Source organism: Coptis chinensis, chromosome 6 (assembly GCF_015680905.1).
Source record: "Coptis chinensis isolate HL-2020 chromosome 6, ASM1568090v1, whole genome shotgun sequence".
NCBI lineage: Eukaryota > Viridiplantae > Streptophyta > Magnoliopsida > Ranunculales > Ranunculaceae > Coptis > Coptis chinensis.
In genome coordinates, this window is record NC_141461.1 from 44,334,708 (window position 1) to 44,406,796 (window position 72,089).

A 72,089-nucleotide genomic window follows, 5' to 3' on the forward strand; every position below is an offset into this window, starting at 1 on the left:
CCTTTAAAAAACCTTGTACGAAATTGGGATGGGATCTTGATGTTTGTCGTGTAGAATGAATTAGAAACCAACTTCACACTAAGGCCCATTATAAGAGCAACATCACTTTTTTTAAATACCAAATCCTTCTTACCGATTCGGTAGCAAAGTTTACCTACTTGGTGCCCCAAAACATCATACACTAGCGTAGTAGTGGTGTGCAGTCTCTCGTTAATGCTTAAAAACTTCCCGAAGCAAGACTTCTCAAAATCTTCCTTCTCTGCAGTAGTGAATGTCTTGAACAATTTATGCATTCTTTCGAGTGACATACGAACAGTCAAATTAAGCTTTCTTATTTTTGAAAGATTGGAAATGGTCAGAAAATTAGGGATTCAAGGGTTTTCAATTTGGGCGGTTTTTTTGGTCCGAAAATGAACACTGAACAGTCCTTATAGCTCACACATATTACTACCGACACGCGCCAGTTAAAGGTTAAAAAGCCATCATTTCTTCAACTATTCGGCGAATAATTAATGCTATCGTATCGTTCCTAACACGTGGCAAAGTTTTTTCCCGCCCAAACTAGATTCTTCATCTGACCAGTTTATCTAAGTACAGACATATTTTTATGTACCAATCATCAGCAACTTCTGATTCTGGTAATTTTACAAAGGGTGGGACTTCAGAATATTTTGCCTATTTGTATAAGAAAACTTTTTAAATATTGAACAATGGACAAACTTGTAACTAAGTTAGGTGGGAACAATGGTGAAATATGGCACTGAGATGCTAGTTACTACTTCTCAACTTCAGTATGTGTTATTAAATGCTACACTTTTGCTTTACTTGATATTGGATAAACTTATCAAAGTTAACTTTTGTTTAACTTGTTATTGGATAATACTATTTTGTACATAAGTTATAGGTGTATATTAAAGTCAACCTGATAGTCTTAATTGTGTTCTTGTATATGGCTTCAGTTGCTGATGTATCATACATAATACGTTGCCGGTTACCTCCGTTTAGAATGGCCCGTCCAGCCCAGTTTTGTGAATGCTAAATACATCTTTTCTTATTGAGTTTCCATACAGATTTCTTTCTCATTATCTCCTTATAAACAACAACGCTGATATAAGGGCACTCCTGATATAATCACAAACAAAACATATGAACATTAACAGTTACTGTGCTGACACTTAAGCACAATGAACCGGCCGTTTCACAAACCTCAAAATACCATTACATCGATTCATGCCCAAACATATACAATGAAACATACTTCCAAATCTCCATAAGGTGATCTGTGAAGTGGAAGTGGGATTTCCAAAGAAACCCAAGTTGCTGACGGTGCATGTAAGTGTAGCTGATGGTGGCATCCGCACAGTCTTCATTGCTAAAACCTGGTGGAACCGCGACTGAAAAGGCAATCCAAGCTCACCACAATGACTGCATAGTTGTCTTCTTCTGCTTTTGAATCATATTTAAGTAGTTAATTTTTTCATCGATCTAGAAAGGGACTTGTTCATCAAGTACATCACACAAAAACTCAATTTCTTGCGCTTGGACAAACCTTCCACAAGACACATGAATCCTTCTAAGGAAATATACACATCAAACACTCTCAATTTGTGTTCTTGAAGGAGAGGATAATCAAGAAGATGAACCTTAGAAAAATCCATTATCAAGATTTGTGTTCTTGTCCTCCATGAAAAACCTTACCAAAATCACGAAGGAGAGGATAATCAAGAAGATGAATTAAAAAAACTGGAAGCTTTGCAGGTTTGTAAAAACTTTTATAGTTTGGCACAAAAATCGAGGTCAACGTTATTTCATGTCTGTACAACAAAAACAACAAAAAATTGCTGATAGTAGATCCATAAGTTGCTGGTTCCTGATTCCGACAATAGCTAAAGTCCATTTTCATTTTTGCTGGGTTGAAATCCAACGGTCATTAATCGCTAGTACGTATCGCTAAGAGAATCTAACGGATAAATATTACTATGCATGTTACATCAGAAGTACAAGAGGAGAGAGTGTGTTGCAGAGGAGAGAGAGTATGGCAGGAGGAAAGAGAGTGTTGTGAGGAAGGGAAAAAAGGTAAAAAAACTGTTGAATTGGTCAAAATTAAAAGGCATGGCCAGTTGGAGAACAATGTGTATTTATCATGGCCGAATCAAGCAATTACCCTAGGAAATATGTCTAGTAAAAAGAAATATGTCATCTGTTCATGTACATTTTTTTTACTTTTTTTGTTGAAGTATGTCATTTGTTCAGGGAATTTTGAAATGCCAGTAATCATGGTAAATCTACAATAACAAATACTAAAAATATTCAACATAATGATCTTAGAGTTTTCGTAAGTCTAAGAGTACATACCAGGGATTGCACAATTCCAAGTCCTAAGCCAGTGCCTTTGTGCTCATGGGCTGTTCCTTTAACTTGAACAAAGTCCTCAAAGACAGATTTTTGTTTCTGGATTCCCTTTCTAGTGACATCCACCTCAATTACGAATTCAACAGAATTTTGATGTTGTTGAGTCGATCGCAAGTCACTGCCAAGTTTCTGGATTTATTTACCCATGCACGGACAATGATATGGCCATCTGAATTTGAAGTGACCTCTGCAATGCAAAAGAGATTAAACCATCCAGAGCTGCAAGGGAAGAATGTAAATCATGACTAGCACTCGCAAAGTCTAAAGTCTTGTTCATGCTCTTCCTTTCTACCTGTTGTGCAGTGTTGCCTCCATGTGTTTTATGAGTGAAGCACAAAGGAACATTTATCTAGTAATCAAGTATATGAAGGAGAAAGTTGTTATAAGAGCATTCCAATGCAAGTCACTATGAGGGGAAATAGGGACTAGTCACCCTTATGGAGCCAAAAACCCTTGCCCAATGCAAGGGTGACAATGAGGGTAGCTTGTAACTCAGTGACAATGAGGGTAGCACTTGCTATCGAGATTGCTACTTAGTTGTGAGCTTTGGACGGAACGTTTTATTCCATCTCGTATGTTTTTTTTGAAATTTTTTCATTTTTTTTTAACTTCGGACGGAATGTTTCATTCCATCCAGTTCCGTCCGGCGCATTTTTTTTTATTTTTACATTCAAACGTAATAAAATATTCCATCCGAAGTTTATAGTCACCTCTGCATTGGGCAAGCACTAGCAGCTTTTCACCATAAGAGGGGAAATAGTCCTAGGTGGAGGTGAAAAATTGTTGTTTGCATTGAGAATGCTCTAACTAGATATATAAGCTACAAAATCAGAAGCACCATCCACTGCGGTCGTGCTAACTCTGTACCACTCCTACTAATCCCTTGTGGGGGTACACCACTACAGAGACCTACAAAACAAATGATTCCCAAATTCAAAACAGTTTGTATACACTTCATCCAACAATGGATTGCGCTACTTTATAGTAAACGATTTAATGTTTTGATCACTTTAAATAAGCTTTCTGCTCATTCAGTATGTAAATTGTTTACTTTGTGACACACCAATGGAAATTGTTGTATCATGCTAATCCTTACTCTTCTCTTTTCTCTCTCTAGGTCATTTTTCTTCTCTCCTCACCTCTTTTTCCCCTCTCCTCATTCTCTTCTTATCTTTTCTCTTTATACCTCGTCTCTTTTCATCTTAGTCGTCCACCTGTCCCTCATCTCATGGTCCCCGAATTTCTAGGTGGGCGTTTTTCTACCAAGCAATTTAGTTGTCCGCAGCCATGATCCCCTGCCTCCCGACTCCTTTTTGTTGTATGGCTTTGAGGCCATCCCCCTACTAATCCTCTGCCCCCTGGATTAAGCCTTACAAATGCCCCCTTTTGAGTCTGCGGACATGATCGTGATCGGGAGGGGGGTGTCGAAAAGTCTACTCCTGTCTTTTCTCCCGTGTCATTTTCCCTTCCTTGCATGTGCCACCAGCGTGCGTATGGCGGTCACGCATGTCCAACACATGCGACCTCGTCAGTGCCCCTTCAATTCTTGTATTTCCACGTGTCAAGCCTCCCCTAGTCCTTATGGTGTCTCCTCGAATTCAACCCTTCTCTTTTTACCTTTTTGCCCCTCCTTCCATTCAAATCTTGTTTGATCTATTCTTTCTCTCCTTTACTTTCCTTATTCACCTTCTCGTCTCCAGCCCATCCCTCCCATTTCTTCTTTTGATTTTATTGCACTCCCTTCTGCTTGCTTGCGACCCATTTCCTTCTCAACCGGTGGTGCTTATTTATTAATGGCATTCTTCCTTGTTGTACGTGTTCCGGCTTGCTTAATCTCGATCGGGCTCTATTCAGGTTAGTTTCTTTATTTTCTTCGTTTCCTTTGTCCCTGTTTTCTTTCTTTTTTGCCCTTGCACTTCCCTACTCTCTAACTCCCTTACTCAACCTGTCACCATGTCTGAATCCCCTCGGTGATTCGTCCTCTTCACGATCCAACACGGTGGTGTCCCCCTCCCGGTGACCCTCCCCTCTCCCCCCCTCCACGAATGGGTAGACCACTAGCCTGCCGCCACCCCGTCATGGTCTCAGAACCTAACTTAGAAGCGATTAGGGATGCCTATGGGATTTCTGATGACGTCCTCATGGAACACGTGCCTTAGGTAACTCAATTCCCACACACTTGGTCCCCGACCGGCTGGGGTGTCTAGTGGCCACTGTTGGTCAGATCATATCCGGTCTGCGATTCCCTTTGTCGGTTCTGGATGTCAAAGTGTGCAATCATTTCAACACCCCTTGACAAGGCATTGGTAACTTCTGGAGAATTATGTATGCCGCGAACCATTATAATAAAACTGGGGAGCCAAAGATACCACACCGTGACATAATCGCTCATATATTATTACATAAAGAAGAGCACCAAGGATGTCAACATGGGATATCACTCCTTTTGTGTCCGTCCCAAAAAACAATCTTTCGTACTGCATATTACTTCCTTGGACAAGACCGACACTATTATCCCTTTTATGTTTCCGAACTTTTTTGTTCAAGTAGACCTCCCTAGCGTGATGTGACTCTTAATCATCTCGCTTCCGGCCCAATGGTGAGTATCTTTCCTAGTTTTCCTTTTTATACACAATCTTTGTCATTAAACAAGCTTTTTCCATCTCATTATATATACAAGTTGGAGGACTGAATCTAAGTCGCACATCTACACTAGAATCACTTCCATTGTCTTCCAAAACTCCGCAGCTTGGACTCGCTCAAAACCGACGCGTTCTTGGTATAGACACCCATCTTGGCACTCCAATCGTTGTCTAACCCTAATCTTCATACTATCGGAACATACTGCGCCCCGTTCTACCACCCTCCCTCCCAAAGAACAAAACCTTGTGCCTCTCCTCCGCCAAAGAAATGATCTCAATCAAAAAAGCCACTCTAGGAAACCTACCAACCATGGATTCACTACCAAGGCCACCCGGTCAAAGGCTCAAGGCCAAGCTTTGGCCGCCATAGTTAAGAAAAGCTCAAAGCCGAATCGCCTCATTACTCCAACCAAGACGCCATCCCTTCCTTCGGATCTATTTCTGCCTAGGGAAGATCAATACATTCCAAACTCAATGGCGGACTCGCAAGCCCAAGCCATGGATACCACTAAGATAAAGTTGTTCAATAATGACTTGACGATGAGGTGACGGAAGTCCCTACTACCGAGAGAGGTCCCTTCTTGTGGAAGCCCTCTATCCAAACGAGTCTTCTCGGGCGGGCCTACCCATAAGCGGAATCGGATATCGGTTTCCACGTAACCTACCCCCGCTATATCACCATCCTCTCGGTCCCGCCCAAAGAAATAACTTGCTACCTTTTAGGTAAAAGATCCACCTGCATCAAAACATTCTACCCTACCTTCAAAGTTCGCCACCACGAGGTTAACATGTTAGATTCTGCTCTAGAGAGTCTATCCATGGCCTCGGCTATATTCTACGGCTCTCACCTTCCTGCAGATATCGCTTTATGCGGAAGGGGCTCGCTTGAGCAACACCGAACCTACTAACCGGGAGAAGGTAACATGTCTTTCATATCGCCTTTCCCTACTTTATACTTTTTTTTCCTTTAACTAATTCTCTTTTTCCGTGTGAGTGCGGATGTCTCTTACATGATCCATGGTCTCTTTGGATCACTAACTAAGGTGGAGGCATTGGAGAAGGAGGTTGTTGGACTGATGGGCTCGCGGGCTTCTTCACGTTGTCTCCGGAAGGAGTTGGAGGCCGCAGTGTTGTCTAAAATCAAGGCTAAAGATGAGCTCAAAAGTGCTAAAAGTCGTCTTTGAAGCCATCCACCAACAGTACATGGGCCGGGTAGATGATCGGGTAAGCAAAGACGAAGCCCTCCTTCTCCAAAGATAAGGAAAAATCGATGCTCGTTCGGTGGCATGAAGAAGACGTTGAGGCACTTCTTCAGCGAAACAAAGAGGACATGGAAAAGCTTCAACTAAGCTTCAAGGCATAGGCCGATAAAATGGTGGCTAAGAAAATCAAGGAAGAACATGCCCTGCCAAGGAAGGCCGACTCTTCCTAAGAAGCCCTTTGCTCCTTTCCCCCACTCCTGATGTTGTGATCTCTGCAGCTACTACCACTACTATTGAAGAAACTTTAGTTAATGCTACCACGGCCGACCCTATTGTAGAAGAAACTTCCACAATCCTGGGATCTTTAGAAGTTTGTGGTTCCGAAATTGTTCAAGATTAAATTCGACATGTGTCTTTCTTATTTATAACTTGGAAATTGTGTTTGGTTTTGCTCATTTTGCTCTGCTTATGTGTTATTTGTAATTTGTCTCGCGTGCTCCTTTTATGAGTTTTAATGTAATAGCATTACTCCTCTTCCATCTTTAATGCCCTTAATTAGTTTTGTGTGCTTTCATTCTCATTTCTCTCTTATCGTGTCTCCCCTTATCTCTCCTAGCTGCATTTGGGACATCTCATCATGCCCCATAGCTTTAACCAAATGTATTGGTTTGCGGAGGGATCCTCCCCTCCCTCTCTCAAGATTGCACTCTACAATTTGAGGGCAACTCAGTTTGCCCACAAGTTAGAATTGAACTCTCAAGGTCTCATCACCTATTGTGTCGTGGTATTTTTCTTGCAATCTAGTGTCGGGTTGTACCCCAAAGGTGTCATTGTATTATTTATGTTGCATACAACTCTTGTCTCACATGCTAGATCCGTGTTGCATTCAAAAGAAAAGCCTTTTCAACAATCTTACATTCCATGGCCTCCCTATCACCTTCCTTTATGTCGTTCGCGATGCATATATGCCCCTCCCTTCTATACCCGCGGTTGTAAGGCCCCTCCCAGTTTGGGGCCAATTTTCCATCACACTCTCTCCTTGTGCTAGGGGTCACTCTGCGCAATACATAACCTCCTATCTGGAACTACCGCGGCTTTACTCTCTTGTTATATTGTCTTTACAAACGCTAGTGGTACTCCTCTAACCTGATTCGTGATGTGTCTCTTCTTTCTTCTGCCAAGTTTAAGTCCTTTGACAGTATGCCCGAGTTAGTCCCATTTTCCATGGCTCTGGTTCTTGTTATAGATGCCACCATCTATGAAAGGATCACTGCTTCCACTCCATATGCTAACGAGAATATGGTTTAATTCATCTGCCCATGCCCCTTTCCTATCCTCTAACTTCCTTTTGAGGTTGTTCATTATGGTCTTGTTAGAGGGCTCAACCTGTATATTACCTTCGGGATTATATGGGGCTGAGAATCCTTGCTTCACCTTGTAAGCCTGCAAGAATTCCTTCACTTTTGACCCTGCGAATTGAGTTCCATTGTCTGTGATGATGGAATCTGACCAAATTTGCATATGATATTCTCCCACAAGAATTTGATCGCTTGCTCCTCTTTCACTTGTTGAAAGGGGACAGCTTCCACCCACTTGGTGAAATAATCTGTCGCTGCTAGCATGAATCTTCTTTTGCCACTAGTCATGGGAAGCGGCCCTACTATATCCATTGCCCACATGGCAAAAGGCCACAATCTTGACACATTGTGTAATGGCTCAGCCATTGTGAAGATTGCCATTGCGAAGATCAACTAAGAGAATCTCTGGCAGTTCTCGCATTTCCTTACATACTCTACTGCATCTCTCTTCATGTGTGGCCAAAAATACCCTAGTGTTAATAGGCACGTGGGCGTGGATTCTCCCAACGGAATGGCTGCCGCAATCCCCTCATGCAATTCCACCAATACCTTTTGTGCCTAGCATGGCCCGAGGCATTTCAATAGGGGTCGACTGAAGTTTTTTTGATATAGCTCCCCACCCAAGATAGTGTATCTCTGGGAAGTCTGTTCTAGCCTTCGCTTCTCCTTTTTATCCTCCGACTCTATCCCGGATAGAAAATGTTTGATGGGGTCTATCCACCCGCCTTCAATCAGCTTTATTTGCAACACATCCTCATCCTCCGTTATACTAGGTCTTTCTAGCCTTTCCATTTTTATGACCCTTTCTTCTGATCCTGGGATTACAGCTGCCACATAAGCCAACGCATCTGCATGTCGATTCTCTCCGCGGTCCAAATGTATGAATTTAACAGTCTCAAATTTCTTGGCTCTTTTTCGTAAAACCTCCAATAACCATGCCATTTGTGAGCATCAAGTTGCGAATCCACCATTCACCTTACATATGACCAAGTTTGAATCTGAATATCCCGTCAACTCCTCTACTCCTAGATCCGTTTGCCATTCTCAATCCCATTATTACGACCTCATACTCGATTCATTATTTGATGCCGAATCCTAGTTTCATAGTCGACTCCATTCTTGTATTATGCGGGTGTGACCAATACTACTATATTATGTTGCCGGGATCTATTATGGATCCATCTCAGGAATATACCCTCCAACCATTTCTCTTATCCTATGGGTCTAGAAGGTCTTGGTTTGGGTCGTTCTCGTGCTCCATGACCATCTCTTCCCCGGTGGGATCTTTGGCTGGAAACTTCGGCTAGAAACTCTGCCATGGCTTGTGCCTTCTCCGTTAAGTTGTTCTAACTGGTATTGGATTTTCGTAAGAACCGAGTAAGACGACTCACTTTAAGATTCTCCCTGATTTTCTGGGCTCTAAATGCTTGCTTAAGGGGGCAAATTCGTCAACACCACAACTGAATGTGATTCAAAGTATAGCTTCAACTTCAAGCAATGAAGATTAAAGCCAACGCGTGCTTCTCGATCTTGTTATACCGAAGTTTCTACGCCCCAACAAAATTTTGCTCGAAGTAGTAGACCGCTTTTCGATCTTGCCGACAATCCGGACAAGAACTTAGTCGACCGGCACATCCGCGGACCTAGGTACAGATACAATTTCTCCCCTTACTCTGGTCGCGGACAATAACGGAGACCTTTTCCCAAATAACATTTCAGTTCACGGAACACATTCTCACACTACGTAGTCCACTGGAAATCCGAGGTCTTCCTTAGTAATCGATACAATGGTTTGCACTTGTCTGATGATTTTGAAATGAATATGTTCAATGTCGCGACTGTAACGCCCGTATTTAAAATATGTATTTTTTCTATTTATTAATTAATTAAATTATTTATTTAAAAATCGGCTGGATTGGATTTGGGATCGCTGGGCACGATTTCGGGCCCGAGCTCAGGCTTGGGTTTCAAACCCAAGTATATAATCACATTGTTCTAAAGAATAGGGTTTTAGAGAATAAAAAAATAATAAAAATGTAGGCAGAGCTAGAAACTCGTTTGCTGGAGGGTGGAGCGCGACGATTTGGACTAGGAGGATTCGTGGAGCTGTTAAGACAAGTGAGTAGAGTTAACTCTCACCACTACTAGAACTATGATTTTCGTCTGTGTAGAATTTATAAATTTACTGTCCATATAAACTGTTATAGTGAGAAGTTTAGTTTTCATTTTTAGTTGATACCCGGGAATAACTTTAACTTTACTGTATTACAATGTTGTCGTCCGTTTTCTGCTCATTCCACTGTTGTTATTTTGCGTTTTGTTTGTCGTAAGGTAAAGAAAACTTAGAGTATTGTTAAAACCTGTCTGTTATAGATTGTTTGTTCTTAATTACTAAAATTTATTATTCTGTTGGAGCTCTAAAGAGGTCGTTAATGGCGGCCCAAATAAAATCGTCGATCCCATGATTTGGAAATGTATTAGTTGGATCTTGATGTTGTATGTTGGGTTTTGCTTTTTGATTGTGGGATTGGTTAGTGGTGTTTTCGATGGGTGGTAAGGTGCTGCCAAAGCTTGGAGGCGTTAATGGCGCCGGTGGTTGGGCTGTTTTGGGTTTAATTGGAGATTGGGGATGATGTTTGGTGGTTGAGGTTTGATGGAGGGGATGAGGGATGTTGGATGAGAGCTGTGGGGAGCTCGAACAGCCGGCAATGGCGGTCGAGATCTATTGGAGAGTGATATCGACCATTGCCAAAATCGGTGTTGGTAGGAGTTAAAGTCGTGGGGGGTTTTCCAAGGATCAAAATCGATGGGGAATGAGTGGAGGAGGAGGAGAACCCGGTGGTGGCTGCTGGTGGAGGCTGCTGGTGTTGGAGCAGCTGAGGGAGATGACGACTTGGGCTTGGGCTTGGGTCGGGACCAAGTGGGTCGGTTTTGTTTAGGCCCGATTCTATTTTAGTTGTTGGGCCCGATTTTATTTGGTTTAGTTTAGGCCAGTTTAGTTTAAGTTGGTTGGGCCGGTTTCAGTTCAATTTTTTGGGCCGAATCCAATTGTGTTTTGGGCCAGTTCAGTTTAAGTGTTTGGGGCCAAATTTCTAATATTGTTTGGGGCCAGTCCTTAGGACTTAAATTAGAGATCCAAATGGGTCTTTCAACATTTAGACTTTTGGGTTCTAAGGTTTGGGGTTTGGGCTCGGTTAGTTGGGTCTGAACCACTTCCTTAGTCAGGAGCCCATGAGCCATGCACATTGACCTTAGCCATGAACCATGGCTATGACCCTGAACCTGTTGAACATGGAAATGACAGTTTGACTTTGACAATGATGTGTTGACTTTGACTGTTGACCATTGACTTTGACTTTGATCGTTGACCATTGACTGTTGACTTTGACCATTGACCGTTGACTGTTGACCGTTGACTGTGGAATGTTGTTTTTCTTGATTTTTCACATATTTAAGAATATGGACAAATATAGTAATAAAATATTGTCGAAAATTATATAACTTTGTTTGTCATTATCTAATTAAGATTTGACGTGAGTAGTGTGTAAAGCATATAAATATTGGGCTTTGATTGTGGACTATGGACTGTGTAATTGTGCTACGTTTTATGTTGTAAATTGTATGGACAAATCAAGTGCTAAAATGCTGTGGAAGCTTGTATGAATTTGGTTGTCATTATCTAATTAAGATTTGACGTTGATATTATGACATTATATAATATGTTGGGATATATATATTAAAGGCAATAGTTTTGGAAAAATAAATGTATAGACACTCTATTATTTTATCTATGAGGTAGTATAGTATGTGTGTATATTTTCCCACGGATTATGGCTTAGTGCAATAATATATTGGCACGCGGAAAGAATGAAAGTGGTTACTTAGATATAATTAAGATATTTCTAAATATTGTGGCATAGTGCAAGGTAATTTGATTTGACCCGCATCGATATAGTGGAATTATTATGAGTCATAAATGTATGACATTTGAATAAATTACGAACGAAAATCCTAGAACCTAGCTACCACAACTCATGTGATTTGCCCCTGTGTGGGCGTGTGCAATATGATTGGCCCTTTCCGGCGTTTCAAATGAATCTGAATGGCCTTCGGGCGTAAGTAATGTGATTGGCCCTTCCGGGCGCTTCATTAAAGTTGAATGGCCCTTCCGCATAGCCGAATAGTGGCTTGATTATTCCATTCGCAAAATAGAAGCGAGGCAGCGATATTTTATGCCGAATAGTGGCGATTTTTACATAATGGCTTTCGTGTTAGGGTTACGGTGTCGCGGCATCCCGCCCGGTGGTAGTTACGCACGGAGTGGTACATTATGTAAGGGGAGGCATGTGGATGTACATGTTCAGCGTTGGGTAGCGATTGTGGTAGCCAGGGAAACTAGGTAAGACATAGATACGACGTGAATTTTAGGGACACACAAAGAAAGCCGTAAATAATATAATTATGATAATATGTTGGTTAACTATATATCTTTAAATATATGATTGTATATGGCTTGGCAGAAGTGTGGGTCAAACTAATTACTTGGGCAGAGACAACCCACTCTGTAATTGAGCATGAAATACGGTACGTATATAATATGCTTGGTTGGTTATTTGTTTAGTTCGAACCTAAGGCGCCTCGATGGAGGAACTACATGCCTTATTTATGATGCGTATAGTTTGTTGTGTGGTTAGTGGGAAGTTAAAAGGCCCTCGATTGGAGGAACTACCGCCTTTAATTATTATACTTTACGGATGTTATATTAGTCGTTGAAAGTTAAGGCCTCGGTGGAGGAACTAAGCGCCTTATGGATTGTGTATATATTTGTATAAGAATATGTTGTATTTTAGAGTTACTCACACCAAAGCATTTTATAATGTGACCCGATTTGCATGTTTGCTTTATCGGGTGTGTTCATTAAATGAACATATATAGTTGATAAGTCTTGGACAGGTTTCATGTTGAAGAAGGTTGGTTCTTTGCTTGTGGTTTTGCGTTTAGCGTCGCATTTCAAGATAGGCTTTGTTTTTTTCTTTGAGGTGATATAGATTTTCAGTTGAGATAAAGTTATTTGCATTTTCATTTGTTAATTTTTGTAATGAAGAGGGCTTTTGTTTAAGTTGAAATTTTTATTGGTTTTTAAATTATCCGTATGTTTAAACTGTTTATGGGTTTCTGGGAGTTGAGAGTGTGTCACACCTCGAAGATCGAAGAGTCGGGAACAAATAATGTTTTCAATTTCGCCGAAATTCGGGTGTGTGATGACCCTCCCCCTCTAACCGTTGTACCTCCTTAGCATTTTGTGGTGACGACATCTCCACTAGCGACCTAATTTGTTCAGATTCGGCTCTATTCCGCGATGTGTGACAATATATGATAAGCACCCAAAACTGTAATATTAAACCCTGTAAAGACATAGCAATTTGGTTAATTATGTGTTTAATAAGCATGAAATAATTAGACTTTCGTACTTTTGCAGGTTTTCGCAGTTAACGTGAAAATAATAGTTAAACCTGCATTAAAACACGAGAATAGTGTATATAGCTGAAGTCTTCCTAATCAGACCATGTTAATCTCAACAAAGCCGGATTAAAGCCCATGGACTCAAACAGGACAAAATCAAGTCAGAACGGGATTACGTGCAGAAAAGCATCAAACTTTTGAAGCTCATATTTCTTGAACCTGGACTCCGATTTTAGCTAGTAAGCTACCCAGGCAATCAATACGACAAGCTCTTTCTCAGGCCAGATTTTGGGAAAATCGACTTGCGGACCACTACTGGACATAGCACGTGAACCCACTCTGTAGGCCCATAAGAAGGGATGAGTCATCAATCATGGAGCAAGTCAAGACAAAAGTGCCAAATTATTGGCACAAATTGACACCTTGCATGTATTAATTATCTTGACTAGACTTTTTGTGCCAAATAGTGTTTAATTTTGGTTTTGTATGATTTGGAGATAAGATGGAATTAAATGAGAGTAAATGGTGGGAGGTGATTCAAGTGGGAGAAGGAGAGAAGGCTATTGAAATGGGTTGATTTAGCGTTCACTCCCATTCATGCATGTTTTATTTTTAGGAAAAAGCTTAAGTTATCTTGAATAGTGTTAATGGAGTCACTTGTTTTCTTCTAAATAAAAATCAGCATTTTCTTTAGGTAAAATCAGTTCTTTCCATTCTTCAATTATCATAGCATAATTTAGCATATCTTTTCAATCCCATGATCTTGAGCTAAACCCTCCAAGGTGGAGAATTAATGATGCTCATGTGAGGATCAGGCTATGTATTCTTAGATTACAAAACCACTACTTAGTAACTTATGACTCATTTGACATCCTACCCCAAAATGGTAGTGTCAGAGGCCAAATTCAAAGCACGGAGCTCGAGATGAAATCGCGTCTTGTGACCCAAATGACTTGGGGCTAGTCGTAGCGTGAGCCCTTGGTGATTTCAGACTCCTCTATTTGACAGGTTGATGTAGGATGAATCCAGGAGTTGAGATGGTATTTCAGAGATGAAATATCAGTTCAACTCCTAATGCTAGTATGATGGACTCAAAGATGAGTATATCTTGCTAGGGATCAATACTCGAGTCCGTTTTCAGGTTTGTCTATGAACCCAAATGGATTAGATATGGTAGTGATCAATTTTCTAAAAAAAAATACATAGTTAGACTTTGCATGAGTATGATTAATCCTCTATCTTTTTCTCTCTCTAGTTTTCTTGTTTAAACAACGAAAGTTTCATGTTTTTTTTACCTTGTCTTGCATGTTAAATTATCGTAGGAAGTAAAAATAAAAAGTTCAAAACAAAAAATCCTTATCACTAGTTCCCTTGAACATATTCTAGTTGTAACATCAGCCTAGTTTTAAGGTTGGATGAACACCTTACTTGAAACATACACACAAAAACATGTGAGTAAGGAAATCTTGAGGATTGGTATGTAAATGGTTATGTAGCTTGCATAGATATAAAACCATCAAAGTGATAACAATATACCCTATAAATTTCCCTGTGGTTACCCCGAAGGTACACTTAATTATCCGGTAGTCTATGCTTTCGCAGTATGTTAAAAGTTTCATTCAGGCCCTCCAAGTGTTCCTCTTCCGACATACTTTTTTCTACCATGTCACCTATGTAGACTTCTATATCCCCTTCCGTATTTTTCCCTCAAACTTCTTTTCTCCCAACCTCTATAAGGTGGCCCCGACATTCTTTAACTCGGAAAGCATCCTCATGTAGCAGTATGTCCCTCCTTCCACCATGAAGGTTGTTTTCGATCTCTTGATCCGTCTCATACATCGTGACCTAATTGTACCCCATAGATGCGTCCATGAAAGAGAACACTTTGAAGCCTGCCGTCCTATCTACTAGTTCATCCACTCGAGGCATCGGATAACTATCTTTGGGACACTCCTTATTTATGTCCGTGAAGTCAACACACATTCTGGCCTTGTCGTTCTTCTTTGGCACTGCGACCACATTTGACAACCACTCTATGTATTCTACTTCCTTTATTATCCCTGCCCTTTTCAGCCCTATAACCTCCTCTCAGTATTCCTTCCACATACTTCCGGTCTTTACGCTTCTCATCTTTTTGTCTCATCGGCTTTCGTCCACATTCATGTGCAAGCGGTGACATGCAAACTCGGGTCTAATCCCATGATATCCTTAATTACCCATGCTAATATGTCTTGATTTTTTGACAGAAAATGTACCGGCTTTGGCCTTCCAATCTTAGGTAAATTGACCCTATCGATATAAACCAAGAAATGAGGCTCAGCCCTTGGTTCTAACTTGGTTGAGTATAAACTCCCTCCCATCGATCCATATGACATAACCTCCCTATTATTTAGGTCTTGTTAAATAACCTCCCCTGTTCAAAAAAAAAGATAAAATTTGGTTGATAAATGTAAAAGATATAGTTTACTCTAATGAAATGAACGATGAAACTCAAAACGTAAGTAAACTAAAACTTATATTACGTGTCTAAATTTATCAAAGATTGTTCTACTCTCGATCTATTGAACAGATATAGTGGAGTAGGAAGTTCGTTCCACTCTTAGTCCTTCCGCAAGATCTTTGTGTTTTCTAGTCTAATTACTCTACTCTAAGTCTAATGAGAGATTTACGAAATGATAACTAGACTACGATGCAACTACCCACAAGATGCAACTAATTGGACTATTTAAACAACTATGGAATACTCGTGGGATTCTATGATAAGGAGTTAGAGGGGATTGATTCCACCTTAGCTCAACTTAATCCACTAACTAGATTTAATCGTCGTCGAATCTGAATTGAATGCGGAGAGCAGAACAACTGGTTATTCCTAATCCCTAATTACACATGGCATTTCTACCAATTCATAACTAGCATGTGAGCGATTACACTCATTCTCATGGTGAACTAATCATTTCTACAAAGTGGAAAGAAAATTACGGCGACTTCTACGATGATCGGAATCAAGCTTTCATCAAGGCTTCTCAACCCCCCGGTGGAGGTTTAGCCGAGAATCATCACGCTATCATTCCCAATCAAATTCGAACAAGACATGATATAAAGATTGAAACTTTGCTTATTTAAACTCAAATGGAAACTACTCATGCAAAAATCTATTCAATCTAATAAAGACAAATAATTGAATCTAAGAATTGAACTAAATAAGTAAATGGAAAATGAAACTAGATTACTAAGAACACTATTTTATTAATCTAATGAATAATAAAACAATGATTCAAATACTAAATTAATAATCTACTTTGTTCTAAAGTAATTAATTAAACATGAAACTAGATCTAAAACAAGATATGAAAAACTAATTAATTAACTAATTGAAATTCTAAAACTAAGTTCTAAAACTAATTAATAGAGGCTAACTAATCCAATTTTTAATCTAGGTCTAACTATCTACCATTAACAAAGATCTAAGCTTTTGTTTTTATATGTTTCAGATCCAAAAATCGTGCATGGGTTTGGAGGCATGTTTTGGGCCTGATTCTCTGGAATCAGGCCCAAAACCCAATTCTTTCAGTCCAAAAAGGCTTTTTTAGCTGCAGTTGGCTTCAATAGACTTTTCATCCACTTCTGCTCCTCTGATTGGGTCAAGGCTTAGACCATTGGAAATCTCTTTCCGAGCCGGTCGCTTTGACGTAAGGTAGGCCCAATTCCGAGGTCTAAGTCCAAAGATACGGCCTTTGGAAGTTCTGCTGACTTTGTGTGCTATTTCTGCCCGCGTCGACTTTTCAGCTTTTGAACGGGCTTTACAAAGGCTTTGTCTTCTTGAATCTTGGCCTTTAATCATGGAACTCCTTAGCAACCGACCTTTGCTCCTTTATCTCGCTAAAGTGGCACATTTCTGCACATCATGGACTTTGAAGCCTGAAATGCAGAAAAAACACGTAATCAGTATTAACTCTTAATTATTACTCACATAATTAGTCTAAAAGTATGGTGGTTAAGGGGTTAAAACTACAGTTTTGGGCTTTTATCAAACTACCCCCAAACAACATTTTGCTTGTCCTCAAGCAAAGATGAGAAATTAGAATAAGTGGCCAAAAATGGAGTTCTATCTACTCTCGTTTCGCTGAGTGTGATTGCATTGACCATATGCAACAAGGCCTTAAACCGCTAGGAATTCCCTAGTGGATGAGTTATAGCCTCGTGAGAGTTTTCCAGTGAAGGTACTCACAAACTTCATCTATACTACAACGACTAAGAAATAAAACTATTGTTTCCTTATTCATGCTCTAAATTAACTATACCTCTCACTAGCAATGCATATAGAGTAATCAAGTTGAAACCTAAGCTAATATATGCATAATAATCAATCATCTACAATAAACATATATACAATGAGTAATACTATGAAATGCCTAGCAGGTTAAGTTTCTGAAACTTCGAAATAAGCGTCCTTAAGTAGGTTCTCACAATAATAGTCAAGATCTGACCCTCCGATTTTTCCACTCAAGTTTAGCTACTCCGATTAATGCAGGTGGGCACACTTTACCTTAATCTTCAATGACAACAAGGAAGCTGGAGTCAATCAAACACATCTGTCACTTACTATCACACTAACCTATTCCTAATTGAGCTAGAGGTCTTTATTAGGTGTTGCGGGGATTAGGAGATGGTTTAAGAAGGAAGGAAATGGATATTCAAAAAGGACAAGTCTGAGATAATAGAGTCTTCATATTATGTAACTAGAGAAGACCTTATTATTTACTTTTGCTTCTACACTTTGTTTTCATCCTTAGCCATATTTCTTTTTCTTTTTCTTTGGCTTTTGACTCCTTTTATTCTATTTTTTTGGAGTTTTTATTTTATTTCTATTTTTATTTTTCTTTTCTTTGGATGGAAACTTCTTTTCTTTATTTTCTGAAGCAATTAACTAACTTTTGTTTACACAGGTTTTTCTCTTCTTCTTTCTTCCTCATTCTATTCTCAGACTTATCTAAATTGGGTAGGTTGAATTTTTTATTTTGTTTTGTTTTGTAACAGGGTAAAGGATTTGTGATTTATGAAAGGCTAAAGAAAGGCTCAGAGGGGCGACTAGCAGAAAATAATTCATAGGTTGAATTCTGGCTATATCGATCCAAAGAGGGCCTAAATTCTCGCTTAGGATATGGCATAGTGATCAAGCAAGTGGACGTGTGATTTCTCTATCCGGATTTTACTTCTCCCTTGTGTCATTTCTCAAATGTTCCACTCATATAAGGCTTTAGGATATATTCTTACAGGATTTGTAAAATAAAATACTCTAGCCTAGAGTTCAGAAACTTCTTTGCTAACAATCATAGATAGTCATGTAATATATTTATAGATAGATGCAAAGATTATTACCTACATCTTAACCTAAGTTTCTAACAATTATTCTAATGCAAAACCTACATGAGACTTCTAGATTATTAAGAGCATAGAGAAAGAAAACAATACCAATATTCCTAAGTGTATAGCATAACTTATTTATTTATATTTTTGAAATTTTAACTAGAAAACAAATGCATATAATACATATTTATATCCTAGCAGATGCTTTAATTACACGTGTTTCTATGCCCCCAAACAAGAAGCCTGCTTTGTCCTTAAAGCATTTAAATAAAGAGGGTAGAAAAATACCATGGAAACGCATGAAATTCTGGAACATCTGCAAAAAAAATTTAGAAGCATACTAATATAAAAACTGACGCAACTCTATAAGAGTTCCACCCATTATGGGGTTAACAAGAATCAAATTGCTTGGGACATAAACAGATACTAACTAGAATTAAAACTTACCTTATCTCCCGCTTTATTCATCATCCTCCTCATCCTCTTCTTCTATAAAGAAGTGAGGTTCGCCGTCTGCCATGCCATGATAATTTGCCGGGCTTCCCGCCATTTATCATCTATTATTGCTAACCTATTAAAGCCACTTGGTGCGGCCCGGGGTGTAGGGTGCAACGACGATAAGGTTGTATCCTCCACCCTTGCCAAAGTCATTGCGCAAAAAGATCGAATAATACTATTGGTGGGTCGCGATTAAAGGCCGTAATCCAATCCGTGAAACGCGTGTACAAAAAGCGGGGAAGAAACATAGCATATAACGGGGAAATAGAGGGCATAAGAAGGTACTTATGCCTCATGCTATGGGCTCGTGGTTAAACTAGACATCAAGGTTAGGGAGGTCATGGCATATCGTCCCATGGCTAAAGCAAGGAAGGAAGGCGCAAAGTGGCATCATTCACGAAGAAAAACGCCATTCCCTAAAATGTTTAGCATGATCCAAAACATAGCAGTTCCTATATTCATGGGACGGGCTACCAAAGGCGGCGTTATATTCCCCTTGGTCCTCGATACGGAAAATGCATGCCCCATCGACTCATGCAAAAACTCATAAGTGTAAACATACATATTATCTACCCAATAGCACCATGGGTCTTGTATTTCAATTGGGCATAGCAAGTCCAAGAACAAATGCTAGCAAGAACACGGTAATTTCCATTGGTTCATCATCAATGTTGATGGAGAACACTTGTTCTCCATCTGGTCTCTCAAAGAAAATGCAGTTATCGTAAAAATAAGATGCTAGTGTTGGAGAATAAAGTTATTTGAGGTCTTACCATAAGTGGTTCCCGGCCTACGTATGTGATGCCTCGCTTGAAACCAAGCACCATAAGTAGTGCTTTGAAACATATCTTCGAAGATGTTTCGGTATTCTCGTTCTCAAAAGCGATGCTCGAACACTGCAAATGATCGGGAACAACCCTTGAGAAAACTGGAAATTTTTGTGTTTACGGACAGAGGTCGTAGTGCGCTCCACTTGAAGCGCGCAGTGCGCTCGATGATTTTCGAAGTTCCGATGTTGTTTTGAAGTAGGCGCTCACCTTGAAGCGCAGTGCGCTCGAGGTGCTGATTTGTGAAAATGGTGAAGAACAACCGGAAGCGTGGGAGTGAAAAGTGAGTGATGGAAGTTAGGTGTAGTGTGGGTTGTGAGTGTAGAATAATGAAGTTTTTATAGGTTTAAAGTTGCTAAAATAGATCAGGAAGTTGCCAAAAAGTTTTTACGGTAATTTCCGGGAATACTAAAATTTTCAAACCCGAAACGGAAACAACTCATATTCTTGATTCTAAAACAACCCTAGTATCTTTTAAGTTGAATTTAGGATAGAACCTACCTATTTTATCGAGATTTCATCCTACCATGATATTTATTCATAAATATGCCTAATCGGCAATATTCTCATCCTAACTCGAAATAACTTCTAAAACTAGGGTCATATAGAAATTATGATGGAATAGATAATACCACCCCAAACAATTTGGGAAGGTGGGATCAATATTAAACAACCACGACAATGAAAATAACCGCATTATATTAAAATTTTCATTCAAAGTCCATTTCACTACAAAATTCAAATTACCAAATTAAACCGACATTAAAATAACTAACAATAATAAAACTACAAATAAAATCATCAAGTTATACTATCCCTAAACACCGGTCGGGCTGGTAGCGGAGGGCACCTTCGAGGAGATGGCTCACGAGCTCGATGGGCCGGCACCATTAGTCTTTTCGGCGGACGACATTCGTGCCTCGATGATGTATCCTCGGAAGGAGAATCCCGTGAGGTGGAAGCGTGCAAGCATATGGAACCGGAACTAGCCTGAGCTTCTAGCTCAGCCCTCATATGTTCCCACCGCTCATCCTCGTTAGGTGCGAATCTCGAAGTTATGGTGGATAGTAGCTTGTCGAGTCCGGAGGTCTTCCGCGAGATAGTATTGAGTGAACGCATGCCACGATGAATCCACGACCATGCGTTACGATCGACCAACACCTCTCCAAGGCATCGCATCAAAACATGTCAAGTCCTCCTCGTCCTCCGGAGTCATTCTCATTTCCACCATCCTCCTCGCCCTCTACCCTATCCTCGGGGCAACCTCCAAATTCGTTGGACACAATCCTTATAAATCACGAAGATTTCGATTGTAGGGTGAGGTAAATCCTATCGGGCCGTCGAATTAAAACTCAACTTCAAACATGATCATGGTTATCAAAGCAGGGAGAGGTGCAATAGACTTTCCCTCCCTAATCATGCTAAGCAAAAACTCCAAAATGCAGAACTCGTACTTCTGCTCCTGGAGTATCCATAGAATGTGGAGGTAGTTCAAACCGATGTCGCTGACCTTCTCCTTCCCTAGGACGTTCCGACCAATCCATCGAAAGCGGACCATTTGGTTGGATTCGAGGGATACTGGCGAACACAATGCGAGCTTGTATTGTAGTTCCATTCGGTAACAGTCGCGTTCATCAAAGGCTTTACCCCATTATATTGGGACTCCTGTAACGTGGCATCAAGATGGATTCTAGGCGAAATGCCTAGAATCTCAGCCAACAACCTAGCAGTTACTTCCTTCCTCTTCTTTGCCGCGTAACAAAATTCTACTCCCATCCAACTCCCTCGTGTTGTAAAACCGTCGGACTAACTCTTCGTGGTAGAAGGCGTTGGTGGAGTACCACAAGCTATTCCAATCTCTACTAATCATTTCATCACCGTAAAACGGCGCGAAGTGGTCGCCAGTAAATGCTTGCTCCGGCAAAATTCGACGTTGTTGAGCCATTGGAGTGTTTGGAATGTAGTGGGGGAAGCAATGAGGGACAACCTCACAAAAAGCGATGGTGGTGGTGGTGGTGTGGCACCGGCAGTGTGAATTTCTTTATTTTTAGGTGGTTTTGGTGATTTAAATTGGTGGAGGTGGTGGTGGTGCGGTTTTGAGAAGATTTGGAGTGGGTTTGGATGTTTGGCGTGGGTGTATTGGTTTTCTTTTTTTTTGTTGTTAGGGTTTAAAGCTTTGTTTTATTGTTAATGGCGGTTTGGGAGGATGAAGATCACATTGTTGGTGTGAAGGTAAAAGGGCGCGAGTCTTGGCTGCAGATGCGAGTTAGTTAGACCCAAGCCCAATTCAAATTTTCGAATTTTGTCGATTTTAAGCGCAACTTCAAACTAATATTGCCGCTTCGTTACCGGTCCGATTTTTGCGAATGAGATATGGAAATGATCAGGAGAGAATTTCCAATCCAATGATCCATAAAACACTTTATTCCGACCGTGGATGACATATAAGATAGTAGAAAATGCCTCGAAGAAATGCGTGCATGGCGTAAAGTTATCTTGACGAATGAACTCTAAATTCATAGATTATGTCAACCCGAATCAGAATATAATTAAACGGCCTAAGCAATTCTAATGGGATATAAAACATTCTAGGATGGAAACACGAAGATTCCACCCCCAAACAGATTTTTTACAACAGAGTTTAGAAAAAAAAAATTTATTTTTATTTTTTATATTTTTTTTTAAGGAAAAACAATAAGCAATAAGGACATAATTCACCCCATAGAGAAACATGACTCAAAAATCCGAGAAAACATGCAAGAGTGGAAAACGTGAATTATGTTAAGCGTGGACTTAGGATTAGGTACTTACAGCCACACACTCCATAGGGAGGGGCGGTTACCTTAATGGTGCACTCACCAATATCGGGGAAATGAAAGGAAATGCACCAAACACAAAAATTGAGTCGTTTATAGTCGGATACTTCGAGACTTTATCTAAACATATGTATGAACATGTAGTTTATCATATATCAACAACCGAAATAGTTGTGGATCATTCCATAAATAAATATCCAGAAAACATATCCAAACACAATCAAGCACCAAGATTTACTATGGCCTTAACCTAGTGAAATGGCGAAGTCAAGGATAGACCTATAATGTAACCTAGCATGCACCTTCTTTTCATCTTTGAGCGAGAGGGTGTCCTAGTGAATAAGTGTGGAAAAGTGAATGGTTGTGGAAGATATGGTGGATATGGATAAGTTGTAGAAGGAAAGCATGTAAACAATGAGGATGTGGGTTTAACCACAAAACTCATTCATGGTGTAGGTAGGAATTTGTCTCAAGTCTGAAAATGAAGGTGTCAAATGGTTTGTCTTTACGGAAGTATTTGTTTACTAGGTGGATTTAAAAATTATGAAGCCGCGGGAGAAACAAAAGGATCGAGTGCAAACTTGAGATTCCTTTGAAAGGGTGGAAGGAGGGAGTCGAGGTGGATGTTGTGCAAAGTAGTTCTTGATAAGGTGAATCATCACTGCTCTAAGAAACTCATCAAATTCCTCATCTAGATTGGTCATATCCACATTACTATGGTAGTCCTCTATATCTTTGAGAAAGTCATCTATCTCCGTCCTCATCCATAATATGTGTATCGACTAGTGTAGGGATGAAAATGTTGGAGTCTGAACTTCCAAAGGAAAGAAATTTGGGCATATGATTATCGGGGAGCGTGTTGTTGAAATAATCTCGGCGAAGCTCTCGATCATGCTAACCTCTCCATTCATAGGCGAATCGGGTAAATGTCTCTTTGTTTAAAACATTTACTTCATAGCAAGATGGACAAAAGACATGGACATCGAACCATGTGACAATTAATAAAGCGCGTTGGCGGTTGAAAAGGACACCCTAAGATGATCGGGAGACAGTCGTTAGCGACTTACGTATTGAGGATGACAAAATCAACGGATAGTAGAAATCCTGAACTTTTACCCGGCACACATTTTCGACCACACCCTTAGGATACTTAATAAACCCGTCGACTAATTGCAGCGTCATTTTAGTGGGTTGCATCTCGTCTAGACCTATTTGTCTATACAAATAAAAGCGGGGAGTAAAGTTAACACTAGCCCCGGTATAATAGCGGTCGTGAAGTATAGGAATCTCCTAAGGTGCATTATCTGATGGGGCGACCCGGGGTCCTTGTACTTAACAATTCCATTATGTTCGAGGATAGAGTTGGGAATTGTTCTATTAAAAGGTGTCTTTTGGTATATTGGTCTTCGCTAGTAGTACCAACTCCTTAGAAACTTAGCATGGTGTGGTAGCTTTTTAATAGCCGAGGAAGGAAGGTTTATAGTTAGATTCTTGAAAATGTCCCTAATCTCCTCATAATTTGTATCCTTAGTTAACATGGCTAATTTTTGTGGAAACGGTGGTTTCTCTCTATATTTAGCATATGTATCACCTAGTTGTTTAACCTTGGCTTTCTGTTTCTTAGGTTGTGTTGTAACTGGTACCTCTACAGTGGTAGGCTCTTCAGTTTCTATTTCGGTATCTAGTAAAATAGCAGGTGTAGGGGACTCTTGGTGGAATTAACTATAGGCATAGTTACTTTGTTATCAACCACTCTGCCAGAACGGAGAGTGGTGATGGCATTTAGTTCACCTACATTTTCATATTCATTACTAGTATTATCGGTTACCTCAAAGGCTGTGTTTGTTGTTTTAGGATTAGGTATTGCGTGACACGGAAACACACCTTTGGGTTGGGCTTTATCTTGGGCCAACTGTTGGCTTAAATTATTAATGGATTGTAGAAGTTGTTGGTTAGATTGAGCCATGGTTTGGAAAAGTTTTGGCTCACTTGTATGAAGGTGTCAAAGGCGATCGGTTGTGTGGGTGTAGTAGTCACGGGTGGTGTATTTGGAACTATCTCGCGAATTATTTATGGCGGATTTTGATAGTTATTATTATTGGGAATGATACCTCTATTAGCATTATAATTATTATAACTACCTTGACCTTGTGCTTGACCTTGTCGGTTGCACTTGGTTGTTATAATTATTATAATTACCTCCGACCCTGTCCTTGTCGTGGTGGAGCTTGGTTATAAACTGTGCGTTGCCTAACATATTGATTATTATGTACTCACGGAGGTGTGGCGTGTTGGTTATTTCTCCGAAGTTGGGATTTTGTCTCCAAGGGGCGTTAGGTTCACTATTAATGGAACAAGCCTATTCATAGGCTATAGGACAGTAAAAGTCGGGATGCTGGGACTCAAACAAAAACTACATGGATTTGAATTTACATTCATGCGGGGATAGGCTTTTGTTGAGCAGAAATGGCCTCTACCTTTTTAGTGAGTGATTGGATTAGAGTTTTAAGCTCGGGATTGTGTTTAATTTCAAACATGCGGACCTTAGCTGTATAAGAAGAACTGGCGGGCCGGTGGATAATAATACTAGGTTGTTATTTCGGCTTAGTTTGATCTTCTAAAATTTATAAGCCTCGAGGCTCCTTTTACTGAAACTACCCATTCATTATGTCAAGGACTTCTTTATGGTGGTGTAAAGAAGTCCTTTGAAAAAGGCAGAACTAGCGTGTCTTTAAAGGTTATGATGTGGACACTCTATAAAGTCGGTTAAACAATTCCAAGCCTGAAAAATGATTCATGAAGGGATTTTGTGAAAATGAATCTTGGGAAAGCATCTAAATCGTCTTTAGGGGTGGGTAAAATGTTCCATAAATAGCTGAACAAGTTTGCCCGAGTCCGCAATTGGGTAGAACTTTGAAGGCGGGTTAACCAAAGGCGCCGCCTTATGAAAACTAAGGTGAAAGGGAATACCCTCGGTTTAATTTGTTCGCACCAGCTTGCGTGGGATGGTGGAATGTTGTTAGGACTTGTTGATCCTATGGCGTGTCTTTGATAAGGTTTTCATGGTCTAAACCATGAAAAAGCGGTGGCACAAATTAAAATATTTGGGGGATACGAAATCTGCTTGGGTCTGCTAGAGCGATGCAAGATTTGGGGCTAAGCAGTGTTATCAGACCCAGCCTGGAGGTTAACCCGATGAAGGGACTGGGTCACTAGGTTAGTGGTTCACTGGGTGGACCAGTGGGTCACTATTTGGACTATATAGTATATATATTTATACATAGCCAATAGCCAATAATCAAAGTTGATTGATGTGCTGGAAACAAAGGTTAGAGACCACACACTAGGGGTGGGCAATGCCCGGCCCTAAACATTTAAAAGTTCCTATTAGAGATATTAAGGTCATACCGCCCTAAATTCAACATGGTCGGTCAGTCAGGCCGGTCCAAGTTCCAAATTTCAGTTCCCTAACCCTACCCCAAGCCCCTCTTTAAAGCGCTTTAGAGTTTTTTAGGGCGGGGCCTATATATATTCTTTTTTACAAATGTCATTTTTCGACAAGGTTGTTTTTTTTTCACGTATTACAAAAACGTATTCAGATTTAATGGTGTGATGTAAATCTTTAGTTCTAGAACTTGGACAGATGTGAATAAAAATATAATTTATAAGTAAGTAAGTGGGAAAATAAATTGAAAATAATAAGTTCTCAGACTTTGATTTGATGATCAAAAGAATAAATATTAGGCTAGTCTTTATTGTTCTTCATGTTACCGCTAGATAGGTTGACAAATTTTGTTATATAAGACAAATTATGGAAGTATCCTTGGGTAAAGTTGATAAATTATAAAGAACAATGTTATTTTAATTTTAAAATATTTAACAAAGAGTTGACAATTACAGACGATGTTTTATAGTAAAATGTAAAACTATAACTAGGCCAATTAGGGTCGGCCTATGTTTAACCTTAATTTCTAGTCCCCGCCTAGAAGCCTTAGGGGTTGAATTCGCCCCCTTTAAACTCTGTGAGGGCTTTAGTTGGCGGCTTTATGGGGCTTAGGGTCGTCGGCTGTGTCGGGTAGGGTTAGGTCGTTAAGGGCCAAATTCCCACCCCGACACACCCACAAACAATTTATTTTGAATTCTAAAAATACCACGGTCCAGATTGGCTCGACCGGCTAGTTAACCGTCCAATTTAGTAGGACGATTTAATTATCAACCCAACCCGATTAGGAGACCGGTTTGCCGATTTATCGAAGTCAACCCACCGAGCGGTGGGTCCGATAATACTACTCTATCAGACCTAGAGATAGGTCGAGTCACTAGATTTTCACACTCACCGTTCACGGTTTATCGAAGTCAACGCGACGCAAGGCCGAAGTCCGATAACACTGCTCTATTGCACCTGCTTTTAGTGGCACTTCCACCTAGAGATAGGTCGAGTCGCCAGGACACACCCCAATTCCATCTTAAAGTATGGTTGTATATTTACACAATTACACACTAGGTGATCAGCTCTAAATGACCGACACACCTACCAAAGTGGTAAACCGAGTCGGGCGACGCGGTCGTCGATCGATCAACATCAAACGCCGGGTCAATTACAACGGATCATGGTCAAGACTTCTTGACGGATTTTAATTCAAAAAAATATAAAATAAATTAAAATAATACTAAAAAACTTAATTTTTCCAATTTTTATTTTGGTAAGATTTAATGACATGTTTTTAAAGTTTGATTATTAAATATTATACCTAATATTGTGGCTATTTATTTTGAATAGTTTTAAATTTATGAATGTTGATACATTTAATTTAGTTTTTAATATTCTATTTATATAAAATAAAATTATAAATATTAATTAATTTCTATATTTTTTATCATGTCCGCGTCTTAATTTTTTTAGATATAACCGAATCGCCTCGTATGTATCCACATCAAACATCAAAATCCGTGTCCGTGCAACAATGGTGATCGGCAAGCAATGTAGAGTATATGAGTGTTACTAGTTTGTAAATTAAGATCTCGTGTGTCAGATCAATCCAAGTTAGTGTGTTTCTAATAACGTAGACGTCATTTGTAATCGACATGCAATCTTAGCACACCACAGACGATTCAATTTTTCATTGAGTACTCTTTTTCATTCTATATTACAAACTCATCACGTGGGACAGGGTGCTGATTTTGTTTGTTTTGATTATTAGAAAGTTACTCCACGGATTATTTGATGTGACCTTTTTAGAGCAAAGTCCAAACGTAGTCAGTACTCAGTGGTCGACTTATCATTTATTTATCCAGCCATCCCGGTGCAAAAAATTGTTATCCCAATAGTTTGAGTCCGATGTGGACAGACTTGTCCACAGTATATTTCTATTGGTTAATATTTTTTCAGTCAGTTTAACAGTTTTTTTTCGGCAGTAATACAGGTTTTTTGGGCAGCCACTCCACCAATCAGAAACTGTTGGGCAGCCACTCCACCAATCAGAAACTGAGGTCTTGTGGATAGCAAACAATTGCCTGTGCACAAACTTTTTTTTTTTTTTTTTTACAGGCAAAATATTAATATTATATATAATAATAAGGTTACAATATAGGGATTGAACACCACCCGAGCTGGATTAAGTTCCCACTTTGAATCCAAAATAATATATTCCATGAAGGTGATAAACCTTCATTCTAAATTCTAAACCCTGTGTGTTTCCAGTAAGACTGTAAAAGTAATTCATTTATATCTTGCTGGAATGTTTCAAGTTCTGGGTGGACGAGGAGTCGGATCGACAACTTTCCCATTTGGCTTACTTCCTCTCCTCTTCTGAGTTTGCCATGGTTCATCACCATCCTCTGAGTTATCTTCGCCATCGCGAAGATCTACCCAATTGACCAATCTCAGTATGGATTTGGTTTCATTTAAGACTCTATTGGTTCCTCAAGAGGCACTAGAGGGACTCTTTTCGTTGTTGATGAAGAATAGGAGTCTAAAACTCTACTATTCATAGCTTCTACCATTGTCGCCTCCTTCTACTTGCTCGTTCAAGTTCGGTGCTCACCGCTTGGGCGTAGAGGTTCCATTTTTCTTGTCGCGGCATCCATTGAGGTGATGTGGCACCCATCACCGTGGGTGATGCACACACATGCGTAGGTTAGTATCATCCACACTAGGTGAGTCAATGACAAAGATCATCAACTACTACATTCGATCAGAAGCATGTTCCTGTTGTTGTGGGATAACCACCAACACATTTTCCACATTTGTATCTTGTGGTATACTATATTGTACTTCTTGTTGCTCAATTGCTTCCTGGCCCCCGTCATCATTTTCTTGTAAAACTTGGAAGTGATTAGTGCTCACAATATTGGCCGGAGCACTCGCTGTTCTGCTAGTAGTCTTGTTGGTTACTTCCATCCATTTAGTCCTCATCTCCTCTCCATTTTCTTTTTTTTCCTCTTCTTGTTTCTCCCCCGGTTTCCTTGGGGGTGTTGTCAACTATCACAGCAGCAACCTTTATTCTTCTCTAGTAACATGTTTGATTTCAGCTTCCTCAAAGATTCGATGACTAGATGTCCAACTATCTTGCAATGGTTACAAAAGTTTGGCAATTTCCCACTTGAATTGTTTGCCGCACTTGCGCTAACCGCTTCCACAAAGACTTGTTCGAATATTTTTGCAAGGTCGGATCAACTAGAACTCTCTCGATAGTAGCCGTAAGTTTTATTGAGAGTGTTTTCATCCACTTGAATTGGGTAACCAATCAATCTTCCTAGTGACATGACTATTTTCTCTTCCCAATATTCCATTGGGAGACCGGAAATTTGATCCATACATAAGCATGTGCCCGCTTTTGTTTTCGTATGAAATGTTTTTCCATGTTTTTTGCTTAACCATAAAATCTGGTTTTCAAACATCCAAGGACCACCACACCAGACTTTGTTGTAATCGGCAGCATTATCAAATCTTAGGAAGAGATGTCTTTTTCCAATGGGTGTGATAACCCATTCTCCACTAGGCTTCCACTTTATAGTAGCTTTTGCTCTCAATTCCTCAATCGACATCTTGTTAAGATCGAATCTAGCTAGCAAGGAGTGTTTATAGTACTTTAACCCTCTCTCATAGGAAGATTTGGAAATTTTAATCGAAGGACACTCACCTTTGTGCCCTGGAGTGGGTAGATCTGCAATTTCAACTTGTGTGGCACCTCCTTTCTTCGCTATATCTGCATAGGAAGATTTGTTTTGGTGTTCATTCTCCAACATAGCTTTTGATTGTTCTTGAGTATTGGTCACATTTGCTAAAGGTGATTCCTTTTGTTGGTGTCATGGTTGAGCCTCCAAGGAAGCCTCAAGGACATACGACCACTATTGTGAGCTCAAATGGTGAAGTCAGACAAGGGTCAACGATGGTCAAACCCAAATCTCCTTTTCCTTGTCTGCCATTAAAGTAGTTAGATAGTGGGCCCTCGGTACTTATTCTGCAATAGTTTTGCTTTCTGCATGAGTGCTGTGGGCCATTTGTAATTTGGTTCGGTATAAGGGGTTATGGTAGTGTAAAGCTTCCAACTAGTGTATGGGCGTATGTATGTATGCTGACATGGGTCATTTGTAATCTTCTCCCTGTGGAATCCATTTGATAAGCTGGTATGTAATTTTGAACTACATCAAAGATACAAGCTGCTCCAATTTTCAAATGGTTGCTCGAAATGACAAATTCAAAGCTGAAAACAAATGTCGCCCTCGTAATTTTAGGTACTATTTCATTTTTTTTTTTATCTTGATCAAGATGCATCATTATTGCATGTGTTAATGTGTTATGACCTAATTCTTCCTTTTCTCTTATGTGAGTTTCCATTTACTAGTCTCCCCCTTCTATTAGGTTTTCTATTCCCTCTTATACTAGGTCCTCCCGCCAAATGCGCTAACCCTTGCTTTTTCTTTCATCATCGTCTACTCTGCTACTCCCACGTGTCCTCTACTACGTGGTATACTTGTCCACTGCCTAGCCAATTATTCAATATCGATCCTCCGCTCTATGGTTTCTGCATACTCCACCTCTTTGGACTTCTTTTTTGGCCCCAACTACCCATTCATTCCTCTGGACCTATGAAGCCCATTAGGCTCGAACTTGACCGTAACAGTTGCCCCCTCTTGGTATCACGAACTTACGTTAGTCCGCGGTGCCAAGAAACTCACCTATTGTATGCCCTTTCTTCTCTTATGGTGGATTCTAGCTCCCCTATTCTAGAGTCTTTGGCCACGGTGAATACACTCCATCCAAATTAGTTTAAATTAGTCATATGCTCTGTGACAATCCTTTGATTCGTAACTTATTGACAATCCATGATTGGGAAGAAACTCCCTATCTACGGATGATGTTTCCTCAGTCCCAAAGCTTTTCGATGGATCAGATTCTGATTCCCCTGACGAGGATGTGCATGAGACAGGAGTTTCCCAGGGACTTCAAAAAGAATCCCAGTATAGAAAAAGGTTCTTCCCTGGCTCGAAATTCATCTTTAACCGTAGATTCCCTTGTTCCTATCAAGCTGCATCCTCTGAAGTATGTGGCGAAGTGAACGTCACAGTTGCAGATACCACACATCCTCCTTTTTTCGTGACACTCAGGAGTCGCCCATTAGCTTCTGTGGACTATGCATTAGATAGCTCCCTAGCTTGAGCTCATGGCAATGTTTCAAAGTGCCCATCTTCCTTTGGATCTTGTTTATGCTCGTGAAGGTTCTTTGGCTCTTTGCATGCATCATACCTCATTTTCTCAAAGTTTAGATCGGGTATGATTAGTCCTTCTCACTTATTTGGTATATGTTTATTTCTTTATGAGTTTGTTTAATCTTTCTCATCTGTTCTCTCTCCCAGATGGCTTTGGATATGATGCAGACATGCGGTTCATCATGGTCTTGGAGATGTATCCTGAACGACATAAAATATGCTATGAAGCTTCTCCGATATACCATAGCAATGGTGTAATCAGACTCTTCTATGGCATGATCCATGGTGTGGAGAGGAACCATTGATCAACCTCCAGGAAGGAAGAGATAACTAGAATTTTCCTTTGAATGAAAATGTTAGTATTCTTATTTCAAACAGCCAATGGAATCATCATGTTCTGAATCTCCAGGAAGCAGGCATCAAGAATATTATCTTAGTCACATATATTAACAGTTACTTGAATGAGGACAGGGTGGTATGGCTAAACTCACCTTCTCGAGTTTTTACCTCAAAAGTAGCTTACCATGCATTAAGAAGAAAACGCAGCAAATCAAATTGGTGCGCATTGGTTTGGGGAAAGCTAGTTCAGCCAAAATATTCTTTTAATCGGTGGCAACTCTTCTCCGGAAGTGTACCTACATAAGATAGACTTATCCATAAGAAAGTCCTTACAACATCTTTATGTTGTCTCTGTGACTCTGCAAGGGAAAACACAAAACATGTACTTGTTCTTTGATTGCCAATACTCCAAAGATGTGTGGTCAGCAGTTAAACATGAAATTGGCTTGGGAAGGGCAGTGAATGCCTCTAATAGAGAGTGGTGTGATATCATCAATATTTGCAAGAAACATACACCGTTAGCAGAAATATATAAGTGTATGCGCCACAATATGTCATATTTAGGAGAGAAATGGTCGAAGGTTCAAAAACTGCTCCAACTATCGGAGGCATGTTGCTAGCTCTATTCTCAAAGAAACGAAAGGTTACTTGGGAATAAGGATAGACACATTCATTGATGCTGCAGACATCAGGAACTTGTTGGACATACATGATGTTCAAGTTAAATTCAACAGAAAGGTCCTTATTCATTGCAAATGGAAGCTACCTCCTCTGGGATATATAAAATTGAGCACAGATGGATCCATGAAACATGATATATAGTGTTGGATATATATGGAGGGTTAACTATTAATAATCTCGATCGGCAATGTTATATTTACTTATGCGGGAGGAGGTCATAAACGATCTATGTTGTTTCAGGAACTAAAAGCAATTGAAGTAGGCCGAACTTCATCTATGTTAGCAACATAGATTACTTAAGGTTAAAGTTTGTACAGACTCTCTATGAGCAATACAAATACTCAATGGCATAGAAGCATCACCATGGTACTACAACAACTCAATTGCAGCGATCAGATATGAAAGCTCATGTTTATAGGATGTTATCTTCTCGCATGTTTATAGAGAAGTAAACCAGAGTGCGGATTACTTAGCTAGTATTTGCAACAGTTTTAATTATCATTATGTATATCATGGCCCCCCTCTAGACAATAGATTAACTGAGCTTGTAATAGATGATGTAAGGGGAAATATATTTAAGATCAAAATACAGGTATGGGTTTGCCTAACCCTATTAAGGGGTATTTAGACTTTGGTCCTAACAATAGTGGGTTTATTAGGGTTTGGTCTAGAAAAGCTTGAATATTAGAGTTTAGTCCTAGTTCTGGTTGTTGACTATTAGTCAACTGAGTTGACCGTGGTCAATCTGCTTGTATTTTTGAAATGATAATAATACCCTTCGTGTGCCACATCACATGAATATATAAGTTAGACTTTGATACAAGAAATAAGGTCATCTTCTAGGACTTGGTCCCTACGGTTATTTGACAAATTAGAGTTTAGTCCTACTTGTCATAAAATATTGGTTAAATTTGGCATAAAATAATCTTGGAACGGGGGAGGCTAATGATTTGAGTTTTATCACTTCTTTGACAAACCTAAGTAACCTGGCCATGTTCTCTTCGGAACTAAACAATTTTGGAGGTGTTTTGCCAAACTCTATTTCCAACCTGTCCACCCAAATCACGGAGTTGTATCTAGGACGTAATCAAATATCAGGACTCATCCTAGAAGGGATTGGGAACCTTGTCAACCTCATCAGATTAGGCCTCGAAGTCAATCATGCACTTTCAAGGAAGTATTCCGTCCTCTATCGAAAACATTCAGACATTGCAAAATTTATATCTGGAAAACAACAACTTGACTGGATTTATCCCATCATCTCTAGCAAACATTACTCAGTTGTCCCTCTTGGCTTTATCAATAATCAGATTGGAAGGAAGCATTCCTTCACGTTTTAGTGATTTTCAATTTCTGCAATCACTATACCTCCATGGAAATAACCTAACCAGTACCATACCTCCGTGGAAATAACCTAACCGGTACCATACCTCAACAAATCTTCAGTACGTTATTTCTTCCCTATTGATTATGCTAGACCTCTCTCAGAATTCTTTCTCAGGACCCCTATCTCTAGAAGTAGGCAACTTACGAAATCTTGGTGCCTTTGACGTCTCGGAAATAAATTAGTTTGGTGAAATACCAAGTACTCTTGGTAACTATTTAATTATTATTATTTTGCACGCAAGTAAGGAAATTTATTAATGAAAGGAATTGTCAAAGACAATATAAGTTACATTCTTTTTCATCTAAATCGATAGTAGGTCCTAAAGGGACTTTCTATCTTAGTCACAAAGTCACGGTCTACTAGTGCTCCATCTTGAAGTGTCGGGTAATAAGGTGGATCCCTTCCTTCCTCGCAGCATCTGTACTAAAGTTGCCTTTTCTCCAAACATGGGATAGCTTCGGTGTTGTAAAATGCAATTGCTCGGTCCATCTCTCTAAACATCCATGGAATTACATCGCCATTGAAGGCTTTTTACAAAACTCTTCGAGTCGGCTTCAATCCAAATGCAACCCTAATTCATCTCCACCGCTTTCTTGGCTGCCATGACTATGGCTGTGCATTCGGCATGATAACTATCTACCCAACTGAGACCCACAACAAGAACCCCAACCACAGCTAAATTCTTATTCCGGCATACTATACCAGCCCCGCCATTACTGGGAACTCCTTGGACTGATCCATCGGTGTTACATTTGATGACATTGCCCACTGGAGCGACCCAGTGCACTTCTTGGATCACCTGCGCTGGGGCACTTTTCACTTGTACATCAAGCCTATCAAGAATGAAAAATTCTTTCATGTCACTGTGTTTTTTTCCTTGTGCCAGCCAACCCGAGATCTTGATCCCCTTAAGAATTTCTCTCTTAATGTTACTCAAGTGAATAGAAATGTCCTCAAAGTGTTCTCTATTCCGAGTTTTCCATACATGTACCATAATAATGGTAACTATTTAATTAAGTTTGGAAAAACTTTACTTGTAGAATAACTTTTTTGAATGAACAATTCCTCAGTCCTTGAGTTCTCTAAAGAATATCCGATATATAGACGTATCTAGCAACAACTTTCTGGTTAGATTCAAACATTTTTGGAGAGCTTTCGATATCTCCAAAGATTGAATATGTTCTTAAACAAGTTTGAAGGTGAGGTACCAATAAAAGGTATCTTTAAAAACACCAGTTCGGCTTCAATTCCTAGAAATTTCAAGCTTTGTGGGGGTGTTCAAGAACTGAAACTTCCAAAATGTCAAATTAAAGATACTAAAAAACAAGGAAGGCCTCTTGCATTGCTTTTAAACGTAAAAGCTAAAACTCAATGTTTCTTCTTCGTCCTCAATGCAAAATCAAGATTTGAAGGTTTCATATAGAGATTTTTTTCGAGCTATTAACGGTTTTTCTCCAACTAACATTATTGGCTCAGGTAGTTTTAGGTCCATCTTTAAAGGAGTCCTCCAGCAAGATGAAATGATTGTTGCAGTTAAAGTTTTCAACCTTCACCGCACAGATGCTTCATGACTGAGTGTGAATCATTGCAAAACATCCATCACAAAAATCTTGTTAAGATCCTAACTTGTTGTTATGGTACGGATTTCGAAGGTAATGATTTCAAAGCATTAGTTTTTCAGTTCATGCCAAACGGAAGTTGAGACTGGTTTTTTAATGGCTGACAAGTAGGACTAAACTCTAATTTGTCAAATAACAGTAGGGACCAAGTCCTAGAAGATGACCGTATTTCTTGTATCAAAGTCTAACTTATATATTCACGTGATGTTCCACATGAGGGGTATTATTGCCATTTCAAAAATACAAGCAGATTGACCACAGTCAACTCAGTTGACTGACAGTCAACAACCAAAACTAGGACTAAACCCTAATATTCAAGCTTTTATGGACCAAATCCTAATAAACCAACTATTGTTTGGACCAAAGTCTAAAAACCCCCCCTATTAACTCTATTTTCAAAAAATTAAAAAATAAGTACTCATTATTTTCGTTTGTTGGGTAATTCTTTCTAATAAAGTATTGATTATAATGTATAAGCTCTTACTATTTTTCTTTTTACTAATTTGTCGAAATATCGTCACTAGTCACTTCGGCACTAAGCCCTCCTAGAGAAAATTCCTATCTCCGCCACTGCTCAAAACTCACCAATCCACCACCACCCACTAGCCAAAACGTCCTCCATGACTCTTCTCTGATCACTATATATTTGAAAATTCAACAGTGATGGGCTCATTCTCATCTTTTCTTCTTTTCTAGTTGATCTCAATCACTTGCTTAAATCAGGTGGCTTTACTATCTAAAATCAAGGATCAAGCTTCTTTCAAATCTTTAAGCATAGTGTTGCTTAGTTCGAATCAAGGAAATTTTTTGCTGGTGATATGGAGGAAGATTGTGGTCAATACGAATTACATGGCTGGATGTTTAGTTATATTGGAAATCAAAGTGTTGAGATGGCTCTCCTTATGAATTGGACGGACTTGTGGATTGAGTCTGACTCAGTGGCTGCAGTGGCATCCTTCAGAACTGGTAAAGTCCCTTGGAACATTCGGAGAAGATGGAAAAAGTGTTGTGCATGCTAGTGTAAACCAACTTATGATTACTTCAACCTGGCAAGAGGCCAACTTCTCAGCAGATCAGGCAGCAAAAAAAACAACCAATATGGAAAATGAAGCTTTGTTTTTATACAATGGCAAGCCCCCATGGATTTATAAATGGGAGGCAAGCACAAGCACTTATTTTAGGTTCGACTAACAGGGGATGTACACATGATTGTTGGTATGTAGAAGACCTACCTAGTAGGGATGCTACAACTCCTTAATGATGTAAACCTCTACTCTGGGGATCACTTGGATTCTGTTTTTCTTTTCTATTCTTTCATCCTTTTTTCTCTACTCCATATAACCCTCTTTGATCTTATTCTTTAATACAATTTCTCGGCTCACTTAGCCAAAAAAAAAGTTACTTAGTTATAATGCCAACTTTGTAGCTTGATCAACTCACCATTTCCTTTGTAACCTAATTGAGTTCCCTCGTTATTCTTATCACCCACCACCTAGTCTGGCCTGTAAGTCAATCCATGCAAACACATGGGTGCCCTAATTATCTTGACTCTAGAGTACATTATACATTATAGTCCCATTGTCAAGTAGCTGGTCATGTAATCGTAAAATATAGAGTGTGACTTATAACCGAGATCAATTTTGTGGGCTAGCATGCATACCACAACACCAAATTCACATGTGATGTTTCCAAATTTTCAAGGAAGATATTTCCTAAGTATTTACGTATGTATTTTAGCATGTGTTTACATGCCAGTTTGTGTGTGTTTCTAACTTTCAATGAAAGTTTAACACAATGACCTAAAAATACAACACACTTTGGTGTTTTTTTTACAATAAATGTAATGTATTTTTTTTTCTTGCCTAAAAATACATAGTATTTTCAGTTTTTCACTACTAAAAAAAGGGCGTTTTATGACAATTTTTAACTGTCATGAAATACATATCATGACACTTTCTGATTGAAAATCTAGCCGTCATTACTGAGGGTGTCATAAAAAGTCAACCAAAACCGTCATTAAATTTATGACGGTTCATAGAAAGATGTCTTAGAAGGTCCTCCCATTATGACATATATTAGTCTTTAAAATGTCATAGTAGGTAAGTTTTATTATGACACCTCATATATAACCATCATTAATTATAGTTAGAACCGTCAAGAAATTAACAATATTTTCTAACAGTTCACGTCATAACCATCATGAAATGCCAATTGACTAATGTGGAACCGTCATGAAATGCCCATTGACTACTGTTGAACTGTCATGAAATGCCCATTGACTATTGTAGAACCGTCATGAAATGCCTATCAACTACTACAAAACCGTCATTTTATGGAAGAAAAATACGTCAACAAATAATTTACACTGTGACAGTTCGTCTACAACCGTCATCTATTTTTTTTTTTTTTTTTTTAAATTATTTTTTTAATTTATATTATATATATTATTATTATATTTTTCCTGTAAAAAATACTGCATAATAACCTGTAATTCAATTCCTACCTAATAACCTGTAATTCAAATACTGCATAATAACCTGTAATTCAATTCCTAATCTGTAAACTTATTTCGACAATAAAACAGCTATAAAATTCTCAAAAATAAAATTAAAACATCCACAATAACTGCAACCCATATATTTTCAAACCATTCAGAAACACTTATTCTTTACATCAATTTATCATTTATCCAACATCACTGAAAAATGCTAGATACATTTATTTGATAGTACATTCAACCAAACTAAAAGTCATTCTAATAAACTCCATCATCAACAAATTAAATATTATCCATCGATCGATCGAACGTTGTCAAACCTAAGAAACAAATAAAGTAAAGAAATATTATTAGTAAATTTGCCCTTTGACCAAAAGCGGACTATTTCATATAAGCATGACGATAACAATGCGATGGGACCTAGTTCTCACAACGAAAAAAAAATAAATGAAAATACCTACAATGCAAATGGGGTGTGATTCAAGATATACACTACTACATTTAAAGTCATCCCATACCTCAAAAAGTAGCAAACAAAATAAAACAAAATACTATTATCGCAATACATACTCATACCTTTGGCTTGGCGATATAAATCGATTCGATAAAGTCAATAAACTCCATCACAATTTCAATAAGCTCAAGATTGGTATAGGTGATAGTGTTGGCCAGCTCCATTAGCTACACGAAAGTACGTCAAGTCAACAAAAAATTTAATATATATGATATAATGCGTTTACAAGAAAAAAATTACATAGATATTTTAGAATATATTAACAAGAAAGACTTGCTAACCTTTGTCTTAATTGATTGACTAGGATCCATCATAAAATGTCTCATGAACCGCCAAGACATAATATCCACACTCGTATCCTCCCGGGTTGAATTGGGCACTACACTAAAACATAAACAAATTGTCAAAACACATTCAATACACTAAGTAAATCTTTCACATTCAAATATTGTATATTTACCTTGACATAGTCCCACTCTGGTTCCACTCTTTTTCCTTCACTTAATGCTAATGTCTTCATCCCACTAAAAAACAAACTTTACAATTAAGTTACAAGTTGTTTGCATATATGACATACAAAATAAAAATAAGATTAATCAACTCACGTGTTCACCATGCATCTTAGTTTTATATCAGGGACACCTCCAGTTGAATCAAGAAAATATACTTTTTTTGCACTTACGTCAATAATTACCAAAACCCAATGGATCCTATACAACCATATATAGGAGTTAAGAAAGTACAATAAATAAAAATAAAATGAGAATGCATATATATTAAATAACATGACCAACAAGCATACCCCGAATTGTACGGAAGAAAAATAATTTGGTCTCCTTGTCTTGCCATTAATCTATTTGAGACCAGACGATTCATCTCTTTTTGTCCAAGATACAAGTTGAAATCGCCGGGGATAATGGAGAATCCAAACCTCGCCGAGAACTTTTCAGATTTCTCATACAAATATCTAAAAGAAAAGTATACTACCATTAGTACGACATGTACGCATAAATTAAACAACTCATCTCTTAAAAATAAAATCCAAGATTCCACTCACCGGATATATACTACAATGCAATTGGCATTCAACATTTGCTTATGACAAATATCCATTATTTCATCTTTTGCAATATAAAACTGCAGTTCACGCTCAAAAATCCTCATGTCCATTTCACTTATATGATTTCCCTTCATTATATTGCCGACCAAAACCGCAAATTCTTCAAATATAATTTCGTCATGCTCATCACAAACCTCATTTTTCTATAAAAATAAATAAATAAACAATGAATAATAAATACAAATAGGTGCTAATTTATATAAATATTGATAGAAAAATATAATAGAATACGTTTTACCTTATTATCAAGTATGACAAAGTCACGAGGCCAAGCCACGTGGTACCCGACCGCACCACCACCTACCGGTAATGTCATCATCAGGGAATTGGTCTTGGTAGAAGAGCAATCGCTGAAATTGCACGTATTATTTGTACACGACATAGCCTTCACCCATTCTATCATTATGGATCTTGTCATCCGGTCCAAATCCCTCAATTATACAAGCATCAAGAACAACATTGCTTTTGGACCCCAAAGCAAGTTTACACTTTAAAACAACCACAAACATTAAAATAATTATAAATTAAAAATTCTAGTGAGTACCATGATTAATGATTTTAAAATTAGAGATTTTACCTTCTCATTTCCTGATTTAGGTTTAGAGATTGGCATAACACTTTTGGCTTTATTAGCACCATTATCATTGCCTTTTGATCCGGCTTTAGCACCATTATCATTTGTCTTTTGATCCCCCATGACCTAACAAACATTATAAGGACAATTTTAATAGATATTTGTAAACTATATATAACTATCACTTTTAGTTAATATCAAAATGACAAGTACCGCTTGTTTCCTAACATAGGTTTTGAGATAGCCAAATTGTCAAATACCACAAAGTCACTTGGCCAAGCCACGGTAGCTAACTGCACCTCCTACGGTGGTAATATCATCATCCGAATCGGTCTTGGCGTAAGAGAATTTGCCAAAATTGCACGCATTATGATTTGTACACGCATATAGCCATAGCCTTTTTCCCCATTATGGATATTGTCATCCGGTCCAACCCCTCAATTAGACTAGCATCCGCAACAATATTGCTTTTGGACCCCAAAGCCAAATTTTACACTTTTGAAACAACAAAACAATTGAGTATAACATTATTGGTAGCACTACACCATAACACTTAATTTGCAACATATAGTAAAATTGATTGCTAACACTTATTCATCCGTTATAATGTTTGTCACACAAGTTTTATGTTAGAAATATTACCAACCGTTACCTATTTTGTAGGCAAATACTTGATTTATTTCCTAACACATACCCAATATTATGTGATGGATAATAAAGTGTGACGTAAAAAAAAAAAAAAAAAATTGAAAACAAATGAAAATGGGTGAAAACATTGTGGTGGGGGGGGGGGGGGTGATGTTTTTCATTCTCGCGCTCATCTCTCGCACCCTCAATAACACCATGACTCTTGTACTTTCACTATTATTGCATAGGAACTAGGACGGATAAGAGTACGGTAAGCTAAGCTATTGTTATTTTTTTCCATCTTTTAAAGCTATTGTATTTTGATAATGACACACCATTATGCTTGTTTCCTATCTATAATTAAGTTTAAAAATTCCTTGAAGATAAATTATAAACCCCCCCCCTTTTTTTTTTTTGTACCTACCCCTTAACTTTCCTGTAAAGTGTCTATATAAGTATTTAGAATATTGTGCTACTAACTATTTGCAAGTATGTTTCAGCGGCATATATTTGCAAATCCACCTACATCCTAGTGTTAGTAGCGTAGGAGTGCACGTTACTCCCATACTGCCTGTGAATATTGTGTATTTTAATCTATTCTATTAATATTAACTAATATCTTTCTAAGCCACAAATAAAGCCTTTGGCACGTGAGCTCTATTGATACTTTTGTGAACTGCTCAAGTAGGTTTGGTGGCTAATTTGATGAATATTCTAGTGTATACTTTTAAGTTTCTTAAGACAGCGTGTACAAGTTGATCCTGGTACACGCTGTGGTTTCAGCAGTCATGCACACTAACCATATCACATCATGTGCACTCTCTCTCTTTGATTATAGAAACTCCGGATGGGAACAATAGTACACTATTCATCACTTGGGTAAAACCCTATGTAAGAGTATCCGAGCTATACTAACGGTTCCAACCTCAGATAAACTCATTTATGTCAGGTTGACATACGAAAAAAAGTTGTGTCATACCAATGAAAAGCGTAACTGTTTACAAGGCTCACACTCCATACTCCTAACGACATAATAGATATTGGCATATCACTTTTGAGTTTATCACCGTTGTAAAAACATTTACCTTCCTATGCCTCTCTAACTCATTAGTAAAAAAAAAACTATTACCTCCTTGCTGCCCGACTTATGTTGAAAGACTACCACTTTGCTATTAAGTTTAGCAACACTACTGTTCTTCAAGCCCACATCCTAAGAGACATAACAATGAATTTAAAATCAACAATCTTTTAAGTAACATTTAAAGATTGCACGTTAAATAACATATACCTGCTCATTTCCTAATTTTTGTTTAGAGACTGCCTCATCGCTTTTAGATTTAGCACCACTAATTGCCTACACACATATTGAACAAGTTAATTCAAAACTGAAAAAATATTTACATTGAGTAGCCATTTATTTAAAGTAATACCTTTCTCGACTTCTTTCTCGAATTCACACCCAATGCTCTCTCAAGACATTTATTAATTGTCTTGTTGTTAGTGCCAGAAGATAATACATCATCATTTGGACTTTCCATTCGCTTTTTACTATTATTCTTGGAACCATTGGAGGCAACTTTCTCTATGTGTTGCGAGCTAATCACTCCTTGTAAGGTCTCCAACTCTCTCACTCTTTCCTTTAATGCCCGGTTTTTTCTTCTTTCTTTACGGATCGTGGACTCCATCTCGCTCTATGTGCTTTTGATCCCCGTTTAGGAAGATTAAATAAATTAGTTGGAGTGACATATTCCCTCCCGGCTCTAACCCTGCCACAATTTCCTGGATTCCCCAATGCCTTCGTAAGAACATCATCGCTTCCTTGGGTTACTAACTTCCCTTGACCTCTTCTTTTTTTTTAGTTGTTCCTGCGAAAACATTCTCTCTTCTTAAGCAAGGTAGATCATACATTTACTGAGAAAGAAAATATCAACCCATCATTCTCAATGTGTGTTTTCTTAGTGAGTGTAGCTAACTGGTGGACTGGCCATGCCTAATTGGGACGGTTGACGGCTTGTCATGGGCTGACTGGTGGACTGCCAATGCTTTTTTGACCTGTTAAGTATTGCGGGTGGACATGAATGGTATGGACATGGTCTGTTGAAGCTTGATATTGATTTGTAAAGGACTGAACAGGGTCCGACATGGGCTAGAAGACTGAACAAGGTCTGACATGGGCTAGAACAGGCCTGTGGGGTGCTGAACATATTCTGACATGGGCTGGAATATAATAGTAGTTAGTCCTTTAGTTTGTTTGGAGTGAAAGCAGCCTTTATAATACATCAACTTCAATACTTGGCTGTCCAGTAATGAGGCCAACTATGAGAATCTAATAACTGGTTTTACAAGATTATATAAGTATTGACTATGGAGTTATTGGTTTTTGAGACAGACAAATTATAATTCATGCCCAATTGCCCATATTTATCTATACTGCATACAGACAATACAGTAGTCACAGTGTGGCTTACATGCATCATTATATTCTTAAACCTCTGTGTTCTATGCCTTGAGGAAAGCTTGTGTTGAAAATTAGTAAATGCCTACAACTTCCACAGGTATGTGATTTACTAGCCTACAGCCAGAAACTTAATTGGTGGAAATTCTTTAACTTTCATCACACATGTTCCAATAATAGGCTTAAAATTTTCCACCTCATGTAACATTGCTTCACCAATATCATTTCCCCAGAGAAAATCCATAGAATGGTACCATATGCATGAGTTACATAAAGTTGGGTGATCTAGAAATATATTAGTTGGTTTTAAGATTTTATTGAAGCCCTTTTTGGTACAGGCTCACAGCAATCCAAAATGATCAATTAAATCAATTGATCTAGTGAAAAACTAAGAATTAACTGACTCACCTGCTTTCGAGGACTAAAGAGGTATATACAAATTAAACTACTATTACCGCATTTTAAAGTTCATATACACTAGACAAGACTCTTCTAGTGTACTTAAAGGTCTTTAAGCTTTCACCCCAATGGCTCTAACTCTTCTTCCTAGCACCTACCGAGGGGGTAGCGATCGTTTATTAAAACACACGGGACTCGCCAAGTGGGAGTGTGGATCTCCGGGTTTTGGAAACACACAAAAGAAAATTCTATATAATGGATGGGCTTAATTTTTCATTTATATAAACATCGTTCCTTTTCCATTGGTACCAGTTAAGGAGAGGCACACAGTGACTCCACCGACAGGAGCAACAGTGGCAGCATGGGCGGGAAGACTGAACAAGGTCTGACATGAACTAGAACATTAGTACTTTAGTCTATTACCCGTGCTAGCATAGCTCAAAACTTACAATTTTTTCTGCCACCTTCCTTATATCATCATTAAAGTATTCGCCACTCTTGTTCTGCCGAGCTAAAAGCCACAAGCCTGCTCTATCATCCTCATCAAACGATTCTCCCAACTCTTCTTGCTATAATGAGATATACAAAAAAAAAATCAATTTAGTTATGAAGTATTTGATATGGTTTACTATATACATTAAGATTTTAAAAGTTGTACAAGTCCTCACCATCTTATCTATCAAGCCAAAGATATCCAAGCACGCTAACTTTCGGTGATTATATTTTACCCTTTGCCCTTCGTGCGATTGTAACTTACTCTTTCTCCTATAATAGATAAAAAAATTATTAATTTAAATAGAACAATATACCTATTTAAATGTCTCACACATACCTGGAACTCTTCTGTTAATCTCGATTTCACAAATGCATCCCAGTCAGCTTTTTTAATTAGCTTATACTTTGCAGGTGGTTTTGAGAGTGCCTCGGGATCATCTTTAAATGGAATAATATATTTGACAGTCAGCATATTCTTGAAGGTCCTCCATCTAACTCCAAACGATTTCAAACCGACTTCCTATACCGATATCTATATCGAATCTTATCTGGGTCACGAATAAATAAACCGAATCCAAGTTACAAGCAAGATAAGAAACAACAGGAAAATAAAAATTCAAAATTCAAAATTCAAAATAAATTACCAGTATGCCAGCCCATAATAGTTTTAAAAGTTCTGGTGGTGCTTTCGTCCACTTTTGAAAAGCACTTAGGGGAATCGGACTCCTCAAGAAGAGCACCTTCCCAACCAGAAAGCTTATTACAAACTTTTTGACCTATAGGCCTACCTTTCCCATCAAAGTGAACTCTTATGATGATACCATCCCAATCACCAGAAAGACAATGCATTACAGTTGCGCCTCTCCTTTCTACCCTAGTACTTATAGGTGTTTCGTCTTCAGAATGGACAACCTCATCTTCAGAATGGACAACCTCATCCGGATCCATGGCTAGGCTAAGCTGAAAAATATAAGCACAGGACATTAATTAGTATTATATGAGATGAACAGGAATATGCGTAAAAGGAAAAACAAATATATATATATATATATATATATAAACACCTAGTAATAGCAAATGCACACCAAGCAAATTGTATTTCTTGTAAATAAGTTTCGGAATCAAAAAGAGAACACTGGTGGTGTCATAACCTAATAATATTGTATTGCCAAGTGTTTCTGTTTTGCTGTATAACTGGAGCCATCAAATGCTACTATTCGAATTTCAGGTTGTTTCTCTCCTTATGATGAATGCAAGGTTTTCGACAAGCTAAAGCCAAATCTTTCTCAAGGCCCCGGCATTTGTCATGGGCGTTGTCACTATGATCGATTGACTCGCAACATACCAAAGAAGCTCACCGATGCCAACCTCTATTCCAAAGACTATTGACTCTGTGAGACCACAACATTAAGCCAACTACCCCACCAGTTACTGGACCTACCATATCCGCCGCTAAATACATGTCGTCATGAAGCGCATGGTGACCCTCGAAGAGAAGGTCACCGTTTCAAGCAAAAACCGGCTACAATGCCTCGCCGAGAAAGAGGAAATCTTTGAATCTTTGTGAAACATGTCGATGCCCTAGAACAAGAACTCATGGCAACCAAACAGGTAATTTTATAGACTCATGGTTTTTGAATTTGAAATACTAACACCTGCTCTACTCTTCTTGATTGCTAGAACTCATTGTATGTATTTGGCCCAAGGTAACTTGACTACTAGCAAGTGGCACATTCAAGGAAAACGCCATAATGCTTTTTATTGCAGACCGATTATTCTTGTTTTTCGCAGGCTCTGGAGGATGCCCTTGTCCATGAGAAGGAACTTGAAGCCTATGTAGATAAAAAGAAGAAGAAGAAGAACAAGTTGAAGAAACTTTTGGTATGTATGATAGCAAGTTCAATGCTTAGTGATTGTGTAACATGTCATCTCACTTAACGGTTTTTCCCCTTACACTTCCTTCTTTTTTCAGAATCGTAGAATCATTTCATTTGGTGAAGGGCTAGGTGACATGGTTGGATTCTCAGAATAGTGAGGTCTAAATTCAGAAACTTGTGACTTGAGTGATTTCAGCTCTTGAGCCAAAAGCCAAAATCACCTTATTTGTAACACACTTCATTCAAGGAAAACCTTATGTAAATGTTTTTTGTGCAAATTCTTTTCAACAGAATACCCTGTATCAAAGTAGCTAACAGCAAAGGATCCCAAGTACCATAATATTATAGTTGCTGAGACTGTGCCTCTGGTTACAGCTCCCCTAATTGTATTGGTCAACAACAAGACTGCTAGTTCAAGTGAAATAGTCCGTGAGCGTAGAGACTGTGCCTCTGGTTACTTCTTTTGGTGCTACATTAACACTGAGTTAACATAGTATCTCATATTTCTATAATTGTAAGATATTTGAAAGTGACTATGAACTATAGTTGTATTTTCAAGGGTATCCTACTGTATTTGAAATCTGAGATGTAACCTGCCTATAATATCCTCATTAAAAGTTGTAGTAAGACTGCTGTCTAATGGATACAGCATAGAGTCCCACACAATGTCCACGATTGGGTAGATATAGAAATTGGGTGGTGTTGCTGTATCTTGGGGAGGTTCAAGAAACAGATTGTAATTCTGACTCAACCATGTTGTCAGAAATGATAACGAAGCAGAATGGTGAAGAAACCTGTCAGTGGACATACCACTATGGAGGAAACCAACTCCAGCAGTTGTCGTAATTTGCAATGGCTAAGCTACGCTTATTAAGGTAGGCCGCCTTACAATGGGAAGTCAAGACACATGAGTCTTCGACAATACTCGTTATTAAGGTATGCATACGAAAAGTAGATATAATGTGTTTTTCAACCCATGTACATTAGTCATTTGATGTTTTATTGAGATGTACGTGTTATTCAGTGTTGCATTTTAATGGACTATACAAGTTCCTTTGGTACTTTATTGTTATCCTTTTTTATGGATATATTTTTAAGCAAAGCCCTCAGATTTGCATAATTTGTTTTGTATGATTCACTACGTATAGTGAAAGCATAGGATTAAGAACTCCTACTATAGTTTCATCTGGATCCTTTAGACTTTCTGCCAATGAATAACATGAGAACCGACCATGACATTTAGAAGGTTGTGTTGTCTCCTACTGCTTATGGAAAGAAACAAAATTCAAGAGTTTTAAAAGACGACAGAACTCGAGTTTCAAGAACTAATTTGTGTAAATGTTTCTCTTAAATTCATTTCGTAGCTATTATTCTCGGTTCACGCCTTAACCCATTACTTTTTTTGGCTCATGGGTTTAACGCCTATGGTTTTGGGCTGCAAGACTTGGCATTCTCGCTACAGTTTGAAGTCAAGCACTCCAGTACCGTTTGTCAAAGTTTGGTGGGCAAACAGAGGAGTGCCCTGCACATAAGTCAATCTAGAATAGAACTAAGAGTCTGCTGCATATAATAAGCTCTAATCTTTTAGGTTCCATATATATATTACATAGGTTTTACGTTAAAATCACGGATGGTGGTCAGTCATATCATATTGCTATATATATATATAGAGTTGTTATTACTTCTTTTAGTTCTTAGTACTTTCATGCTAATTTATAAACGTTTAACGTTTTGCAGTTTTCGTGAATGGGAAATTTTGCAAGGACCCAAAGCTTGCTACAGCCAATGATTTCTTTTTCAGCGGGCTTCATATGCCGGGGAACACATCGAACCAACTTGGTTCAGCGATCACTCCAGCAAATGTGGCTCAAATACCTGGACTTAACACTCTAGGCATCTCTTTGGCTCGTGTTGACTTTGCACCCTATGGTCTAACCTCGCCGCATACGCACCCTCGAGCAACTGAGATCGTAGTAGTCGTGGAGGGTACACTTTATGTCGGATTTGTCACATCCAATCCAGATAATCGTTTCATCACCAAAGTACTTTATCAGGGTGATGTGTTTGTGATCCCCGTAGGCCTTATTCACTTCGGTTCAACACCGGTAACACTCAAGCCGCGTTTGTTGGTATAAGCGGCCTTTAACCCCCGGTGTGATTACTATTGCCAACAACATCTTTGGATCAATCCGCCTATCTCCGATGATGTGTTTGCCAAAGGCGTTCCAGCTTGACAAGAATGTGGTTGATAATCTTCAAGCTAAATTCGGGATGGACATTGCCTAGAACTGCGAAAATACTACTCTTTGTTTGTTTGTACTACTACCGCCATATAGTCTGTGATTGGCTATAGAAATAAGAAAGGATCCCAAGTACCATAATACTATAGTTGCTGAGAAGACTTTCAGTAAGGGGGATACGGTGATATACACAGTTGGAAAGGATCCCAAGTACCATAATACTATAGTTGCTGAGACTGTGCCTCTGGTTACAGCTCCCCTAATTGTATTGGTCAACAACAAGACTGCTAGTTCAAGTGAAATAGTAGCTACTGCGACTTCATGATAAGCGCAGAGTCTGTTTTGTTGGGAGAAGACTTTCGAGAAGGGTCTAATTCAATCAGATTCGAACTTAATGATGGATCGGTGTGGTAGTCCTTTGTTGGGAAGTATGTAACGCCAAATCATATGGACATCAATGGAAATGGAATAGAACCAGATTATCGCCGTATCCCCGATGGGGGAAGTTGCAAAACATTTATTGCAGGTGCCATACGGAAGGAATGGATCATCACAGGTTTTACTGCCTAGTGTCCAATTGAGATAATGGTTTGAGGATTATGAGAACTTTTGTCGTGGTTCCGCCCTCCGAATGGCTATCTCCCCATTATTTTCCCTCGAAGGGGACCAAGATGTAGTGATGGGATTGAACTTGGTCGCCATCGATTCTTCCTACTCATGTTGCAATAAGTGCCCATCATCCATTTTAGGGCAAAAAGAAACAACAAAAATACCGATTTTAAGAAAGAAATAAACATTTATCGACTAACAAACCGATGTAGCAAAACCGCAAAAGGGAACCGTGTAGACAAGATATGAAGATAGGCTCATTGACTAATTGGCTGGGTTTGAAAATGTATAACAAGCTTCTTTTACCTGTTGGTACATGCTGTCATTAGGCTTGGAATTCTACAAGATAGAAGATGTTATAAGTGATTGACAGATTCGCTAATTATCTCTCTAGAATGAATTGTAATACAACAAATATTTGTATTTCAAGTATAATGAAAGCTAAAAATTTGTTTGAATAATACCGCATAGATGAAGTCTACTCATGAAATAAGTAAAGCTCCAAATGGAAAACAGAAAAAGTGACTAATAGAAATAACTAAATACAAGATTCATCAAGGCTTAAAAAATCTTGATCAATTGACAACTTATAGAGAATCTTACAATAAAAAATCGTAAAACAAAAGAGAAGAAAAAAAACAAAATGACTAGGTTTTAGATGATTCATTCTCAACCCATATTCCCTCACAGTCTTCACGTTGTGTAAACTAACCGAGATTCATCAATCAAATCAAAAGAATCAAAGACTTGAAATACTTCGAATGAACCTTGTCTCCTATGTCCCCATCAAACACGCCATTACCAATATCGCCAACATTATAACATCTTTTAGGAGCTGCCAGAGCAACCCACCACTTAGGATCAAGTTGGTCGGGGAACAAAAAGACTTGCTTGGTTTGAGAAGCTAAGATAAACGAATCAGATTTATGCCCAACTCTACCAAGATCAACTAATGTGAAACCCAAATCATCTTTCTTGATACCATTCCTACTCTCAACCCAATCACACCTGAACACTGGAACGTGAAAATTAAAATAATCAAGCAGCCATATTTCAACAATAACTCCATAAAAGGACATATCGAAAAAGCTCGGTTTCTTATCCTTCGACTTGCAACTTGCATTGATGCGCGTGACCAAGCTCACACCACTGTTTTGAGTGACACGTGAAGCATCCCGATTTTTTGTGGAAAACCGATAACCATTGATGATATATAGCTCTCATAATTTAATACATGCATCCGAGGCCCTTGAGATATCCACATCAAGGTATCCGAGACTTTGTTATTGGTGATCGTCGCTCTTTGTGAAACCCTGTGTTCTTATAAGAGTTAGTAATGATTAAATGGAGTTTACAGAAGAAATGGTACTTTAGAATTGCTTAATTGTACCCTTTCTTTAAGCCAATCACTAAAGGTACGATTGTGTTCTTCTTGTAACCATGTTGGTTTCTTTGACTGACGGGGGTGGATTTTCTTCAGGTAGTCCATGTGCTCCCTATTTAGTTACCGAAAGCAATCTCACATTTAGCTATAGGAACTAAACCAATGGAAGAATGGAAGTAAACTATCAACATATTTTACCCTATGTAAGGCTCAACAACTCCTGTGTTGTGCAACACATAAAGATGCTTTGCTCCAAGGCAAGATTTATCAACTTCAAGCAGCAGAACCCCTACAGGGGTAACTCCCTCCACCAACATATCATTAGGAGTGACTTTACAATTGGGAGGAACTCCAATTGCATCCAAGTCAGATAAGAATTCACTACAAAACTTAATTGCTTCCTCTGCAATATAATTTTCAGCAATGCAACCTTCGACGATTACGGTTTCAGACATAACCCTTCAAAGACCACCATGTACCTAAGACATTTCAATGGGAAAATGGTACGATAATGCTTACTATGTCATACCTAACCAAGGAAAAAGGAAAGCTCAAGAAGTTGGTTTTACCTCTCAAATGGGTACATCCATCGGAAGAAAATCTGGACCACAAAGCTTCACCTCTCTAACAAGATGAATCGTGAGATGAACCATGATATCAAAGAATGACGGGGAAAGTATTTTTCCAAAGATACATACGGTGACAACAACATCCCTTTGAATTTGACTCAACCGCGCGACATCTATTACTTTTGCACAAAGTGCAATCAAGAAGAAGCACAACCCGACAATTGCATATCTCACATGCTTTGGCAAGACAGATCATATTGCCACAGAAGCAACTGCTGCAGATCAAAACGTGGCAATCGCGGGCGAACTTCAGCCCTTGCAATTTTAGATCATCCATTGAAACGCGGGGATTGAAATTAGAAGAGTATCCTTCGGGGACTTTCAGCTCATGCAATGTTTGGCAAACTCTTTTTTTTCATCCCTAGATAATGTAAAATGTTGGGGGTAGGAAAGTTTTACTTTTACCTATCTTTGGTGCCAACTCCGCCCTTCCCATCTCCTCAAGATCAAGACGACCGTTAACACTATCTTTTGTTTTGAAAGGAATGTTAAGCAATGTACCAATAATGCTGTCACAAACATTCTTCTCAATATGCATGACATCCAAGTTGTGTCTATGTGCAAATACTCCCAATAGTCCAGTTCAAAAATATTGATGACTTTTTCCAACATTTCAAAATATCATCGACTCCATTATCAACCCCTTGCTGATGTGGTTGACGTCTTTGCCTTTTCTCTCGCACCGTCCGCTTCCTTTTACCCATTGACTTCTTCAATTTTCGCTTTCCTAACTTCTTTCCCCTTTTGGTTTTGCTAAATTCTTCACAGGTTACATTCTTAACTTTTTTCCCCAAGAAATATTAAGCGGTTTAACCTTTCTTTTTTACTTTCTCACGGTTAATGGTTCGGTTGTGATCGAAACTCTTGTTTACCGTTAAACATCTTCTTCGCTTTCGTAAGGGTGGTTCTTTGGGAGGAATCTTCGGTGGACATGTATACAATCTTCTTAGAATGCTTCACCGGCGAAGGTGTATTCTCACCGCATATTGGACAAGCATAATATCCTTTAACGCAACAACCCGGATAGGTTACCAAGTCGCGGAAAATCATTTATTGTCCACATTAGCACAGCTCTCAATGTAAAGGATTCATGTCGGTAAGCATCATAAGCATCGACCCCGAGATTCCATAAAATTTTTAAGTCGCCAATCAAGGGCCTCAAGTACACATCAATATCGTTCCTCGGTTGTCGGGACTGATATCAACAATGTAAGCATCATAAACTTTCTCTTCACGCACAACCATGGTGGAAGGTTGTAAGTGATCAACATAATGGCCAACAACTATACCTACTACTCATAGAACCCGTGTGGATTGACACCATCCGAGAGAGTCGCGAGATGCAGATTTCGTGAACTGGCCGCAAACTCGCCACATGCAATCTGCATCTTCCATGCTTTGGGGAATCTCACGGGTGACGCGAATTTGTCATCAACTTCTCTTGCATCAGCATGCCATGTCAAATCCTTTGCTGTTTGCACAGACTGAAACATCTTTTTGAACCTTGGGATGGGTGGAAAATACCACAAAACTTTTGCAGGCACACCTTTACTTGTCTCGGTCATATTTTTATTCTCCTTATATCTTGACGCTCCACAAGTAGGACACACAGTAAGATCCTTATACGTGTCACCTCTGTACAGGATGCAGTCGTTAGGACATGCATGTATCTTTTCATACTTCATTCCATAGACGGACAATGTCTTCTTGACCTTATTCAGTGAGGACGGTAGTAAATGACCTTCGGAAGCCTCTCCAAACAATTTCAAGAACTCCGAAAAAAGTCTTGTCGACCACCCACCTTTGGCTTTTAGATTGAATAGTTTAACCACCATTGATAACTTGGTAAACTTTGTACACCCTTCATATAATGGTTTCTCAAAGATCTTGGAGCAATTGTTCAAACTCTACAGATCACCGTGAATTGGTCACGCCCAAAGATCTAGCAAGTTTTTGTACTTGCGCATCTTCGGAGTTTCCATATTGTGATAATCTTGATGGTCTCCATTTCCATCAACACTAGAAGGGGCTGCATTATGACTTTTTCTCCCGTGATATATCCAGCTAGTATAGTGTTGGTCGATACCGATGCATTCAAAAGGTGGTTTCTAACCTCCTTTTGAGTAAACTCACAAAGATTCACACGTTGTTTGCATGGACATCTTATGAGAATGGTCTCACTCTCATTGGATTTGCAAATAGAAGAAAATTCTTAACCCCAACAATATATTCATCTGTTAGCCTATCCTTGGACATCCACATTTTGTCCATTTTCGAATAAAGTATAACACAAAAATCCCGAAAACACCCAAATTTTGCACTTTTTAGTTAAGAAAATAAAAATAAAAATAATCGCTTCAAGATCATTAAATCTATTAGTGATTTTATTCTTCTCTATTACTATGTATTCTCATAGGCACCATAAAAGTGCTCTAATTTTTGTATCACTACTACTTTCCAAAGAGACATTTGCAATTGGAGCAAATTAATTTACTTACTAACAATCTCAATTTGATTACTAGTTCACTGTGAAGTCCAGAATAACAATCGCTCACACTTCTTCTATATATATAAAAGGAGACACTGCTCTATGACTCTCTCTCTCTCATTTTTCACGAATGAGCGCACTCCACTCTAAATGGATTGTTTGACTGCTAAACAAATTATCATTCCAACATATTATTATAATCATTATCTCTAAATGGCGTTTCAGCTTAATAGACTCTTTGTATTCGGTTCTTTACCCGGCAAGTTTTCTACTTCATCTCGTTTACCAATCATGGTAATAATTATTTCTTCTAACTTTTCACACTCTAATTCTATTCATTTTATTATTATTATTATTATTATTATTATTATTATTATTATTATTATTTACACTTAGAGAATTGCTAGCGTCCTCCCCCTTTAAGGGGTAGGACCATCCTACCTCTATATCTGACAAAAGAACTTACTTGTTGACCATTTCTAGAGGTTCCTCTTTTATTAAAACTAAATGAAGTAAAGACCAAAAATCAAGAAGTGAGTTGACTCACTACCTTCTCATCCAAACTAAAAACAGACCGACCCTCACTGAAAGTCCCACCAGAACTGGTCTAGTGATGAACATATCATACCCTGAATTCCGTCATAACGTTCTCTTATATTTTGTACGGGATCTGGTCTGGAGCACTCACTTTCTTTGTTCCATCCCATCATGGTTCCACACTTCCACTATGACCACAATACAAGATATAACTACTTGTGTGATTTGTTCAAATTTCAAATGCTTTAGTGGATTGCTTATGTTGTAAAGAACCTTTCTTGGAAGATTTATGAATTTAAAGAGGAACAGATTTGGAAAGCAACTTTGCCACAAGATATGTTGATAATTGTTCATAACTAACCAAGAGAAAATGACTTAATCAATTTGAAGAAGACCAACTCAAACATCAAAAGAAATTACATAGCCCGTGGTCTCCTCGAATTCTCTTCTATTTCCCTTTTTCTTGTTTCTTGTTTTAATTGGACTCAACCCACTTTTAAAAAAAAATGATTTTAAAGAAAGCAGCTCAAAACATTTATTGGTCACCTTTTCTTGTTTTAATTAGAGGTAGGATGGTCCTACCCCTTAAAGGGTGAGGACGCTTAGCAATTCTCTTTACACTTATTTGTGGTTTTGCTCGACAGTCACAATGCAGACAATGCAGAATTATTCAGGAGTTGTTTACAATATTCTCCATTCAAGTAATAGTGTTAACTATAGTAAATGTAGTTCGTGACCTTAAGTTTAGAAAAGAAGGGGGCACTTGTATAATTCACTTGTGAAAACATCCAATCGGAGGAGGAAACCCATTTTCTCTTTCAGCCAATTCCAAACTTCGTTAACCTCTCATAAAGGTAGGACTCTATCACGTTACCTAGGGCGGGATCTCAGAGTCGATCGACTTCGATTCGATTTCTTGATTTGCTTAAGACATCAAAAGTGATGATGACAGTGGCTTCTATGTTAGCTCATTCTACCTATAGTTCTTACAAGAAGGCCTTGACTACTTCAACAACAAGAACCTGTCTCCCTCAACAGTAAATACAACCCTCATATCGGTCAATAACTTCTACTCTCTCGAACTACAAGGCCTATCTTCTACCTTTAACCTCAAACAAGACGTAATCGACCAGCCTTTTATCACCGTGGAACGGGTTGTAATCGGAATGATCGTCGGAGGGACAATGACAAGTCGTAGTCGACTTCAGGTTACCTTACAACTGCTTACCCCAAGCGTTGCTTCCCTTTTACGCTTTCCCCTATAGCTACCTTTCACGAACAGCTCTTGCAAGCCAACTAAAACTAATCGCGATGTGCCCCGATCTCGACCGCTAGTTCCACCATATTTTCATTGATCATCACCGAGGAGAGGAGAGAAAGCATTCGTGACGGTATGGAAAATCTTGTATGATCACAACATATACTCGCCTAGAGAGTACCGTGAGATTCAATTTTGGTTCGAAAGAATGTATCGGTAGGAGGTTCTTTTCAGTTAAACCGGCCAAGTTAAATGATAGTAATGGAGTGAAGAGTGCTACTGCTAACCTGGTTGGTATATTTCGTAAGTTTCCGGCAAAGGCATTTATTGTTAGAGTAGCAGCAGTTCTAATGGGCACGCTTGTGGTCATCAAAAGAGTGCTTCAGATGCTACTACCAAATCGGTGCTTGAGAAAAAATTAATGTGGCAAAGCCCAAAGATGGAGAGAAGGAGGCAAAGGTGGAAGTAGCCATTTCGACTCCAACTAAGGGGGTAGTGGCAATATAAAAAGACCAAGCTTAGGGAAAAAGAAGTAGGTGGCAAATAAGAATAAACTAAAAGAACTTTCTGGTACTCACCGTTCCTTCCCGGTGATGCTAAGATTAGTGGTTTTAAACAAGTGAAGAAAGCCCAACTCGACTAAACTTGCTACCCCCCATGTGTGATGCAAAGGTTAATGGTCCTAAACAAGCTTTTTAACTCAGAGAAGGCTAGTGTGACCAAAATTGATGGCCAATCTGTTCAGGCTTCAGAAGTAAGTATGAGTGTTAACAGTGTAATTTTTGACGACACATTTCTTACTACTTGATCTGATATATATATACACACACAAATGCGGAAGAATATAAGTTCAAATCAAATTCAATAAGGAGAACTAAGTTCACTTAAAAATATAATGTTAAAACATCCCCGAAACTATGGCATGGTTCGTAAGAGTTTTACAAACAAGAAATCCAGATACGTGTTAAACAACATAAAATAGCATCAGCAATCCAGAATCCAGTTGAGTTTTACAACAGAAAATAGCATCAGAATAAGCATCCGAGTTTTACAACGTAAAATAGCATCGAGTTTTAAATAGCATCGAGTTTTAAACTCGATATATATATACATCGAGTTTTACAACAGAAAATAGCATCAAAGAATAAGCATCCAGTTGAGTACCCAAAAAGAATCACTGAAGCAATCCAGAATCCAGATACGTGTTAAACAAGATTGCAGCCAAAACAAGTTATGTATAGATAATACCTTTAAAAAAATTCCAAACACCCTATTTAATGAAATTTTAAATCAAAACAACATTATAAAACCTTTATAGAATGCTTAACAGATAGCAAAAAAACAAAAGTAAAATCTTACTTGCTAATAAGAAATCACTTCCTTGGCAAAAGCAACGCACTCCACTCCAAGTTCGACTCTAAGAGAACACTGCTACGATTCTGAAATTCAAGATGAGTTAAAAGATGCAGACATTTAAATTTATATATAATTGAGATACTATGCTAGGGTTTCCAAAGCAAATCCCTATGAATCAGAGTGAAGGGGAATATTTACCTCTTTCACAAGATTAACCAATCTCCAATCCCAATTTGACAACTTACAATAATAAACTGTTATGGTTTAGGAGAATCCGGAATTAGATTAGAAAGCGTTGCATATTTGTTGAGTTGGGAAATTCTTTCTCCATATTGATTTTATTACCTTCGGTATTAGATAAGGAATCACAGTTTTGGTTATTTTATGATGGTTGGTTATTGAGTTACCAAAAAAAAAAAGTTTGGTTATTAAGAATTGGGTATACTCATAGTTCGAATTTCGAATTTCGAATTCCGACAAATCCAAAATCCAAAATTCATTAAATTTAACCCTATCACATTCAAATTTCGGATATTTCGACTCTTTATTTGGAATTCCGTTTTTTTGAAAAACCGAAATTCCGGACGGAATTCCAAAGTTTCGTTCGGAATCACGAACTATGGGTATACTATTACTGACTCGAGACTTAACCCAATTATTCATATTCACAGTTCACTCGACCAATCGGTTACAATGGTTTCATTTTTAATTGTTCCCAAATGGTTAGACAATTAATTAAACACCGGTTAGTGCCAGAAGGAAAAAGTTAGACAATTTTTTACTTGACGTTTGTGAGAATGAACTCATAAATTAGACACCAAACTTGACACATTAATAAAAAACGTCAAAGATATTTATGACGGCTAGCGTATAACAGTCAACATTAACATCATGCGTCATAAAATGAACGATAAGTATACAATTGTTAGTCACTAACTTGACACATTGATAAAAAACGGCACATATATTTATGACGCATGACCTATAACCATCAACATTTGACATCAAGTGTCATAAAATTAATGGTGAGTTAGAAATAATGACGGGTTATACGGAAGTTGTCAAGGTAGAAAAAAAATAGCCGTCATAGAAAGCCCTTTTTTTAGTAGTGAAACTACATCATTAACATATCACTTGCCATTTGATGATAAGTTTTGTGATTTAAATAGTTTTATTTGTAATTGCAAATACATCATTTGGGGATAGGTATCTCATCTTCCTACTGTTAGGAATTTGAATTTTGATTCAATTGTAATTGATTGGGAATTTATAGTGCAACTTTGATGTAACTATTATAAGGGTAGTTTGAACCTCTCACACTGATATTCTAATACAATATTGTTTTATCGACCAATAAAAAAATGATGCTTCCAGAAATCTTTTATACCAGGGTAGTTAATCCCAATATTCTGAACCTATTTTAATTATGCAGCTGCAACATCTGGTGGAGATGGAGTAGTTGTAGACCCTTGTACTTCTTCAGGATATGCCCATGACATGGGGTCTTTGAGTCTCTCACCTTGTAGATATCTTCCATCCCTTCATGCCAAGGGTAATTTCTCCGAAAGTGTAGAACCGCCCCGACCAAGTCAAGTATGTGAAGGAAAAGGTTGCAAGTTTTTCATTAGCTTACCATTGTAATCCACTCTAATTTACATTTTTATGTTTTTCTATTTATTTTTTTTATTAATTTTATAACATATTGACACTCTCACATCTGATGCAGAAGAGTGCTCCTATCAACGTTGCCACATTGGAAATACTTTTGTACCTGAATTTCGGGGAAGATTGTTGGCCACAGAGAATTTCTTCTACACATCAAAGGTTCAAGGATTACTTCCTTTAGGGACTATGATTTTTAATATGGAAACATTTTTAATTTTTGGAATATTAGTCTTATGAACAATATCTTATGCATTTTATTGATTGGACATTTTGGATCAGTTCTTTGGATTGTTTTCCAAGGCATTTATATCTGACTTGATGTTGACTGGGGAAAAGTTTTGTGGAGAGGATTGGTCAAAACTACAAAAGAAGTACCACACTATTGAGAAGGAAGATTTGCTCAAATATTGCTTCTCTTCGGCATATATTGTGGCCTTTTTGCATGACAGTCTTGGAATAGCTTTGGGCGATGGAAGGTACCGAATTCTGACTTGCGCTTCACATTGTTAAATACCATGAAATACTTTCGCATGTTGGAGAGATCTATTAGTAACTTTTTTTTTTGCACAGTTTACATCTAAATGAATTCTCGATATTGAGGATACAGATATATTAGTTCACAACCAACTGTGTACCTTTTCTTCTTCTTATTATTATTTTTCTTCTAATGTATTCAAATATTCATTGTATTTAATTGCCTTTTAATTGGAATAATTGTTTTGCAGGATTGGTTTCATGAATCAGGTGGGAGACATCCCATTAGACTGGGCATTAGGAGCTTTTATCATGCAAAATATGTCAGACTTGGACAGAGAACATTCTGACTAGATTTCTGCTGTACTCATTGGTGACTCAACTGGGAGGTTCTCTCTTTTTATTATTGCCGCTGTACTGATTTTCACAGTGTGGTTATTAAGAAAGTGGCGGAAACCATAGTTCAAGACAATCTATGATCTTGAAAAAGGTCGGTACAACTGTTAAGTTGCGGAAAAAATAATAATGTGCAACTTAACTACAATTATATATGTTAGTTAATCATCTGAACTCCTATAAATTCTATAAGAGTTGGCCACCTCAATTTATTTGCATGTCACTATATATCTTATTATACATACTCTAACAAACTTAAGAGCACTGACATAAATTAGGACATAGCATTGAAGAACCAATTTCAAGCAACAAAGATTCATTAAGGAATTGTTCTTATTGTACTACATCAAAAAATGGAGAAGGATTTGTACAAGAAGAATCCATTTCTTCATGGGATAAGATGTCCAAGCAATTATATGCACTCTATAAGTTTTCTTGCCCATACACAATAGTTGCCATGGTAAGTTCTATGAAATGGTTCCTTATTGACTTCAACAATTTTGCCTGCTTTAAATAACTTCAACAGAACTAACTATTTATTGACATAGTGTATCAACTTGTCGTTTTTTATTTCCAGTTTGATGCCTCTAATTTAATTCTTATTTATTTTGGACGGCATTAAATTGAAATAGACAGAATCACCAAAAAAAAAAACTTGAATCACTATGTCAATTGTTAGTTCCATTATAAAATAGCATAAGAATGAAAATAAAAAATAAAAAAAGTTACTTAATTAGCTTACTATTATACATCTTAACTTTCCATGTAACTTAGAAATCTTAGAAATGTTACTGTAATACCAAAACTTGCCATGTAACTTTTCATTCATCAATACAATTTTTTTTCTTATTTAGAAAAAAAAAAAAAAAAAAAAAAAAAAAAAAAAAAAAAAACTTCTTAACTCGGTTGTTAACAGGTTATGGGAATAACATCCGCTTCTCTGCTTCCCTTACATTCTGTGTCTGATCTCTCACCGACATTTTTTGTTGTATTATTGAAGGTATTGATTAATAAAATAACAAATTAACAATATTTGTGAACAACTTAAATCAGGTTTTTCATATATAGTATGCCATTGTTGTTGCAAGCATTGGTACCAATGGTGTTAATGAACATATATATGGTTGGTATAAACGATATATTCGACATTGAAATCGACATGGTATGTACAAATCAAATAAATAGATTGTGAATCATTCAAAATTCACTAACTTTTATTTATTTATTGGCAAGCTTATTAAAAATGAGACCAATGACTATTTGATGTTGGCGGGGTTCGAGCCCCAGACCTCTGGTATCATCACCCAAAGGTTTTACCAACTTTGTTAGTTGGCACCTACAAAAAAAACAAAAAAGAAAAAGGTATGGGATTTAAACCCTGTTTGCACACTATCAAGTTATTGATCTCTTTAAAAATAGGCTTGCCCACACATTTTAATACATTTCAAAATTGACTCTATTGATTTTTCCTTACAGATTAACAATCCAAAATATCCACTTGTTTTCGGAGAATTGAGTTTAAAAGCTAGCATTGCAATAGTGTCCATTTCAGCCATTGTGGTATGCATTGCTACAAATTAGATAAGAGGACGTCTAGTATGCGTAGGGTGCACATGTACGCAGGATGGAGAGACATTGATTGAAGTACTTTTTGGTGCAATACACCCTCTCTCCTGCTTGATGAGTGTCCTAGATTCACTCACACACTCTCTCATGCGCACCCTAGCTTTACTCATTAGATAATACCATTAAAATTTACAAAAGAAGTTATATCAGTCTCAAACAACAATTCACTATTTAATTAAGATTGTAAGTAATTTCCATATATAGAGTTACTAATGTGCTCGATGTTCTTACTTTTTGTTAATTTTCTACTTCCACAGAGCATTTCCATGGGAGTGATGTTTAAGTCGCCACCTCTATTATGTAGCGTTTTCTTGAGCTTCCTAATTTCAACAGCATATTCGGTTGATGTAAGTTATTTACTCTTAGTTTCTTCTTGAAATCAACATTGGGTAGAGCTTAAATTTTATCATTAAGCATCTCTAACACTGGAGCAGCTTAGCAGTATACTAGGATGATATGCCATACACGCCCTCGATCATTTAACTTAAGACCAATGGACAATTTGTACATCGGCTAAGATCTTATATGTCAATTGCTATGAGTCCATAACTCAATAGCTTGCTTTGGTACTACCTTAAACTTTAAGCATCCAACTCAATATAAATATAATTGGGCTATTAGCCGAATTGCCGATCGAATGGCCTCTGTACTCTATACTGGGGTTTGCTCGTGTCGTCCGGCACTGATGAGCGATGTACCTCTATATCCCTCCATCTGAAACTACTATCACACAACATTATTCTAATTTCATCAAGTACTTAATAAATACAAAAACCCAAAAAAAAACAAAACAAAACAAATTATTGAGTTGAAATGTTGGGCCAATTCATCTTTCCGCTAAAAGGGGCGTGTAATCAACTATAAGCTAAATATGTAATGTGGCCAAACACAAAACTCAACCAAGCCAACTTATTGCATACTAGTATATAGCCCGTGCCCATGACACTGTTTCAAATTAGGCCCAAAAGAACCCCAACCAACCTAATGATAAAAGCTTAGCCCACAAAAGCAGCCATTGTTGACCAAATCAACAATGATCTAGTACTCTTTCAAATTAACATTTTAAATTGTACATATTCTATAAGACTTTGGATCTTCATGTCATAACTTGTGAGAAACATTTGTAGCCACCAGATGGGGCCATGCGGGCTCCACACCAAGATTTTTTATTAGATAGATAGGTACTAATTGTAAGCACAAGATCACCTCCAATAAAACTGCACATGTATGCAAATAAGTAATTGTTACGGAAACAAATGCGAAAGCATGCCAATTAGACAAATAAGATTGTGTGGTGATGAAATAGACAAAACAAGTTAATCAAAATACTTACCAATGCAAAACGAATAACCAATTGAAGTGGAGACGAGATTTTACGAGGTTTGGCGTTAGCCTAATCCACTAAGAATAAAATAGTTTTACTAATCAAAAGAGAAACAAATATAGTACAATCACTCACAAACGACTTCCAACATAAACTAGAGTCGAAGTGCTTCTAGCTTACAAACTTGATCATACAAATCTCACACAAATCAATCTCATATTTGTAAAGGTCGAAGTGCACCACCGTGGGCATCAAAGTGGAAACCTATTTGGTTTCTATAAAAACCAAAGTAGAAACCAAAAACATGTGGTCGGTAACCAAATAGGAATTGTATTTCTAGACCAAACCATGGGGTGCTTGTTGTTGCAAATTTGGAAACTTCCAAATCCAATACCCACGTGACGAGTTCTCAACAGTAATTTTATGTATAAATGTGAAGCAAGCCTTCTACAACTTCACAGCCTCAGGTTCATCATTAAACCAACCTTGAAATCTTCAGTTCTCATGTTTCTCCAGTACAATTTAAGGAGTTCTGGTATGTACCTCATTTGAATTTAATACTTGATGCTCTTAAAGAACACGCCTTCGACCGCTTAAAATGCTTGTTGATCAAGGGTTTTCTTGTGTTATCAATCCTTTGACAACAAATATTTAACAATGCCTCGAAGAATGTTTATCTTTTTTTTCATGCTTAGCAATATAACAATCCCATTCTTTGTAAAGTCTGTATTACACAGGTCAAATTCAGGGTAATCATAAAAAAAATCTTGTGCTCAATTGATCTTCTTCACTTCAAATAATAAAAAAAAAAAACATGAATGTAATTAATTAAAGAGTTTGGTTATCCAATAACTGGGTATTGGGAATCCCAGTAACCGTTACAAATTTAAAGAAACTTGTCCCAACTAGTTAGAGCATTCCCAATGCAAGCAATTTTTTTTCACCTTCACGTAGGACTATTTCCCCTCTTTGCTATCTTTGTGGTGAAAAACAAGAAAATGTTGTCCAATGCCGAGGTGACTTTAAACCTCAGACGAAATGTTTGATTCCGTCTAAATGTAAAAATAGAAAAAACGCGCCGGACGGAATGAAACATCCTGTCTGAAGTAAAAAAAAAAAAAAAAAAAAAAAACACAGAAAAAAAAGTCTAAAGAGCACGCTTGACCCGAAAAAAAAACCGAAAAAATTTAAAAAAAAAACACACGAGACGGAATAAAACTTTTCGTCCAAAACTCACAACTTAGTGAACATCTCAGTAGCAAGTGCTACTCTCATTGTGACTTAGTTACAAGTCACCGACTTTGTCACCCTTGCATTAGGCAAGAGTTTTTTGGTATTCAAAGGTGAAATTTCTTAATTTCCCCTCATAGTGAGTTGAATTGGGAATGCTCTTAGGTGAATTGATGACGTCAATTTCTCTGTTTTCACTTTTTTATATTTATTTATTTAATTCGTTTGTTAAATATCAACTTTAGAAAGAAAAACCCAAACGAACGAAACCGAAACCCAAACAAACGAAACTGAAACTCCCCACTTCGTCTTCCGTGTAGGCTCGTACTTAAATACCTTAATCAAGTACCTAATTCCAACAATTTCTCTTCTAAAAATGGTCTATGGCTAAAAATTTCCTATCTCAGTTGACAATAATTTTGTGATTTTTGTCGTGGGCAAATGTCGTTAACTTATATTTCAGGTGTTGATTTTATCTAAACATTGAGATATTGGCATAAGGACCGATATCTCTGTATAAGTGGAATTTATTGCATGTATGAGCGGGAAATAATAAAAGGAAGAAGGAGAAGAATGGACACGCATCAGGATGTGATTGGGTCGAGGATATTCGAAAGTACTATATAAAGACAGGAATAGAAGAAGAATTCATTATCTGATTCCCACAAAAACTATTAGAATCCAGAGAGAGAAAGAGAGGCAGAGAGATTCTTGTAATTGTTTCTCATAAATCAATAAACACATTCCCAATTCTTATAAACCACATCTTTTCAATCTTCATTAAATTATGTTCTTCATCTATCAATCATATTCATTCACTATTGATTTGTTGTTGATTCATCATCGATCATTGTTGATTCATCATTGATCCTTGTTGAAGACTACAAATACATTGGCGCCGTCTGTGATTCAAGGATCAAGAAAGGATTCTAATCTTGTTTTCTTTTCTTCTCCTTGAAAGATCGAATCCATTATATTCATTAGAAGAAGTTTTATGGTAAAGAGTGGATGAATTTGTTCTTCATTCTTAACCATTCCAAAGTTCTTGAATCTGTGAGTGGTGAATCTTCTTTTCAAAATGCCTCCAAAGCGAGCTAAGGCAACAACAACAAATGGAGAACGTACATCTCAAGTAGCATCCAAAAATGAAGAAAGATGAACAAGACGTTCGGTAAGTAGAATGCTAGATGAGGTGGAAGAAATACAGGAGGAAGGGATGTCTTTGAGAGTCTTGCTAAAGAAGTTTGAGGAATTAGAAAAGCAAAATAAAGCTTTGATGGCAAAGAATAAAGCAATAAGGGAGGATAAGGAAAGGCGTGAGGTGGAAGAGATGTATGAGAAAGATGGGGTTGAGTCGAGTTCATGCACTCCGGTGGCCAGAAAGAGTCATCCCGAGGAAGTCAGGAAAAACCATCTGAAAAAAGTACAATCGGTAAGAAGAATGACACCAAGGGTGGTAAGAGAGGAAGAAGCAATACAAGCACCCCCAGCTGATCACAAAAGAAATAGCAGGAGATGATACAGAGGCAATTTGGTAATCAGTTGCTGGAAAAGGTATCGAGATCGGTGCATAAGCTGGCAGATGATGTAGGTCAAAATCTTTTGAAAAAACAGATAGAGAGAGTATCATTGCCCCCAAAATTAAAAAATCTTAAATTCACCCAATATGACGAGACCACAGACCCAATGGACCATCTTTTCTGCTATCGACATCAGTTCTCAATATATCATGGAACTGAATATTGGGATTCTATCCTGTGTCAATCTTTTTCTTCTAGCTTGAAGGCTAAAGCATTGAAATGGTTCTGCACAATACCTGAGGGGACCATCTCATGCTTTCGCGAGATTACGGAAAGATTCCTCACAAACTATTGTCATCAAAGGATTAAAACCGAAGTAGGTATCGGTGTTGTTCCAGCTGAAGCAAGGGAAGAAGGAGTCTTTAAAAGATTTTCTAGACAGATTCAAAGCAGAAACTTAATCGGTGGAGAGGCTTAACGAGTCCAAAATGACGGCTGTCATAGCTTTTCAAACTGGTGTGTGATACTAGGATCTGATATGCACAAATCTCTTGCGTAAGGAAGTTAAAAGTCTACAAGAGTTGTATGACAAAACAGATAGAGATATTTGCATGGAAGAAGGGATACAAGCAACAACGATGCAAAATGTGCTGCAAGTATTGATAAGAGTCCAAAACTGTAGTTTTAACCCCCTTTAACAATATCGCTTTTGAGCAATTATGTAATTAATAAGTAAGAGTTAGTACTGCTATCGTGTTCTTATGTATTTCAGGCATTGGAGTCGAATATGTGTAGAAATGCACCCCTTTTGAGAGATAAAGGAGCAAGGGTTGGTTGCTAAGAAGTCCTATGATAAAAGGCCAAGATTCAAGGAGAAAAAGCCTTTTTAAAGCCCGGTCAAAGCTGGAAAGTCAAAGTCAACGCAGGCAGAAACAGCATATAAAAGTCAGCAGAACTTCCGAAGGCCGTATCTTTGGACTCAGATCTCGGAATTGGGTCTACCTTATGTCAAAACGACCGGATTGGAAAGATATTTCCAATGGTCCAAGCCTTGATCCAATCAGAGAAGTCAAAGTGGGTGAAACGTCTGTGGAAGTCAAATCCAGCTGAAAAGGCCTATGTGGACTGAAGAAATTGGGTTTTGGGCTCAATTTTTCGGCCCAAAACATGGCTCCTCAGCCCATGCACGAAAAAGTGGATCTGGTCTCCTCCATTTGTATGGAGAAGACTTAGCTCTTGAGGATACCTAGATATAGATTAGAAAATTAGGTTAGACTCCATTAATTAGTTCCAATAGCTTGTTTTAGATCTAGTTTTTACTTTAAATTAATTAGTGTTAGAACAAAGTAGATTATTATTTAGAATCACTATTAGTTTTATAATAAAGTATTAGTTTTCATTTCAATTTAGTTATTGATTAAATTCTTATTTAGTTTTAGTTGTTTTAAATTCATAAATTAGGTTGCCTTCATTTTGATTCTTAGACTATTGTTAAAATTAGATTTATAAAGTTTAAATTAGTTATTAAATTATGACTTGTTATTATTGTTCTTGTGTTGGGAATGATAGTATAATGATATTAGGCTAATCTCCCCATTAGAGGGAGTGATTATGAAGCCTAATGAGGAATAGATTGTTTAGTAGAATTGTTTAATTGTGTATGTATTTCAACGAGTTTAGTTTATTGTATGACTTCCAAAATAAGTATATAGTAAATTAAACTAGGGATTATTATAATTAAGTCGAGAGACTTGATTGTAATAATCTTACATGCTAGTAATAATGACTATAGAGATGTAGGTTGTTGCTAGGGATGATAAAGGTTGAGGCTTTAGGTTGAATCATTGATTGAAAACCTAAATATGATCTCTTTTCAATGAATAATTTGATTCTTGCATGAAACTAGTTATTAGGTGGATTGATTACTCTTGTCTATAACTTTCTCTTCCATCAAAACCTTATTTTTATTAGTTTAGTTAATTTAGATTTATTTGAATCCATCGTATAATCGTAGACTAGAAATTTCACATCACACATTACTCTCACCATTGTTCTTTGTGTTTGATTAGTTGAATTCGTTTAAGTCTAGAGAGTTAAGAGTGGAACGATTCCGTACTCTATATATTGCATGAATATATATGTGAGAGTAGGAAATAAATTATTGATACCGTAAGAATAAGGTTAGAGTAATCTAGTTAAGTTTTTACGGGTTGTCAAGTATGAGAGTCAGGAAAGAAAGAAAGAGATAGTGGAGATCAATATGAGAGTCTAGAATCCTCGAGGTCAGATAACAAAAGACCTCAAGAAAATTATACAAATAGGGATAATCAACCTCAGCAAAAGAGGAAATTTGAAAGAACTCTGAAAGAAAAGTTGGATCCCAAAAATTTTATCGCCATCAATACCACCCTTGAAGATATATTAAGAAGGGTGGGGAAAGAAGCTTTTTTGGTATGGCTAAAATATACACTCAGAGAAATAAAGGGTAAGCCTTATTGCAACTTTCATAAGGTCAAAAATCATGAGATGAACACATCTCTACAGCTATTAAAGGAAAGTGACATGCTAATGAAAGAGGGGAAGTTGTGAGAATTTAGGGCTGATATAAGACCAGCAGAAACAACAACTATACAGGAAAAGCCCCTGGGGGTAATAAATATGATTTACAAGGGCGAGATACCTCAGAAGAAGATCATTCGAGACAAGATATAGAAGATCTTAACGGTTAAGGAAGTGCTCGAGGTCAATGTCGAGCCTATACCTATAAGCAAAAATCTTGTATCGAGGAGCATTCCAGGAGCAATAATGTTCGTGCCTGAGGATTTGTCAAAGGTAATGTTGCCTCATGATAACTGTGGGGGATTTTCTGAGTATCCCCTGATCCTCCCCCGTGCCTTATGATTTAGGAGCTCCCTTCTTGAACGAGAAGAGATGAGATGTTTAGAGTTCAGGGTTGAACCGCCTGCAGTTGCCTACGTATCTCCTTGTTTTCTTAGGAGAATCAAACCCTATTTCAAGTAGTTCCTAAGAGCGAATCCCTCTGGTTTATATAGGAAGAGCTTTGAGAGTCTTAACGCTAGGGATGTCCTCACTGCTTGTGAGTTCCTTTCCATCTTTGGACTCTACCTTTCTATTAGGAATCCTCTCCTTACGGAAGCTTGAATCTAGACCATATCTTATTAAAGGTAGGTTTCCTTGTTGATCATAATGTCCTACCGTACATGGGAAGATTATATCTAAAAGGTAACTTTTAAAGATATGCAATCATGATTCCTTCCTTATCATCAAAGATCGTCTTCTTCAGTTTCCTTCTGTTCAGGAACTGTCCATATCAGTTCCTAACGACTTGGAGAAATGTTGTGCTTAGAGGCGGTCAGTCACGTGCCTGGCACATGTGTACTAAACACTCATGCTAAACACGAGATTACTTATTCGCAGAACTGATCCGATGGTCCTCATCTCATTCTGGACATCTATAGTCCTGGGTTATTTCCCATACACGTGTCATCTATCCAATGACGGGAAATCCCCCTTATAGTACCCCCTCTCATGCCATCTAGCACGTGGGCGCTTGAAGCGACATTGCTTTTGGCACGAGAATCTTTTTTCCTACAGTGCGAGTTCAGGGAAGCAATCAAACACTATGAACCTATACGAATTAGAGAATCCCACACCACCAGGTGAGATAATCTTGCATCCTCATATATAAGAAACTCCAACGGCTGAAGCAGAGAAAGATGGGAATCCAAGTAGCAGAGTTACATTCGCAGATAAGGTTTGGGAAGAACAGCCCCACCAATCAAACACTGCGGACCTACCTATCCCTGAAATGAAAGGTAACATTCCCTCTATAAGACTACCAAAAAAAAAAATAGTAGAAAGGGGATTGCTTTATTGTAAGTTCTACTTGATAGGACTAATTGATTTCCAGAAGATAAAGCTTGAAGAGGTGAAAAGAATAGCTCAAGCTCAATGGAAACCGAAAGGAGATTGGAAAATAGTCCCTTTGGGGAAAGGGTTCTTCATGATCCGCCTTACATGTGAAGAAGACTTGCGAAATATTTGGGGTGGTGGGCCTTGGAAATTTTTGTGATCAAGTTCTTTACCTTTCAAAATGGACGCCTGACTTTGATACATCGGTGCAAAAATCTTCAAAAGCGGTGGTCTGGGTTAAATTCCCAAAACTAGGACAACAATACTGAGATTATGAAATTTTAATGTCTATTGCAAGGGGGCTTGGAAATCTAGTTGGTGTGGACAAGCATACTTTAAGCAGAGAATTTGGTTATTTTGCACAGGTTCTAGTGGAAATTGATCTTGCAAGCCCCATCCCGGACAAAATATGTGTGGAGGAGGATGCAGGCAAAATTTTTCTCCAGGAGGTAGTAGTGGGAAAATTGCCTAAATTTTGCCCACACTGCAAAATTGTAGGGCATCTTATGGCTGAATGTAAGGTGATGGAAAAAACTTGAGGAGAAAATCTGACATGAACACTACAGCTAAACCGACAGAACACACTAGTAAGGCAGCAGCAGACACATCACCTCTGACAAGGCAGCAAAAAAAGAGAAGAAATAGGAAGAACAACAAAAATGGCCCTCAAGAAACAATTGGAGTGAGTGGAGCCAAGGACACTCAGAGGACTTCTACTAAGGAACAAGAACAGGGAGAAATTCTCCAAGATTCAACATCTGAACTGGAAGAAACTACTCACCTCACAGACATTATAGAGGCACAAGACCCAATAGTAGCCCCTATACCCTCTATCCAATCTCCTGGGACTCACAGAACAGTTGAGATGACAAGGACTTCCAGGGAGGCAGAAAATACGGTCAATAAAGTGATCGTATATGACCAATCAAAGGAACAAGCCGATGTTATATCCAATGAAGGAGAGCACGCTGGATGTGAGATCAGGTGCACTGAGGTGAGACATAATTTACAGATTGTGGTTGCGGCAGTGAATGAGCCCATTGCTTCTTTGTAGTCACCTAAGAATACTTTTAGAGTTTTGAATGAAGCCAACTCATTGTTGGCATCCACCAATTGGGCGGATATGGCTGAGGAGGAAGAAGAAATGGAAAAAAAAATGGGCATGAAGAAAAATGGCAGACTCAAAAAAAGAATATAACCAAGTCCAAGTGGATGGAGCAGAAGCTCTCACCCCCATCCACAAAGGCCAGACTGGCTTCTAAAATGCATCAATGAATATAAGCTTTTGGAACATAAGGGGAGTGAAGAAAGAAAAAGCAATCACTTACCTGAAGGAGATCATAATTAGTCATAAACCGGACATCTTATATCTGGCAGAATCGTTAACTCTCCCACTAACTAGGACCCCAGAGTTCCTTTGTAGGTTAGGCTTCGATGAGGATTTTGTCCATAATAATATTCCCAATAGAACAGGGAATTTATGGGTTTTTCTTAAGGAAGGGAATAACAATGAATATAGTAGACTTGTCTCATCAACAAATCACTATTAGAACTGGGGGACTGCATATTTCTCTAATTCGTGCCAGATCACCATATGTCTAGAGAAGAGTACTATGGGAGGAATTGTCACTGCTTGGTTTAAATACTGAAGCTTGGGCTATGGCAGGAGACTTCAATGCGGTGACTTCCACTGCAGAAAGAAAAGGGGGCAGGCTTCCTTGTCAGACGGCAGTAAATGAGTTTGTGAACTTCATAAATGCGAATGCACTTCTGGACTCTACGAATCTTGGCTTCAATTTTTCATGGTCAAATAAAAGACATGGGAATAGTAGAATGTTACAGAAATTTGATAGAATATTAATCAATAAAAAATGGTTAGATGCAGCAACAGGGTGGAAGAGTAAGATTCTACAACGGAGATTTTCTAATCACTCCCCCATAATAGGATGGTTCACCTCCATTCCTAAGCCACACAACATTCCTTTCAGATTCAATAAGCACTGGATCAAGCATGAGAGCCTCAAAGCAGTAGTGAAGATGAGTTGGGATGAACCACTAGAGGATGTACCGATTAGAAAAATCATGAAAAAGCTCAAAAGGTTGAAGGAAACTCTGAAAATTTGGAGTTGGGAAACTTTTGGGGATTTGAGAAATAAGAAAGAGCGGGCAGTAGAGGAACTGGAACTGATTTAGAAAGAGCAGGAAAAGGATCCTTTTAATAACAACCTTTATGAAAGGGAGCTGAACAAAGAGCAGGAATTGAACAATATTCTGGACATCGAAGCATCACAATGGAGACAGAAAGCCAGGGCTAGTGACGCTTTCGAGGGAGACAAAAATACAACATATTTTCAAGCCCTTCATAAGCTGAGATTGAACAAAGCTTTGATTCTCGAGATTCAGAAAAGTGATAGAACTGTTCTTAAGCAAAAAGAAGACATTAAGCAACACATTGTCTCTACTTTTGAAGCTAAGTACATGTCACAAGCAGTCGTCCCCAATGCTGAACTAATGGAGTTAATCCCCAAGCTTGTGACAGATGAGGACAATGACCAAATCTCAACTATTCCTTCCTTCGAAGAGGTCAAAGATGTAGTGTTTAACATGGATCCTAACAGCTCATCAGGCCCAGATGGGTTCCAAGGAATATTTTTCCATACATATTGGGATATTATGGGATTGGAGGTCAGTAGAGCTATTATATCCTTCTCAAGGATAATAAACTGCCGCAGGGTTTGAACTCTAACTTTATGGTGCTCCTGCCAAAGGTAACACAAGCTAAAGTTGTAAATCACTATAAACCTGTTTGTCTTAGTAATTTCTTGTTCAAGATTATAACAAAAATCCTATCTCTAAGGATTAAACTAATGGCAAACAAGTTGATTAGCAGTGAACAACTAGGATTCATCAAAGGTAGGAACAACTCCACATGCATCTGCCTAGCATCAGAAATGATGAATGAACTTGATCACAAAAGAAAGGGTGGCAACATAGGGCTTAAGCTGGATATTGCACAAGCTTTTGATACTCTCAGCTGGGAGTTCCTTAAATAGGTGATGCAGAGATTTGGTTTCTCCAAAACATGGTGTGATTGGATTGAGACAATTCTTTGCAGTGCAAAAATCTCGGTTATGATAAATGGAGGACCGTGTGGTTTCTTTTCGACAGGAAGGGCGTTAAGACAAGGGGATCCCTTGTCACCGTTTCTTTTTGATTTAGCAGAAGATGTGTTAAGAAGAGGAATAAACCACCTATTCCAAGCAGGTAGTGTGAAACACATGGTGACTCTCGATGATGCTCCTGGTCCTACGCATTTGTTATTTCAGATGACCTCTTTCTATTTGCAAATGGTGACATCAGAGGCCTCCGAAAGCTTAAGTTAGCCCTTAACTTCTATCTAAAGGCAGCAGGACAATTTTTTAACACAGAAAAAAGTAAGATTTTTTTGGGCAACATGACTTCTGTGAGGAAAAGGAAAGTGGAGGAGTTATTTGATATTAAAGAAGGAGAACTACCTGAGCAATATCTGGGGGTGCCAC

General features: G+C 38.1%; 1 protein-coding gene, 2 long non-coding RNA genes and 1 pseudogene across 3 annotated transcripts; 1 reads left to right on the forward strand and 3 right to left on the reverse strand.

The window, feature by feature from the left end:
• Positions 1-34,275: 34,275 nt before the first annotated feature.
• LOC147493144 (uncharacterized) lies at positions 34,276-34,698 on the reverse strand. Its single transcript, XM_086567757.1, has one exon. The coding sequence runs from the start codon at positions 34,696-34,698 to the stop codon at positions 34,276-34,278; it is 423 nt and encodes a 140-aa protein (XP_086423883.1).
• A 4,096-nt stretch (positions 34,699-38,794) lies between these two features.
• LOC147493145 (uncharacterized) lies at positions 38,795-39,218 on the reverse strand. Its single transcript, XR_015198630.1, has 3 exons — positions 39,137-39,218; positions 38,940-39,044; positions 38,795-38,858 (listed from the first exon to the last, which is right to left on the reverse strand). It is a non-coding gene; the product is annotated as an uncharacterized LOC147493145 (long non-coding RNA).
• A 2,601-nt stretch (positions 39,219-41,819) lies between these two features.
• Positions 41,820-42,285, reverse strand: LOC147493146 (uncharacterized). Its single transcript, XR_015198498.1, has 3 exons — positions 42,086-42,285; positions 41,944-42,009; positions 41,820-41,865 (listed from the first exon to the last, which is right to left on the reverse strand). It is a non-coding gene; the product is annotated as an uncharacterized LOC147493146 (long non-coding RNA).
• A 3,315-nt stretch (positions 42,286-45,600) lies between these two features.
• Positions 45,601-48,167, forward strand: LOC147493147 (putative germin-like protein 2-1; annotated as a pseudogene).
• The last annotated feature ends 23,922 nt before the right edge of the window (positions 48,168-72,089 follow it).

Excerpts from the sequence above, each read along its gene's own strand:
- LOC147493144 (XM_086567757.1), bottom strand. The coding sequence starts at position 34,698 with ATGGTACATGTATGGAAAACTCGGAATAGAGAACACTTTGAGGACATT.